General features: G+C 44.9%; 3 protein-coding genes across 3 annotated transcripts; 1 reads left to right on the forward strand and 2 right to left on the reverse strand.

The window, feature by feature from the left end:
* Positions 1-13,484: 13,484 nt before the first annotated feature.
* MUL1 (mitochondrial E3 ubiquitin protein ligase 1) lies at positions 13,485-20,974 on the reverse strand. The gene is made up of 5 exons (XM_044278610.1): positions 20,900-20,974; positions 20,210-20,331; positions 19,570-19,657; positions 17,292-17,412; positions 13,485-14,950 (listed from the first exon to the last, which is right to left on the reverse strand). The coding sequence occupies exons 2-5, from the start codon at positions 20,327-20,329 to the stop codon at positions 14,230-14,232; spliced, it is 1,050 nt and encodes a 349-aa protein (XP_044134545.1). The 5' UTR covers positions 20,330-20,331; positions 20,900-20,974; the 3' UTR covers positions 13,485-14,229.
* Positions 20,975-35,915: 14,941 nt separating this feature from the next.
* On the forward strand, positions 35,916-37,307 carry FAM43B (family with sequence similarity 43 member B). Its single transcript, XM_044278611.1, has one exon. It carries the CDS (start codon positions 35,917-35,919, stop codon positions 36,874-36,876), a length of 960 nt encoding a protein of 319 aa, XP_044134546.1. The 5' UTR covers position 35,916; the 3' UTR covers positions 36,877-37,307.
* Positions 37,308-47,179: 9,872 nt separating this feature from the next.
* Positions 47,180-58,190, reverse strand: LOC122926337 (trypsin-3-like). The gene is made up of 4 exons (XM_044277712.1): positions 58,009-58,190; positions 57,375-57,516; positions 47,772-48,038; positions 47,180-47,661 (listed from the first exon to the last, which is right to left on the reverse strand). The coding sequence occupies exons 1-4, from the start codon at positions 58,188-58,190 to the stop codon at positions 47,518-47,520; spliced, it is 735 nt and encodes a 244-aa protein (XP_044133647.1). The 3' UTR covers positions 47,180-47,517.
* Between the last annotated feature and the right edge of the window lie 13,899 nt (positions 58,191-72,089).

Below are 72,089 nucleotides of genomic sequence, written 5' to 3' on the forward strand. Positions count from 1 at the left end.
AGGGTGTTATGGAGGAATGTACATATGGTGGATGTGGACTGATCTTCATAATGGAATTGTGTTTATTACTGAATTATTTATTTTATTTCTCTTTAACAGCAATGGACTATTGTTAAGTTAGTTATTACCATTATTATTTATACTGTTGAATATGTATGATTTCTGGTAAACGACCATTGTTTCTGTTCATTCAGATTGAATGTATTGTTATGTTTGTTTATACTAATAAAAATTGCCTCCTATGTACAAGAATATAACTACTATAATACTGCCTCCTATGTACAAGAATATAACTACTATAATACTGCCTCCTATGTACAAGAATATAACTACTATAATACTGCTCCTATGTACAAGAATACAACTACTATAATACTGCTCCTATGTACAAGAATATAACTACTATAATACTGCTCCTATGTACAAGAATATAACTACTATAATACTGCTCCTATGTACAAGAATACAACTACTATAATACTGCTCCTATGTACAAGAATATAACTACTATAATACTGCTCCTATGTACAGGAATATAACTTCTATAATACTGCTCCTATGTACAAGAATATAACTACTATAATACTGCTCCTATGTACAAGAATATAACTACTATAATACTGCTCCTATGTACAAGAATATAACTACTATAATACTGCCTCTATGTACAAGAATATAACTACTATAATACTGCCTCCTATGTACAAGAATATAACTACTATAATACTGCCTCCTATGTACAAGAATATAACTACTATAATACTGCTCCTATGTACAAGAATATAACTACTATAATACTGCTCCTATGTACAAGAATATAACTACTATAATACTGCCTCCTATGTACAAGAATATTTCTACTATAATACTGCTCCTATGTACAAGAATATAACTACTATAATACTGCCTCCTATGTACAAGAAAATAACTACTATAATACTGCTCCTATGTACAAGAATGTAACTACTATAATACTGCTCCTATGTACAAGAAAATAACTACTATAATACTGCTCCTATGTACAAAAATGTAACTACTACAATACTGCTATGTACAAGAATATAACTACTATAATACTGCCCCTATATATAACAATATAGCTACTATAATACAGCCTCTATGTACAGAATATAACTACTATAATACTGCCTCTATGTACAGAATATAACTACTATAATACTGCCGCTATGTAGAAGAATGTAAATACTATAATACTGCCACCTTTATACAAAAATATAACTACTATAATTCTGCCCCTATGTACAATATAACTACTAGAATACTGCCTTCTATATATAAAAATATAACTACAATAATACTGCCTCCTATGTACAAGATTATAACTACTATAATACTGCTCCTATGTACAAGAATATAACTACTATAATACTGCCTTTATGTACAAGAATATAACTACTATAATACTTCTCCTATGTACAAGAATATAACTACTATAATACTGCCTTTATGTACAAGAATATAACTACTATAATACTGCCTTCTATGTACAAGAATATAACTAATATAATACTGCTCCTATGTACAAGAATACAACTACTATAATACTGCTCCTATGTACAAGAATAAAACTACTATAATACTGCTCCTATGTACAAGAATACAACTACTATAATACTGCTCCTATGTACAAGAATACAACTACTATAATACTGCCTCCTATGTACAAGAATATAACTACTATAATACTGCTCCTATGTACAAGAATATAACTACTATAATACTGCCTCCTATGTATAAGAATATAACTACTATAATACTGCCTCCTATGTACAAGAATATAACTACTATAATACTGCCTCCTATGTACAAGAATATAACTACTATAATACTGCTCCTATGTACAGGAATATAACTACTATAATACTGCCTCCTATATACAAGAATATAACTACTATAATACTGCCTCCTATGTACAAGAATATAACTACCATAATACTGCCTCCTATGTACAAGAATATAACTACTATAATACTGCTCCTATGTACAAGAATATAACTACTATAATACTGCCTCCTATGTACAAGAATATAACTACTATAACACTGCTCCTATTGGCATAAAATAAAAAAACTGCACATTATTTGCACACTTTGTGGATACTTTGAGTCTTTTAATCCTTATGGTAGAAATCTGATGTGCATTTAGTCAGCAGATAATACGATGATATCTCCTCCCCCGGTTTTCCTGGTATGGGAATTCACCCTGACTGTGTATGTGTGTGTTCCTGTCCTCAGCTGTCATGTTGGGGTTGCCTCTCACATATCTGGTGCTTGCTGTCATGGATGAGATGTTTTCTATATTGTCTATATTTGTCCTGAGTAAACATCTAAGGTGCTCCAAGGAGATGTCAGGAATCACGGACAGTATCTGTACATCTGAGCCAGGACAGAAATAGATGGAAGACACTCACCCTGGATACACAGCAAATAAACACCTTCAGAATGACCACAACAAACAGACAAACTATCTCCTATCTATCCATCCAGAAAATGAAGAAAGACCATCTGGAAGGAGTTGAGATAAAAAAAAAGCCTATGTTACATTATGGCGATGCTGGGGGATGTTACATGTAGTGATCAAATAAATCCAAAATCCTTACATTACATACAAACGCTCCACAGATTTTTTTGTTTGGCAGCACTGTAGCTTTTTGTCTGGCATCACTGTTATCTTTTGTGTGTCAGTGCTGTTGCTTTTTGTCTGGCAGCGCTGTTGTATTTTGTCTGGCAGCACTGTTGTCTTTTGTGTGGCAGCGCTGTTGCTTTTTGTTCAGACAGCACTGTTGTTTTTTTGTATGGCATCTCTGTTGTCTTTTGTCTGACAGCGCTGCTGTCTTTTGTATAGTAGCACTGTTGCTTTTTGTCTGGCAGCGCTGTTGTCATTTGTCAGCGCTGTTGTTTTTTGTTCAGACAGCACTGTTGTTTTTTGTATGGCATCCCTGTTGTCTTTTGTCTGGCAGCGCTGTTGCTTTTTGTCTGGCAGCGCTGTTGCTTTTTGTCTGGCAGCGCTGTTGTCTTTTGTCTGGCAGCGCTGTTGTCTTTTGTCTGGCAGCGCTGTTGTTTTTTGTTCAGACAGCACTGTTGTTTTTTGTATGGCATCCCTGTTGTCTTTTGTGTAGCAGCACTGTTGCTTTTTGTCTGGCAGCGCTGTTGTCTTTTGTGTAGCAGCACTGTTGCTTTTTGTCTGGCAGCGCTGTTGTCTTTTGTGTGGCAGCGCTGTTGCTTTTTGTCTGACAGCACTGTTGTTTTTTTGTCTAACAGCACTGTTGTTTTTTGTATAGCAGCACTGTTTTTTTCCGTCTTCTGTCTTATATGGCGGCTGATTGGCTGTTGTTAAAGTGTTCACTCTGCCCACTAGATAAAAATGGGCAATCTACTGCCTTTTTGTCTCAGGATATGTGGTTTTTCAACAAGATGACGCCGCCACTCACTGCCCGCTCTACACAACATGCTCTTCAGGGTCTCCAGCAGCTCCATCACCATATGGAGAATGTCCGGGACTGGATGAGGTCAAGGTGCTCCTCAGCACTAGCCCACATGCGCTCCTCAGCACTAGCTCACACCATCTCCTGAGCACTAGCCCACACCATCTCCTCAGCACTAGCTCACACCATCTCCTGAGCACTAGCCCACACCATCTCCTGAGCACTAGCTCACACCAGCTCCTCAGCATTAGCCCACACCAGCTCCCCAGCACTAGCTCACACCATCTCCTGAGCACTAGCCCACACCATCTCCTGAGCACTAGCCCACACCATCTCCTGAGCACTAGCTCACACCAGCTCCTCAGCATTAGCCCACACCAGCTCCCCAGCACTAGCTCACACCATCTCCTCAGCACTAGCCCACACCATCTCCTGAGCACTAGCCCACACCATCTCCTGAGCACTAGCCCACACCATCTCCTGAGCACTAGCTCACACCAGCTCCTCAGCATTAGCCCACACCAGCTCCCCAGCACTAGCTCACACCATCTCCTGAGCACTAGCCCACACCATCTCCTGAGCACTAGCCCACACCATCTCCTGAGCACTAGCCCACACCATCTCCTGAGCACTAGCCCACACCATCTCCTGAGCACTAGCCCACACCAGCTCCTCAGCATTAGCCCACACCAGCTCCCCAGCACTAGCTCACACCATCTCCTGAGCACTAGCTCACACCAGCTCCTCAGCATTAGCCAACACCAGCTCCTCAGCACTAGCACACACCAACTCCTCAGCACTAGTCCACACCAGCTCCTCATGACTACCTCACACCAGCTCCTCAGCACTTATCCATCTTACTTGAGCTCCTCAGCACTGGCACCATCAGGTACTCCTTTTGTATATGCAGAGCTGAAGAACCCATTTAGGAGCTCTACCTTCTCTTGATCCCTTAGGGGTCTTCATTTATTTTTTTCTCTCTCATTTTGTGTTCCCTATTTTCAGCCATTTCAGGTTGGGGAGACGACTGTGGAGCCCCCCATGATCACTACTTTATGTCACACATATCTCCAGAACCTCGGGAGACGTTGACATCCGTATGTGCGACTGACGTAAGCCTCTTCTAACGCTCCAGCGCTATGGTTGTAAGCAGTTCCTCTCTATCTCCAGGAGGTTTATCATGCATGATCGGGCGCTGACAAAGGTGACATTGTTACAAGTGGGTCAGATGTAAGGAAACATTCTGCTTGAAGGGTTCCCCGTGAACGGAGATGGGGGGCGGTCAGCAGACACATCCCAGTACACGGGCCGCAAACACTGCTCATCAGACCCTTCCAGGTGATCAGCTGTGATTTCTGGCAGATCTCCAACGTGCAGGTTCTGAAGGACGGCAGAGGAATCGTAAGACGCCAGCTGCCCGGAGTCAGTCACAGCTCTGCTGCCGAACACAATGCACATGACTGACAGCTCAGCTCCCCCAAGAGATTCTGCAGCAGCTGCATGCTTCACTAGACTGGAAATAGGGAGCAAGGTGGCTCAGCACACAGGACATGACAGGCTTAGATACACAGGCTCAGCAGACAGTATCACATATTATAGGCTTAGATACAGCAGCTCAGAAGACAATATCAAACATGATAGGCTTAGATACAGCAGCTCAGCATACAGTATCATACATGATAGGATTAGATACGGCAGCTCAGAAGACAATATCAAACATGATAGGCTTAGATACAGCATCTCAGCAGACCGTATCACATAGGAGAGGATTAGATACAGCAGCTCAGCAGACAGTATCACAAATGATAGGATTAGATACACAGCTCAGCAGACAGTATCACACATAATAGGATTAGATACAGCAGCTCAGCAGATAGTATAACATATAATATTAGATACAGCAGCTCAGCAGATAGAATCACAATTCATTGGCTGAGATACAATGGCTTAGCAGACAGTATCACACATGAGAGGCTGAGATACACTTGGCCTTTTCGTCACTTGAAAATATTGGACTGTTTTAGATGTCTGCCACCTAAAATTTTCAAAATGTTATAAAGTAATAAAAGTAACCCCTTAGGCCCCTTGCAGACGAGCGTTCCTCCCGCAGCGAGTCCGCATCGCAGCTCCCGGCCTGACCTCCCAGCGCTGCCGGGGGTCACATAGCATTATATTAATTTAGCATTCTATGTAACCCTTACAGTTCTGGAATGTATTGGATAACACTGGCAGCATTATACCAATGTTATCCAATACATTCCAGAACTGTAAGGCCTCTTTCACACGGGCGTCATGTTTTTTGCCCGGATAAGAGGCGGGTGCGTTGCGGGAAAATGCGCGATTTTTCCGCGCGAGTGCAAAACATTGTCATGCGTTTTGCACTCGCGTGAGAAAAATCGCGCATGTTTGGTACCCAAACCCGAACGTCTTCACAGAAGTTCGGGCTTGGGATTGATGTTCTGAAGATTGTATTATTTTCCCCTTATAACATGGTTATAAGGGAAAATAATAGCATTCTGAATACAGAATGCATAGTATAATAGTGCTGGAAGGGTTAAAAATAATAAAAAAGTTAACTCACCTTCTCCTCTTGTTGGTGTAGATCCTGGTCTGTTCTTTAGCTGTGGGCTGAATGACCTGAGGGGATGTCAGATCACATGCTCCAATCACATGGTCCATCACCATGGTGATGGAGCATGTGATCTGACATCACCACAGGTCCTTTAGTCCACAGCTAAAGAACAGACCGGCCTCTACGCGAACAAGAGGAGAAGGTGAGTTAACTTTTTTATTATTTTTAACCCTCCCAGCACTATTATACTAAGCATTCTGTAGTCAGAATGCTATTATTTTCCCTTATAACCATGTTATAAGGGAAAATAATACAGTGAATAGACTGTCACCTAGAACCCATGCGTGAAAATCGCACCGCATCCGCACTTGCTTGCGGATGCATGCGATTTTCACGCAACCCCATTCATTTCTATAGGGCCTGCGTTACGTGAAAAACGCACAAAGAGGAGCATGCTGCGATTTTCACGCAACGCACAAGTGATGCGTGAAAATCACAGCTCGTGTGCACAGTCCCATAGAAATGAATGGGTCAGGATTCAGTGCGGGTGCAGTGCGTTCACCGCACGCATCGCACCCGCACGGAAAACTCGCCCGTGTGAAAGGGGCCTAAGGGTTACATAGCATGATAAATCAATATAATGCTATGTGACCCCCGACAGCGCTGGGAGGTCAGGCCGGAAGCTCCGATGCGGACTCGCTGCGGGAAGAACGCTCGTCTGCAAGGGGCCTTACTGATCACCCACCGCTCCCTTTCCGATGCTTCTCCTGTCCCTGTGTAGTAGCAGCTAGCACTGAAGTCAACACTGAGGTCACCGCTTATGCAAGAGACCGGCTGCAGTGGTCACTTATCCAGACCGATAGAGGACCCTAAAGAGTTGCAACCAGAGTGGGGAAGCGGGGGTGACCATTTTGTTTTGTTTGTTTATTTATACATTTTAGATGACCGGACAACCCTTCTAACACCTCAGGTTCTCTCTTGCATTCTACCACACATTGTGGAAATCCTTGCACAGGTGGGAGGGAGGCGCAAGCCTTAGATACTTCCATATATCTTTTGTCTGGACAAAGCAGAATTGCTGGAATGTGTAGTTCATCAGCTATTATATAACCGCACTATAGGGGGAGGTACAGTATAAGAAGTTTTATGTCTCCCTCTAGTGTTCTTTTCCTGGTACTGCATACAAATTCAGTTCTACAAAACCATGGGATTGAGTGCTGCTCCTTAGGGCTCATGTACACGACTGTATGTATTTTGCAGTGTGCAAAACATGGATCCGCAAAAAATACGGATGACGTCCGTGTGTATTCCTTATTTTGCAGAACGGAACAGCTGGCCCATAATAGAACAGTCCTATCCTTGTCCGTTATGCCGACAATAATAGAACATGTTCTATTTTTTTGTGGAATGGACATGCGGACATACGGAAACGGAATACACACGGAGTAACTTCTGTTTTTTTTTTTTCCATTGAAATGAATGGTTCTGCATACGGTTCCCCCCCAAAAAACTAAAAGGACACAGAAAGAAAATACGTTTGTGTGCATGAGCCCGTATTTAGATCCACTTACATATGGGGTTTTCTAGTCATAACAACCTTATAGCTGTAGCTTTCACCTTGACCCATGTCATGAGATCCATCAGAACATACTAACAGGGTGTAAGTCTGATAAGACATCCGTCCATGCAGTTCAGCTTTTATCCTGCAAGGTTGATGTAGAAAATTGGTAGAAGCCAATTATCCTTGTTTTAGGGGGAAAAAATTCCTCCCCGACTCCAATCAGGCATCAGAATACCTCTAGTAGCTATAGCCTGTAATATTATTACACTCCAGAAATACATCCAGGCCCCTCCTGAATTCCTTTATTGTACTCACCATCACCACCTCCTCAGGCAGAGAGCTCCATAGTCTCACTGCTCTTACCGTGAAAAATCCTCTTCTATGTTTGTGTACAAACCTTCTTTCCTCCAGACGCAGAGGATGTCCCCTCGTCACAGTCACCGTCCTGGGGATAAATAGCTGATGGGAGAGATCTCTGTACTGACCCCTGATATATTTATACATAGTAATTAGATCTCCCCTCAGTCGTCTTTTTTCTAAAGTGAATAACCCTAATGTTGATAATCTCTCTGGGACCTGTAGTCCACCCATTCCAGTTATTACATTAGTTGCCCTCCTCTGGACCCTCTCCAGCTCTGCTATGTCTGCCTTGCTCACAGGAGCCCAGAACTGTACACAGTACTCCATGTGTGGTCTGACTAATGATTTGTACAGTGGTAGGACTATGTTCTTATCACGGGCATCTATGCCCCTTTTGATGGAACCCATTATCTTATTGGCCTTGGCAGCAGCTGCCTGACACTGGTTTTTATAGCTTAGTTTGCTATAGAATTCCCAAGTCCTTCTCCATGTCAGTGTTACCCAGTGTTTTACCATTTAGTATGTACGGGTGACTTGTATTATTCCTTCCCATGTGCATAACTTTACATTTGTCAGTGTTATACCTCATCTGCCACTTCTCTGCCCAAGCCCCCAATCTATCCAGATCCATTTGCTCGGTCAATGATCACACTACCAGGGTGGTGCCCCCTTTATTTGGGGATCTGCAGCACTGTATATGTTGAGGCAGGGTCATATTAATACTCATGTTGCCACCATCAGTACCAAGGCAGAATCTGCTTTCATTAATGGTTGAACCAGGATTTGCAGGACTGGAGAACGTCTACTGCCATCATACATAGTGCAGAGACACACAAGACCAACATCAGGTGTCATGGTGTGTGGCGCCATTACCTACCACAGCCGTTCCTATCTGGTATTCATGGAGGGAATATTGACCAGCCTTTGGTATGTCCAGTACATTATGGAACCAGTCCTACTGCCCACCCCCACACTTCCCAAGGGTTTTCCATGTGGAAGTGTAATACATATCAGCATAGCGAATGCGATTTGACAAAAATCTGGATTTCCCATACATAGCAGTTATGGCTCCAAGGTGAAAGATCTTGGAATGACCGCAGGAGGACATCCAGCGTCTGTATGACCGTCACCCTGTATCCCAGCAAGAGGAGATGTCACCCAGTATTAATGTGACCTCATCATATACCCTGCTGCAGAACCCAAAATAAAGGGGGCACCACCCTGGTCCTGTGACCAGTGACCAAGCACCACTAGCAGTTAGGGCGCCTTCACACAATACGGATTTTATTGCAGAAATGTCCGCAACTGAAAATTAGTTCCATTCATTTGAATGGGGAGGCAAGCGCACGGATTTCTGCAAGCCGCATACAGATGAAAGGGAATGATTGTCGGTCGCAGGAATAACAACCGCAGTGTGCGAGTACTCCCTTATACTTTGTCAGTCTTGGCTTAAATCGCTTTACGCTTTCAGGTATATTGTATATATTCAGGGATTCCTCAGGCCACGGCTAAGGACAAGACTCTGAGTGAGGAATATGTGGGAAGCCGTTTGCTTTTGTACAAGAGGTTTTCAATCTTAACTGAAGAAGATATGTTTTATGGAAGTGCTGGAGATTCTATATGACGTGTGAGGCACAATGTAACAGCGTTCTATGTGGTGAATCCTCATGAAACACCCTCATCTAACATCCATCATCACATAGAAGAGAGTTTTATATGATGATGGGTATTATATAAGGATGTTCTATATCATCATATGTATTCTAGTATCATGCCACACTGGCCCGGGTACGATGTCCTCCTTTTTGGGGTTATAAAAGTGGCCACCCTACCTTCAATACTGACCCCTGTGGTACCCCACTAGTGACAGCGACCCCTCTGGTACCCCACTAGTGACAGCGACCCCTCCAATACTGAACCCCTGGGGTAGCCCACTAGTGACAGCAACCCCTCCAATACTGAACCCCTGGGGTACCCCACTAGTGACAGCGACCCCTCCAATACTGAACCCCTGGGGTACCCCACTAGTGACAGCGACCCCTCCAATACTGAACCCCTGTGCTTCCCCACTAGTCACGGTGACCTCTCCAATACTGACCCCTGGGGTACCCCACTAGTGATGGTGACCCCTCCAATAGTGAACCCCTGTTGTACCCCATTAGTGACAGTAACCCCTCCAATACTGACTCGTGTTACCCCACTAGTGACGCTGACCCCTTCTATACTGACCTCTGTGGTACCCCACTGGTGATGGTGAACCCTTCAATACTGACCCCTGTGCTCCCCCACTAGTGACGCTGACCCCTCCTATACTGATTCTGTAAGACCCCACTAGTGACGTTGACCCCCTCTTATACTTACCCCTGTGGTACCCCACTACTGACAGTGACCCCTCCAATACTGACCCCTGTGTTACCCCACTAGTGATGCTGACCCCTGTGCTTCCCCACTGGTGACAGTGACCCCTCTAATAATCACCCCTGTGGTACCCCACTAGTGACTGTGACCCCTTCAATACTAACCCCTGTGGTACCCACTAGTGACCCCTCCTATAGTGACCCCTGTGGTACCCCACTAGTGACTGTGACCCCTCCTATACTGACCCCTATGGTACCCCACTAGTGACTGTGACCCCTCCTATACTGACCCGTGGTACCCCACTAGTGACTGTGACACCTCCAATACTGACCCGTGGTACCCCACTAGTGACCCCTCCTATACTGACCCCTGTGGTACCCCACTAGTGACTGTGACACCTCCAATACTGACCCCTTAGGTACAGTCGTGGCCAAAAGTTTTGAGAATTACATAAAAGGTGCTGCTTAAGTTTTTATAATAGCAATTTGCATATACTCCAGAATGTTATGAAAAGTGATCAGATGAATTGCATAGTCCTTCTTTGCCATGAAAATTAACTTAATCCCCAAAAAACCTTTCCACTGCATTTCATTGCTGTCATTAAAGGACCTGCTGAGATCATTTCAGTAATCGTCTTGTTAACTCAGGTGAGAATGTTGACGAGCACAAGGCTGGAGATCATTATGTCAGGCTGATTGGGTTAAAATGGCAGACTTGACCTATTAAAAGGAGGGTGATGCTTGAAATCATTGTTCTTCCATTGTTAACCATGGTGACCTGCAAAGAAACACGTACAGCCATCATTGCGTTGCATAAAAATGGCTTCACAGGCAAGGATATTGTGGCTACTAAGATTGCACCTCAATCAACAATTTATAGGATCATCAAGAACTTCAAGGAAAGAGGTTCAATTCTTGTTAAGAAGGTTTCAGGGCGTCCAAGGAAGTCGAGCAAGCGCCAGGATCGTCTCCTAAAGAGGATTCAGCTGCGGGATCGGAGTGCCACCAGTGCAGAGCTTGCTCAGGAATGGCAGCAGGCAGGTGTGAGCGCATCTGCAGGCACAGTGAGGCGAAGACTTTTGGAAGATGGCCTGGTGTCAAGAAGAGCAGCAAAGAAGCCACTTCTCTCCAAAAATACATCAGGGACAGATTGATCTTCTGCAGAAAATATGCTGAATGGATTGCTGAGGACTGGGGCAAAGTCATATTCTCCGATGAAGCCTCTTTCCGATTGTTTGGGGCATCAGGAAAAAGGCTTGTCCGGAGAAGAAAAGGTGAGCGCTACCATCAGTCCTGTGTCATGCCAACAGTAAAGCATCCTGAGACCATTCATGTGTGGGGTTGCGTCTCATCCAAGGGAGTAGGCTCACTCACAATTTTGCCCAAAAACATAGCCATGAATAAAGAATGGTACCAAAACACCCTCCAACAGCAACTTCTTCCAACAATCCAACAACAGTTTGGTGAAGAACAATGCATTTTCCAGCACAATGGAGCACCGCGCCATAAGGCAAAAGTGATAACTAAGTGGCTCGGGGACCAAAACGTTGACATTTTGGGTCCATGGCCTGGAAACTCCCCAGATCTTAATCCCATTGAGAACTTGTGGTCAATCCTCAAGAGGCGGGTGGACAAACAAAAACCCACTAATACTGACAAACTCCAAGAAGTGATTATGAAAGAATGGGTTGCTATCAGTCAGGAATTGGCCCAGAAGTTGATTGACAGCATGCCCAGTCGAATTGCAGAGGTCCTGAAAAAGAAGGGCCAACACTGCAAATACTGACTCTTTGCATAAATGTCATGTAATTGTCGATAAAAGCCTTTGAAACGTATGAAGTGCGTGTAATTATATTTCACTACATCACAGAAACAACTGAAACAAAGATCTAAAAGCAGTTTAGCAGCAAACTTTGTGAAAACTAATATTTGTGTCATTCTCAAAACTTTTGGCCACGACTGTTCTCTACTAGTGACTGTGACCCCTTCAATACTGACCCCTGAGGTACCCCACTAGTGACAGTGACCCAATTCTGAGTGTGTACCATTAATAACCACCCTCTGTTTTCTATCATTGAGCCAGTTACTTACCCACTTACAGACGTTTTTTCCCAGTCCGAGCATTCTCATTTTATGCACTAACCCCCATCTATCAGACTTTCAACAACTCACCGCAGTCCATTCTACAACTTACCTCCTCATAGAAGCTGATCAAATCAGTCTGACATGACCGATCCCTCATAAACCCCCGCTGATCTGATGTTGTACACTTGCTTTCATGGATATATTCCAGGATAGCATCCTACAATTCATCCAAACCTACATGCCTAAGGACTAGGATCATTCTGTAATGCACTGCTATATACCACATATTCTAAATCATCCATAATCAAGTCCAAAAAGAGAAGCAGCACTCCAAACCCTCAGTGGGGTAAGAACATGACCCCCAGTAACCGTCTACCAGATCAGAATTCAGGATATTGTTTGCTGCTTGAGGAGGACAAGTTCTCCGGATCTTCTATCTACTTAAATCAAAATTAATACGGTTTAAAAAAAAGGACTCAATTCCAATTTCAAGTTCAATCAAGGGATAGGTGGGGATGGGACTTGTAGAAAAGGGGAGTGAGACTTAGCTTTCTACACATTTACATAAGAATTAATGTCATTTACAAGAATTCAGCTTTGATGCTTCCGGAGGCTGAACCTTTTCTTCTCCAGTCGGAGGCAGCGATCCCTTGTCTTTTGAGGGGATGAACAGTTTTTCACCATATTTTTTGCATGGCCCATTGATATACTTGTATAGGTTAATCATGTCTCTAATCAAAACGAAATAAATGTAATTCTTTTACTCTTTCCTGATATCTAAGACCCTCCATGCCCCTTATCAGTATAGTCGCTCTCCTCTGTACTTTTTCCAGCTCGAGGGCATCCTTTCTATGGAACGGTGCCCAGAACTGAACTGCATATTGCAGATGAGGCCGCACCAACGCTTTGTAAAGTGGTAATATTACATCCATGCCCCGCGAGTCCATGCCTCGTTTAATACAGGACAATATCCTGGTGGCCTCAGAAGCAGCTGATTGACATTGTGCCGTTATTTTATCTATGATCTCTACATCATACTTGCATCATTTTCCTGTAGATGAGAAAAAAAGTTGTAATGGAAAAATATTGAATGTGACCACTAGATGTCAGCACAGGAGCACAAGTGCTTATAGGAAGACGTGTACCCCACATCAGATAATATTTTATTATGTACAGTGTGACACACCACGGAAAAGAACGCCAATGCTGATGTAGCGGCATCCACGTGACAGCCCACATTTACATTCATTTCCTTGCAATTTTCTTTTGATGCCGCACTTCATTAACAGACGTCAGCGCTTTACTTTTTCATCACCAGGCAACACCTCATGTAATGCACATTTATTGAGACCCGTGCTGCCATAACGTGACACTTCCTGCAAACCACCCGTGATCTTTGGTAAATTTGCAAACCAGGAAAAATAACATATTTTAATTATTGACAAAAATAGAATTTTCTATAGAGATTTTCACCCAAAATTCCGGAGATAAGACGACGATCCCTTTAAAATATTATGATGGTGACCGCTCAGAAGATCCATCGGATAAGCGGCCTCCAGACCTAGTACTGATGTGTAAAAGGATCACTCCATCAGAGGAGTTATCAGATGGGAGTCCCAGTACAGTCCTTGGAGTAATCTATCGAATTTCTATCCAGTCCTTTCTTAGTAATATCTGTTTCTGAGAAAGCTGGGTGACAACTGCTGCAGCCGCCATAAGGATTCCACTGAGGACGGCCAAATTATCACTGCCTGACTATGCACAATTGCCCTTCAGGAGTCTGGAAAAGCTGGATGATAACCCCTGTGGGAGCTGTAATGACAGCTACATTGGCAGTCGCCCACCTTTCCTAGCTGTTATACAAGGGCACCATTCTGGAAATACTATTCCTGCATATGGGGCATTTTTTGGGCTCGGGAAGGGCCTGGTAGCACTGGTAACAGGAGCAGACATGCCCGCACTCCAGGAAGACACAGGACTTCTGGTGACTGAGGCAGATGCTGCAGGCGTTGCGAGCCTCCTCGTCTTCTCCATCTTCATTCCTGGCGGTGGCCTCTTCGAACTCCCTCTGCAGCTGCTGCAGACGTTGCTTCTCTTTGTGTTTCCGGTACTGGCGCCGCAGGATGAAGAAGAGGGTGACACACGTGGCCACCCCGCAAATCAACGTCAGGATCTTCCAGAGCCGGACCTGAGACTCCTGACGCTGCACCAAGGAGTCATAATCCAGGCTGCTGAGGTAGTACAGCATCCCGGCCTTGGGCGGCTGTAGTTTCAAGATTTTGTTGTCTAGGACCAGCTCACCCACACCCGTTACTGTGGCCCCCATTTTCAGCATCTCTTCCGTCTCCTGGATACCCTTCGGCCTCTCCCCTGTAATGAAGTGCCCCACGACGTTGGTGAAGGACTGTATGGTGGGGTGGAACTTCTCGTAGACCGTCTCCAGGTCCAACTCAGCCGCATCTAGGGGTTTAATTATGCGGATGGATGGGCCGAGGTCGTCACAGTCGTCTCGCGTCAGATCGAAGGGCACGGTGTTGGTTCTCTGGTGGATGACTTTCTCTTGGTCGTTCCTATAAGAGACACAGGCCAAATGCATGGTTATTACTGTTGCATGTCACTGCATCTCGAGTCCAGACCCAGCTTTTCCAGACTCCAGAATTGTTAATCTTGAAGGAACATCCTTGTACGTACTACTACTGCAAAACTGGGCAAGTGAAGCCTGGGAAAGCTGGATGACATCACACATATTTAGTAATAACCAAGCTTTACCGCTCTCCTGATGGGTCCTATGTGCAGTACTGTATGCCGCAGTAGATCCTCTGCTCCTATACAACTACACAGATAGGCAGATATGCTTTTCTGCAGCCTGGTGAAGCTGGGTCAGCATCTATCATGACCATTTTGACTATAACCCTGGGCTACTTATTCATGGAGACACACTCTTCTTTCCTTTCTATTGTATAATTATGCAGCTTTACCTTTCAGGCGTCTAGGAAACCTGGGTAACAATCTCTGAGGCAGAAGTAATAGCAGTTACATTACGGTCACCCAGCTTTTCCAAACTCCTGAATGTTCAATCAGCCGTAATGCATTGCATGCACCTCGACCGCTGCTTAACTTGGCAGCTTTGCTCTAAAAAAGCTGGAGCTTTAATAGCACTTATACTAGGTGTCACTCAACTTTCCAGACTCCTGAATGGGCAGTCTGATGCATTATTCGGCAGTATATCCTCTGCTGCATAACCAGGCAGATTGGCTTTTAAAGAACCTGGTAAAGCTGGGTGATCCAGTTATGGGACCCGTGTCCAGACTATGATGGTTATCATCCAGCTTTATCAGAATCCTGAAAGGTCAATCTGTCATGTCAGGCACTGGTACATCCTCTGCTTATCCTTCTTCTACAATGTGCCTTTCTGGACTCTGGGAAAGGAGGGAGATAACCTGCTATGATGGAAGTCACCTACTTGTATCACACAGTTGAGCCCTACAGCAGATTTGCCTTTCTGGAGCCTGAGAAAGCTGGGTCATAAAGGCTGAAGGGGCTGTAGTGGCAGTCATACAGGTTGTCACCCAGCTCTCCTACTTAGGCTACTTTCACACTTGCGGCAGAGTGATCCGGCAAGCAGTTCCATTGCCGGGACTGCCTGCCGGATCCGGCAATCTGCATGCAAACGGACAGCATTTGTAGACGGATCCAGATCCGTCTCACAAATGCATTGCGAGAACGGATCCGTCTCTCCGGATGTCATACGGACAAACGGATCCGTTTCTATTTTTTTTCACATTTTTAAAAAAGGTCTGCGAATGCACAGACTGGAAGGATGGATCCGGCATTGCAGTATTTTTAATGCCGGATCCGGCACTAATACATTCCTATGGAAAAAAATGCCGTATCCGGCATTCAGGCAAGTGTTCCGTTTTTTTGCCCGGAGATAAAACCGTAGCATGCTGCGGTATTATCTTTGTCCTGAACAGTCATAAAGACTGAACTGAAGACATCCTGATGCATCCTGAGCGGATTGCTCTCCATTCAGAATGCATTAGAATATAACTGATCAGATCTTTTCCGGTATTGAGCCCCTGTGACGGAACTCTATGCCGGAAAAGAAAAACGCTAGTGTGAAAGTGCCTTTACAAACATATAACAGCTCGGCAGAAGAGGACGACTCGGGAACATGTGTTTACTGACGATCTGTCCATTTTACAGGAGACGCGCTTTAATTATTTGCCGAAGTTCGGCAGATGGCAGGGAGCGCGGGGCACGTGTCAGGTGACTGCACCTGGGGTGATAGCGCAGGAAGCGTGCCGGCTGTATCCTAGCAAACCAGGCTCTAATGATTAACGAGTGTGACCAGGTCCAGAAAGACAAGCGTCTTATCGGTGGACAAATCTCCCCTACATCCGGACAGCTGCTTCCTGTCCACAAAGTACGCACAAACGGAAAGACGGCAAAGAAAGAGTTAAGCTGCAGGCTTTATTAAAGATACAGTACCATTCAAAATAATCTGCAGTCCTGAATCGTCCTCTTCCGGCAACTTAAAAACTGTGAGCCATTAGATCAGCTCCTGGAAAAGCTGAGTGACAACCAATACAGCCAACAGGACGGCTCCCACACAAGTTGTCACTCACCTTTCCTACAACCCTGAATGGCATAAGAGCCTAATTATGCAACATCCCTCACAAATCCACCAGGGAAGCTCAACCTACGGCCCCTCCAGCTGTGGCAAAACTACAGCTCCCAGCATGCCCTAATAGCTCTAGGCTGTTGGGAGTTGTAGTTTTGCAACAGCTGGAGTGCCACAGGTTGGGCATCCCTGCCCTCTACAAATGCAATAGTTGCTTTATGAAATCAGGAGGACCTTTCCAAGCAAATCCTTTCAAATCCATCAGGGCGGGCAGACACGTGACTCACCAGAGGTGGGTGGTCCTGTTCCAAACCATCTTGTGCTCCTTTAAGGAGAGCCTGTGGATGACGCCTCGGCAGTTCTCGACAAACTGACTGCTCAGCGACTCCTTCACCGACCTCACGACCCCTGAAACATAATTAATATTACCAGAAATAAGACACGGAAACACAGCCAAAACAAGGCTGACCCATGGAGGCATGGACCCCACAAGACCTCTGAGGTGTCCTGTGGTCTCTGGCAGCAGATCCTGTAAGTTGCTCGGTGCGGCCTCCATGGATCGGACTTTTTGGATGTTTCCAGCACAGATGACGATCACATTGAGATCTGGGGAATCTGGAGACAAGTCATCACATTCATTTCTTTGTCGTGTTCCTCGGCCAGTACATTATCCTGCTGAAAGGGGCCACTGCCAATAGGGGGCGCCACTGCCATGAGGAGGGTATACTTGTGCGTACAATGTTTAGGTTTTTGGCACTTGTCACGTCCACATGATGTCGAGACCCAAAGTTTTCAGAAGAACATTGCCCAGATCATAACACAGCTTGTCTTGTTCCATTAGTGCAACTGGTGGCATCACTCAGCCATTCGCATCATGTAACGCGATTCCTCAGACCAGACCACCTTCTCCCATTGCTCCATGGTCCACTTCTGATGCTCACGTGGCCACTATAGGCACTTTCAGCAGTGGACGGGGGTAAGTATGAGAACTCTGAACAATCTGCAGCTACACAAGTCCTGTGTGATCTGACACCTTTCTATCACAGCCGGCAGTAACGTTGTCAGCAGTCTTCTCTACAGTGGCTCTTCTGTGGGATCGGACCAGATTGGCTAGCCTTCATTCTCTGCACGTCAATGACCCTGCTGCTGGTTCACTGCTTCTCCTTCCTTCATCCACTTCTGGTAAGTTCTAACTCCTACATAACAAGAAGACCCCCACAGGACCTGCCATTTTGGAGGAGCATTGACTCTAGACATAATCTGGTCCTTGTCACAGTCGCTCTGATCCTTACACTTGCCGATTCTTCCTGCTTCCAACACATCAATTTCAAGACCAGACAGGACACTTGCAGCCTAATCTATCCCACCCTCTGACAAGCGCCATTGTCACCAGATGATCAATTGTTATGCACACAACAGTGTAACTAGAAATGACAGCAAATTTTTGAATGGGGCCCACCTTCCCCCAATAAGTTCTTCGCAACCCCCTCCTTTCATGCAACCCCCACTCCTGAGGCTAGTAAAGATCGCTCTCTCCGACCAGGCCCAGCAGCCGCTCCGTCCGTTTCCTACGCTGTATATAAAGTCATTGTATAAGGGTACTTTCACACTTGCGGCAGAGGATTCCGGCAGGCGGTTCCGTCTCCGGAACTGCCTGCCGGATCCGCCAAAATGTATGCAAACTGATGGCATTTGCCAGACGGTTCAGGATTCTGATCCGTATGACAAATGGATTGAAATGCCGGATCCGTCTCTCCGGTGTCATCCGGAAAAACGGATCCGGCATTTTATTTTTATTTTCACATTTTTGCGGTCTGAGTATGAGCAGACTGCAATGCTGGATCCGTTTTGCCGGAACACTCGGGGCCGGATCCGGCATTAATGCATTTCAATAGGAAAAAAGGCAAGTGTTCCGGAATTTTGGATGGAGATAAAACCGCAGAATGCTGCGGTATTATCTCCGTCCTGAAAAGTCAAAAAGACTGAACTGAAGACATCCTGATTAGTGTTGAGCGAACTTGTGTTTTAAGTTCTGCGTCCAAAGTTTGGGTTATCGAAGAATCGTGTTATGGATTCCGCTACCACGGACCATAACGGAATTTAGAATCCATAATGCGATTCTTCGATAACCCGAACTTTAGACGCCGAACTTAAAACACAAGTTCGCTCAACACTAATCCTGATGCATCCTGAACGGATTTCTCTCCATTCAGAATGCATGGGGATAAAACTGATCAGTTCTTTTCCGGTATAGAGCCCCTAGGACGGAACTCAGCACCGGAAAAGAATTAGGCCTCTTTCACACTTGCGTTGTCCGGATCCGTTGTGTACTCCATTTGCCGGAATTACACGCCGGATCCGGAAAAACGCAAGTGAACTGAAAGCATTTGAAGACGGATCAGTCTGATAGCTGTAGTGCCGGAGTGAGACTAGCCTAAAATCCTCTAACGAGGAAGCAGAAAACAAACGCAACTAGAATCCCAATATAATTGCGCTGTCCCTTTAACCCATTCAGGGGCTTGGCCACAAGAGCTTACACTCAGGGTATAGAAATGTAAAACTTACCTTCAATAACAGCATAGGGGACGCACTTTCCAGGCAAATCCATGAGGATGTTCGGTAAATCATCATCTAAAGAGATTTTCTTAGCTCCCTTTAAATAAAGCAAGAAAAACATTTCGAGGGGTTGTCCAACCAGCCAGCTCAGGAGATCGTCTTGTAATAAAGAATAGATGACTACTTAACTGTCAGATCCCGCCGCGATGCCCTAGATCAGGGATGGCCAACTTGAGGCTCTCCAGCTGTTGCAAAACTACAACTCCCATCATGCCTAGACTGTCAACAGCTATCAGCTTACAGCAGGGCATTGTGGGAGTTGTAGTTTTCCAACAGCTGGAGAGCCGCAGGTTGGCCATGCCTGCCCTAGGTATTTCGGCTGCAGCTGTGACGGATCACATCGACAACCCATGAGCGCTCCGCCACAGCCGATCACTGAAGAAGACAGCGATTGGCTGCAGCGGTCACATGTTGCTGACGTGGCGTCACTGCTGCAGCCGGGAATGGCAGTCAGGGGTCTGTAGTCACCTAATCTTTATTACAGGTTGACCCCATGAGCCGTCCAGTCTCCTATATGAAACCAGACAACCCCTTTAAGGCGACCCAGAAATCTCCTCAACAAGTGCAACGACCGCCGACAACGTCTTACCTTGAGCGTCTGCACACTGTGATATTTACGGCGGTAAACCGAGTAGAAGATGGCGGTGACTGCGGAGCTGGAGGCCAACAGAATGATCTGCCCCAGGGACGGCCGCCCGTTACTTTCCATCTCTGCAAAACGCAAACAGAAGAGCGACATTTTATGGTGATTATTACAGATCCGGACAACCGGCGGCGTTCTCCGACACGTGACGCGCGTCTCGTTTGATCACGTGGCACGCAATATCTGAACCGCGCAAATTACACTGTGGCGTTAATGGGAGAAAAAGTTGTTGTGCAGCCCCAAGCTAAAATCCTGGATGGGATAAATGCCGACCATTGACAAGAGGGTTTCCCCCCAGTCCGACAGGCGCTCAAATATTAATTAACGCATGACGCGGTCTCTTAAAGGGACAGACACACATATATATGGCCAGAAATGAATAAGGGACCACATAGCGGCCTGACACTGTTGCTGAACAACTGAGGGCATAAGGAGCCACAATGACCCCAAATGTCACATAAAGTGGTCTCATGGGTCTGTTAAAGGTGGAGTGTCCCCTAAATGGCCGTGGTCCCTATGACAGTAAGCACAACACAGCGCTGTCTACACTCTCACGGGCAGCAGAACTACACCCAGCCCGGTATCTAAGAGGTTAAACGACACCCTTTTCTTTCACTGACCCCCTTTAACACTCACTTCCTGCTCATGCGCCGCCGAAGGTTGATGACGTCACGAATGGGCAGGGAAGCCGCGGCGCTGCCCAAAGCTCTGCTCACGGGGTGGGCGTGGCTTGTCCTAAGCCCCGCCCTGTGTCAGTCATGTGACTATGATCCTTAGCTATAAGTAGCTGCCGCGCCTCAGGAGCCTGTAGACGGCAGAGGTCGCTGGGGGTTACAGTTGGCTGCTCGGTGATACTTAAAGGCTCCATATCTGATGTATGAGCAGATTGCTATTCAGGAGTGTAGGAAAGCTGTGTGATGGCAGCTGTGGCAGCCTATGTGTATATAGTGCAGTACTGGATTGAGTTGTGTAAAAAAAAAAATGTCGCAGACACGAAGCAGCTGAATTGGAAGTGTGTTTCACTGATATTACATGCTGAAATCAGCTTTCCGTTTTTTTCACAGTGAAATACGCGTAGTTGGTTACAGTCTCTTCACGATAGGGGGGTGTCCTCTCTTCGCAACTGTTTCACAAAATGTTTTCCACAAGAAAATCTGCACGTGAGCTGCAACGCGGATTGTAAAATCTGCAGCACGCCTATGGCGGTTTGTGGTTTTCCGCCACAGATATTACCCTTTGCAGTGCAGATGCTGAAATCAGCGGCAAACCGGAAGATCCGCAGAGGCCCATCCCGTTCCATGAGGCTAATTTCAGAGGTCCAGAAAAATGGTCTGTGTAAGGCTACATGCCCACGACTGTGTGCGTTGTGCAATTTACGGAACCGACAGCCAATTGTAGAAATGCCTATTCTTGTCCACAAAATGGACAAGACTAGGACATGTTCTATTTTTATTTTTTTGCCGGGCCACAGGGAACGAAGCAACAGATGCGGACAGCACGCAGACTGCTGTCTGTATGTTTTACAGCCCCACTGAAGTGAATAGGTCCGCGTCCAAGCCACAAAAAATGCATCTCAGATGTGGACCCAAACAACGGTCGTGTGGAAGAGGCCTAAGGGCCACAATTTCATGGACCGACCCTAGTGTGGCTGACCGCAACTCGCTGCATCGTCGCAATTTTCAACACTGTGAGTTTCAGCCCAACCACGGGAGTCCTGTAGCGAAATGATGCGCTGCCTACAAGACCCGCAGCATCGTGAACCACTTCTCCAGATAAGGCACACAAAAGCTCGCTTGGCCTTTGCAAAAGCTCATCTGGACAAAGAAGAAGACTTCTGGTCTTCTGTGTTATGGCAGATGAAACAAAAATTGAATTGTTTGGTCACAATGATGTTTCCTTCATTTGGAGTAAAAAAAGGAGAAGCCTTGAACCCAAAGAACACCATCCCCACTGTCAAACATGGTGGTGGGAACCTAATACTTTGGGGGTGTTTTTCAGCCAATGGACCAGGGACCCTGATCACGGTAAATGGCACCATGGAAAAAGAGCAATACATGAGGATTCTCAACGACAACATCAGGCAGTCTGCAGAGAAACGTGGCCTTGGGCACCAGTGGACATTTCAGCAGGACAATGACCCAAAACACACAGCAAAAGTGGTGAAGAAATGGTTAGCAGACAACATGAACGTTTTGGAGTGGCCCAGCCAGAGTCCAGACTGGAATCCAATTGAGAATCTGTGGAGGGGCTAAAGATCAGGGTGATGGCAAGAAGACCCTCCAACCGGAAAGATTTGGCGCTCATTGCCAAAGATGAATGGGCAAAAATACCTGTGAAGACCTGCAAAAAGCTGGTCTGCAATTATAGGAAGCGTTTGATTGCTGTAATAGCCAATAAAGGCTTTTCTATTGATTATTGAGAAGGGTATGAATAATTTTGGACTGGACACTTTTTGCTCAAATGTAAATAAAAGCTGAGAAATGTTTTTTTCCCATAATAATGCCGCTTGTACATCGTCTTATCTTTCGGGAGACACCTACGTCATTTCCCGTCAAAAAATTACTTGCTGGTTGAATAAAAGTAACTTTAAGTCACAATTTGCCAGGGGTATGAATAATTATGGGCAGCACTGTACATGTGTGTTTTCCACTCCATTGAAATGGGGAGCGTGGACCCCTGTTCTCATGATCGTCGGCTTCCTGATGATCCGACACCTGCCTTCTATCCAGTGAACAGGGGATAAGTTGTCTTAATGGGAATACCCCTTTAAATGTTGCTAACTTGCCAGTCAGTGTAGCACATGGGTGTTCGTTCCCGATAATCAGCCCGTGTGGGGTACCTTCACACTAGCGTTATTCTTTTCCGCCACTGAGTTCCGTCCTAGGGGCTCTATACCGGAAAATAACTGATCAGGTATATCCCCATGCATTCTGAATAGAGAGCATTCCGTTCAGGATGTCTTCAGTTCAGTCTTTTTGCCATTTCAGGACGGAGAAAATACCGCAGCATGCTGCGGTTTTATCTCCGGCCCCCCAAAAAACTGAACACTTGCCGGATTCAGCATTAATTTACATTGAAGTGTATTAGTGTCGGATCCGTCATTAAGTGTCCCGGCAAAATGGATTCTGCATTCCCGTAGACTGAAAAAAATGCAAAACAAATTTATACCGGATCCGTTTTTCCAGATGACACCGGAGAGATGGATCCGGCATTTCATTGCATTTGTCAGACGGATCCGGATCCGTCTGACAAATGCCATCAGTTTGCATACGTTTTGCCGGCGACAGAACTGCCTGCCAGAATCCTCTGCTGCAAGTGTGAAAGTACCCTAAAAGGGCCTTAGGGCTCATTCAGACGTCCGTATGTGTTTTGCGATCCGCAAATTGTGAATACGCAAAACACGGATACCGGGCGTGTGCGTTCCACATTTTGAGGAACACGTATAGCCAGCCCTATGATAGAAATGCCTATTCTTGTCGGCAATTGCGGGGACAAGCTTTATCTTTTTTGCAGGAACGGTTGTGGACAGCACACGGTCTGCTGTCCGCATCTTTTGCGGCCCCGTTGAAATGAATGGGTCCATACCAAAATACGGTTGTGTGGATGAGCCCTTAAAGGGAGCTTGTCACCAGGCAATTTACTGCTAAACCGGGCACAATTTAGCAGGGTCGTTCACTAAGACAAGCTTTTTACGCCAGTCTTGGATTCCCCCTTACACTACATGCAGCTCATTATAAATTTGGCGCATCTATGGCGGTCCTTGCATCTGGTGATAAAACTACACCTGGCTGGAATAGTTTTTTGCCAAAATTTCCCCCTGTTTCCAGGCATAAATGTTAGTAAATTTGCTGGGGCCAGAGTCCTAGCTGCTGCTCCGCAACTAAATATTCAGCCTATTTTTTAGGACTTAATAAATGACCCCCAACGTCTTGTAGGATTAGCTCAGCTCAGTGTAATCATACCTTTCACTTAGCGATCTGTTGCTTTATTCTGGAGAAAAAGTGCTTTTGATCCATATGCAAATTAGCAATTAAGTGCACTGAGGGCGGGCCCAAGATACTCTGCGTGCTTTTGCTCCTCCTGCTTCCTCAGCCCCTCCCTCTTCTTGATTGACAGGGCCAGGTTCCTACACAGTGGCCTCCCCTGGCCATGTACAGTTTTTTGTTTTCAGTCATAATCCTGTGTAAAATGCAAAAAAAAAAACACTGATATGTTTAGATTTTTATTAATTATTCAGACCCAAGACCAGGCTTCAAACTAGACCTCTGAATCATCAGACCCCAGACCAGAACCATATTTAGCAGACTCCTAACCCCCAAATTACCAGACTCCAATATCCTTCCCATCCTTGCTTTCATCAGGTCTCCTTGGTCCTCTTGACTTTCGGGTGGTACCTTGCTGGAACTCCGGACACTGGCTGGCGCCATGACCCCTCTTTGCCGCGGCCGGCTCTGCAGAGAACGTCCCTAGGGTCCATTCACACGTCCGTATGTGTTTTGCGGATCCGAAAAACACGGAAACCGGCAATGTGCGTTCCGCACTCTCCTAGAAAATGCATTTTCTCGTCCGCAATTGCGGACAAGAATAGGACATGGTTACGAATAGTCGGGCGGCACTGCGTAAAGGTATGGGTGCGCGGTTAGCGGACGTCACTCCGGAAGCTTGAATGAAGGAAGGAACCGCCACTCCTTTGTACTGCAATTATATCAGGTTTATTCGCCACTCATAGAAGAGGTGACGCGCGTTTTCGACACATGCAAGTGCCTTTATCAAAACAATGTAAGCAGCAGGATCCTTGCGCAACAGAAGTGCAGATCCGCAAATGCGGATGCGGACAGCACATTCCGGCTCCATTAAAAATGAATGGGTTCGCACCTGTTCCGCAAAACTGCGGAACGGATGCGGACCCATTTTGCGTATGTGTGAATAGACCCTAACACTGATTAATGTCAGTACATTGTGTGCTGGCCAGCCCGGGCCCACCCTGAGACCTCGGACCCCATAACAGACACTGAGGCTGTGATAGCACTAGTTACGCCTCTGGCTGGATGAAGACCCCTTTAGAAGCTGTAATGGTGACCCTGTTGTTGATCACCCAGCTTTCTCAGAAACAGTTAAGCTCCGGACCCTCCTGCTGTTCGCAGAACATTACACTGCGGGGGTCCAGATGTTCTATTGAGACCCCACAGGAGGAGACGCTGAATGACTTATGATGAAATATTCCTTCTCTTATTGACATTTCTTGATTTGACCTGAATGTCTTCATCTTACATAAGACCGCGCTGTAACCGGGTCACCATTTCTCGTACTTTCGTATTCCAGATCTTGGCGCCGTCTCCTTCCATCTTTGGATCCAGTTAAAGCTTCTGACGTATTGCCGCTGAGCTGCTAAATCGATATCCGAGCGCGTCACCGGCTGAATAGAGAAGAAAACGGGTTACTGGGTCAGAACCCAGCGTGGGGGCGTGACAAAGCGTCACCATGTCTGCTGCTATTCCTCTACTACAGCGCACCCAGCTTTCCCTGACTCCTGAATGGTAAATCTGTCCAGTAATGCAGCAGTACACCCTTCTCGCCTCATTCTGCATAATTAGAGGGGCATCTGGATGACGTCACCTCTCCCCCCTTGGATGATCACCCAGCTTTTCTAGGCTCCTGAAATCTTCAGCCTTTGGATCTATCACTTCCTGTAGTTCTGCTAAAGCCAAATGTACCAAAGGTGATCGACCTCAACACAAAAATAATCATTTACAGGGTTTCAATCACCATTAAATTTTATTTTAATATAATGTAGTATCAAAAGCTAGTTACTTTAGTAATTTGCTTTATGTTACAAAAATGTTCCAGTTGTGAGATAATCTCATACGCTCAGTTCCATCCCTCGATGGCCACCAGCAATAGCTACTGTGACAGTTACAAGGAAAGAGGAGCTGCAGCAGAAGGGACATGCCTCCTGAGCTGTGACATGGAGAGCGCTACATGAGAAAGGACACACCCCCTGAGCTGCAGATGAAAGGACACCCCCCCTGAGCTGCAGACGAAAGGACACACCCCCTGAGCTGCAGATGAAAGGACATACACCCTGAGCTGCAGATGAAAGGACGCACACCCTGAGCTGCAGATGAAAAGACACACACCCTGAGCTGCAGATGAAAGGACACACACCCTGAGCTGCAGACGAAAGGACACACCCCCTGAGCTGCAGATGAAAGGACATACACCCTGAGCTGCAGATGAAAGGACACACACCCTGAGCTGCAGATGAAAAGACACACACCCTGAGCTGCAGATGAAAGGACACACCCCCTGAGCTGCAGACGAAAGGACACACCCCCTGAGCTGCAGATGAAAGGACATACACCCTGAGCTGCAGATAAAAGGACACACCCCTTGAGCTGCAGATGAAAGGACACACACCCTGAGCTGCAGATGAAAGGACACACCCCCTGAGCTGCAGATGAAAGGACACACCCCCTGAGCTGCAGATGAAAGGACACCCCCCTGAGCTGCAGACGAAAGGACACACCCCCCTGAGCTGCAGACGAAAGGACACACCCCCTGAGCTGCAGATGAAAGGACACACCCCCTGAGCTGCAGATGAAAAGACACACCCCCTGAGCTGCAGATGAAAGGACACACCCCCTGAGCTGCAGATGAAAGGACACACCCCCTGAGCTGCAGATGAAAGGACACACAACCTGAGCTGCAGATGAAAGGACATGCCCCCATGAGCTGCCAGACCAAAGACTCTAGCCGAGCAATCAGAGCAATGAATGGAGAGATCTCTGGATCCATGTGAGGTGCAGGGCTGGTTCCAGCTTCATTAGAAAGAGGTTGTCATGTACTATATGATGTCCGATTTTGACTTTTACATTAATCAAAGGATAACCCATTTAGGTTAATCTCTCATCATCAGGTTGTTTTCAGGTCCAGGAGTCTGTTCTGATCAAATTGATCATATATCTTTTATAGAGCTTGGATCTGTTTCTCCTGACACAGAGCTCCTATATAAACAAGAGGAAAATGGCAGAATTGTCTGCCTGCAGCCACCACTAGAGGGAGCTCACTGAATACTAACTTATCAGCCTTAGGCTACATACACACAACTGCTGTTCAAAACGAGCATAATGGCAGGTTTTCATGGCCATTCTGCATCCATTTTGTGTCCGTTTTTCATTGCCGTTTTGCATCAATTTTTTTTTAAACGGCTGTATTCATTGGTTTAATTTTTTTAGCATCTCAATCCCAGCAGAGTGCCCTCAGTATCTATGATGAGGATTCAGAGGAGGGCAACTAAAGTAATAACTGGAGTGGGGGGACTAAAGGACCCAGAAAGATGATCAAAATTAGGGTTTTTCACTTTAGTAAAAAAATAGATGACTGAGAGGAGATCTAATTACTATGTATAAATATACCAGGGGTCAGTACAGAGATCACTCCCATCATCTATCTATCCCCAGGACTGTGATGAGGGGACATCCTCTGTGTCCAGGGCTGGCATTAGGGGAGGCAAACTGGGCAATTACCCTGGGCCCCCTTCCAGTCAGTGGCGGATGACGTTCGGGTTGGCAGGCCCAACACCGACCCGAACGCCCACATACTGTGGCAGGGCACGGGAGTGCATAGTTCCCCGCCCCGCCGCTGATCACCGCCTATGCGGTAGTGAAATCCTGGCGCAGGCGTGCATGACGGCGTCATCGCGCATGCCTGGCACATAGGTGTGTATTTAGCTTTTAGTTTTTTTTTTATTTAGTTTTTTTTTATTTTATGTGCTAACTTTGGGGGACATGGGGGGGACACACAGGAGGACATGTGAAGAGACAGTACATCGGGGGGAAATTGCAGTATGAGGGCAAATTACTATGTGGGGGGAAAATATTATGGTGAGATTACTGTGTTGGGGCAAATTATTATGGGATGGATTACTATGGGGGTGTAAATTACTATATGGGACAGTGTGGGGGAAACTACTGTGTGGGGGAAACTACTATGGGGCAGTGTGGGGGATTACTATATGGGGCAGCGTGGGGGGCCTTGCTATTGGGGAGGCACTGTAGGGGCAATTCTATTATTTCTGGGGATGCTATACAGGGATTATTGCCTGGAGCACAATAGAGGGTGGTATTATTACTGGGGGCACTCTAGGGACATTTGGGGTAATTTAACAAACTGGTGTAAAGTAGGACTGGCTTAGTTGCCCATAGCAGCCAATCAGATTCCACCGTTCATTTTTGACAGCTCCTTTTGAAATCCAGTTCTACTTTACACCAGTTTGATAAATGACCCGTATTATGTGTACTGGGGTCTCTATTTTTTCAGCAGTATAGGTACCTTGGGCATTGGGGGGCACAGTATTGGGGGTGACAGCAGGATGACACTGTGGGGACACCAGGACGGGGAGGTTGATGGAAAAGCAGAGAAGTCTAACGTGTCTGTGTTACAAACTCTGTAGAGACGAGATGCGGCTGAAAGAGTTAGTCATGGCGGTCTGGGTCTAATGGAGAAGAAGAGGAAAGAGAAGGTCTACATGACAGGAGATGTCCCTCGATGTAAGAGGTATGTGGTCACTATGACATATAGAAAGTGTTTTTAAAGGAGAGTTACACTTTAAAGACGATATTTGTTTGGCTTTCGAACCTGCTTCTTGTTTTTTTCAGTTAAAAGGTTTACCTGGGACCTTGATATGGACGGTCTATCCTCGGGATAGGTCATCAGTATCTGATCAGTGGGGATCCGACTCCTGACACCCCCGCTGATCAGCTGTTTGAAGAGGCCACGGCGCTGACCAGAGCTCCGGTGAGCACTGCGGTCTCTTTATAGTTCACCAAGCCCCGCGCCGTACATGAGACAGCAGAGATGCTTGGTAGTGCAGCTCATCTCTTTTCACTTGAATGGGACTGAACTGCAACTAGGCCATGTGACTGATATACAGTGACATCACTGGCCTCCCGATAGTTGATCGGCAGGTGTCCCGGGAGAAGGACGCCAGCCGATCTGATATTGATGACCTATCCTAAAGATAATCTTATACACTTTGCAGGTGCTGTATTACACTGCACGAGAATCTGCGTGGAAAAACCATGTGTAATCCGCAATCAGTGCAGGATGTGTGTGAATGTGCTGTCTGTGCAATATTTCTTTTGGGGCCCCACTTAAAATTTTGCCCAGGGCCACACTTTGTCTAAAATCATCCCTGTCTGTGTCTGGAGTAAAGAAGGTTTGTACACAAACATAGAAGAGGATTCTTTACGGTAAGAGCAGTGAGACTATGGAACTCTCTGCCGGAGGAGGTGGTGATGGTGAGTACAATAAAGGGATTCAAGAGGGGCCGGGATGTATTTCTGGAGTGTAATAATATTACAGGCTATAGCTACTAGAGAGGGGTCGTTATCCAGGGAGTTATTCTGATTGGAGTCGGGAAGGAATTTTTCATTCCCCTAAAGTGGGGAAAATTGGCTTCTACCTCACAGTTTTTTTTTGCCTTCCTCTGGATCAACTTGCAGGATGACAGGCCGAACTGGATGGACAGATGTCTATTTTCGACCTTATAAACTGTGTTACTATGTCCCCCTCTGTAATGCACCAAGGGTCTATAATGCCCATAGTAGCCCCAGTATATATGAGAGCCCCCCCCCCCCCCCCCGTGTGTGAAATCTCTCCAATAGTGCCCCCAGTATAAATTAGTCACTCTTTTGTTGGTTTCAAAATATACAGTATTTTTCGCCCTATAAGACGCACTCCCCCCCCCCCCCTTGTCTTATGGTCTGAATACTGCCATTTACACTGATACATCGCCGACCGTGATGCTGCACAGCGCGGCCGGCGGTGTATCAGCAGGGAGGGAGGAGGGGGGGCGGCATCTGGTTTAATGGCAGCAGGGCCCGGTGCAGTCACTGTATGCTATTACACCGGGCCCCGGTCACTGTAGTATTAATAGGTAACGTGTAGGCATGGGCGCTGCTCCGCCTGCTTCATTCATAAAGTGGGAGGAGCAGGTGCATGACATAGTTAATGACGTTACGCTGCCGCCGCCCGCCCGACCTGCCTACAGGAGTTTCAAGTGAGTACCGTACTCTATGTACTCTATGCTGCAGAGGATAACTATAGTTTACAACAGCTCCAATGCCTACACGTTACCTATTAATACTACAGTGAGCGGGGCCCGGTGTAATAGAATACAGTGACTGCATTACAACACCAGATTCTGTCCCCCACCCCCTGTATTGGGGGTCATACACTCACAGGGACACTGTTATGGGGGGGGGGGATCTGTGGATGACACATATATAGCATAAGATTCTATATATGTGTCATCCACAGATCCCCCATAACAGTGCCATTCACAGGGCCCCCACAATGGTGTGTCATCCACAGATCCACCATAATAGTGTCATCCACAGACCACCATTAGTTCAAAACCCACCAAAAGCACACCTTTTGGTTCAAAATATTTTTTTCTTATTTTCCTCCTCAAAAACCTAAGTACGTCTTATAGGGCGAAAAATACGGTAAATGTGATAAAAAAAATACTTACCTCATCCAATTGAAGGCTTCTGCACTGGAAGAACCTGATGCTCCCAGTGTCATGACATCACAGAGGGCTACTGTGGGGGGCCTTATATATACTGGGGCTACTATGGGGGGACAACCTGCACTGGGATACAGCAACTCAAGCCGCAGACTTGAAAAAAATAATACAAAAAAATATATATATATATATACCAATCATGGCCAAAAGTGTTGGCACTGCTGAAATTTTTACAGAAAATTAAGAATTTCTCCCAGAAAATTATTGCAGTTACACATGTTTTGTTATACACATGTTTATTTTCTTTGTGTGTATTTGAACAACACAAAAAAAAACGGAGAAAAAAAAAGCCAAAAATTACAATTTCATGCAAAACTCCAAAAATCGTTCGGACAAATTTGCCCTCAACTTAATATATGGTTGCACACCCTTTGGAACAAATAACTGAAATCAATCGCTTCCTAAAACCATCAACAAGCTTCTTACACTTCTCTACTGGAATTTTGGACCACTCTTCTTTTGCAGCAATTTTAAGATCTCTCAATGGGATTTAGATCCGGACTCATCGCTGGCCACATCAGAATTCTCCAGCGCTTTGTTCCCATCCATTTCTGGGTGCTTCTTGAAGTATGTTTGGGGTCATTGTCCTTCTGGAAGATCCATGAGCTTTCTGATGCTGGGTCCTACATTGGACCCAAAATCCTTTGGTAATCTTCAGATTTCATGAAGCCTTGCACACAGTCAAGGCGCCCAGTGCCAGAGGCAGCAAAACAGCCCTAAAACATCTTTGAACCTCCACCATATTTGACTGTAGGTACTGTGTTCTTTGTAGGCCTCATTGCATTTTCGGTAAACCTTAGAATGATGTGCTTTACCAAAAAGCTCTATCTTGGTCTCATCTGTAAACAAGACGTTTTCCTGGAAGGATTTTGGCTTACCCGCGTACATTTAGGCAAACTGCAGTCTAGCTCTTTTATGTCTCTGTGTCAGCAGTGGGGTCCTCCTGGGTCTTCTGCCATAGCATTTCATTTCATTCAAATGTCGACGAATAGTTCACGCTGACACTGATGTACCCGAGCCTGCAGGACATCTTGAATTTCTTTGGAACTTGATTGGGGCTGCTTTATCCACCACCTGGACTATCCTGCATTGCAACCTTTCATAAATTTTTCCCATCCACGTCCAGGGAGATTAGCTACAGAACCATGGGTTGTGAACTTCTTGATTATGTTGCGCACCATCAACAAAGGAACATCAAGATCTCTGGAGATGGACCTGTAACCTTGAGAATGTTGATATTTTTCCACAATTTTGGTTCTGAAGTCCTCAGACAGTTGTCTTCTCCTCTTTCTGTCCTCCATGCTTAGTGCGGCGCACACAGCAAAGATTGAGTCAACGTCTACCCTTTTTATCTGGTTTCAGGTGGCATTTTTATATTGCCCACACCTGTTATTTGCCACAGGTGAGTTTGAATGAGCGTCACATGCTTTAAACAAAGCTGTTTACCCACAATTTTGAAAAGGTGCTAACAATTTTGTCCGGACCATTTTTGGAGTTTGGTGTAAAATTATGTCCAATTTGCGTTTTTTCTCAGTTTTTTTTCCCGTGTTGCTCTTATACACAAAAGAAATAAACATCTGTAAAACAAAACGTGTAATTGCAATAATTTTCTGAGAGAGATTCACAAGGAGTGGACTGCGGCTGGAGTCAGCCCCATACAGAGGTATCCAGGACAGGAGCTACAAATGTCTCATTACTTGTGTCCACTCCTGACCCAGAGACAACATCAGAAGCGTCTTACCTGGACTATGGAGAAGGGCTGGACTGTTGCTTGAGACCTGTTTTCAGATGAAAGTAAATTTTACACTTCACTTGGAAATCAAGGTCTCAGAGTCTGGAGGAAGAGGGGAGAGGCCGCAATCCAAGGTGCTGGAGGTCCAGTGTGAAGTCTCCACAGTGATGGTTTGGGGAGCCATGTCATCTGCTGGTGCTGGTCCACTGTGTTATATCAAGTCCACAGTCACCTAGTGCTGTCAGCAGTTTAGCATGATCAAAACTGCTGACAGACTCCCTTCAGGTCCGTTTCACACAAGCGAGTATTCCACGCAGGTGCAATGCGTGATGCGAACGCATTGCACCCGCACTGAATCCGGACCCATTCACTTCAATGGGGCTGTGTACATAAGCGTTGGTTTTCACGCATAACTTGTGCGCTGCGTGAAAATCGCAGCATGCTCTATATTCTGCGATTTTCAAGCAAAGCTGGAAGTGAATGGGGCTGCGTTTTTCACGGATGGTTGCTAAGAGATGTTCTTTGTATACCTTCAGTTTTTTATCATGCGCGTGCAAAACGCATTAAATCGCATTGCACTCGTGCGATCGCAGGCAAAACTGAATGAACTTGCTTGCAAAATCGTCCGTATTTTTCACTGAACGCACCCGGACCTATTCTGCTCACGCTCGTCTGCAAGGGGCCTTAAGTGTGTATCTACACAAGCAAAATGTAAGACAGATCCCCATGAAAGTCGCATGTTGGTGTACACATCTCATGAGGGCTTTCTTCCAGAAATAGCTCCTCTCTTCTCCACGAGTGACAGGTATTGCAGCTCAGCCCCATTCACCTGAAGATGGACGCTAGAAGCAGACATATTTTCCTTTGCTGTAAGATTTCGGGGTGCATCTTGCCTGTGGAGCCCCCCTGACACGGAGCGCCCTCTGGTGGGAGGGTCTGTAATAACACCTCTTTTTCCCTTACTTTCCGAAGAGCTACAAAGTATCCAAGACCCAGAAAATATTCCAATAATAATTTTTGTCTCCTGGCAGTTTCCATGGCGACTCTGTGAAGTTTCGTTACTTGACATCATTTTCAGAACTTTGGTTGCCTTGGAAACAGAACGCAGTCGATAAATATAGAAAGTTTTCTTTCACTGCGGCGTCATCTAAATTAGTTTCGTGGTGGGGGGGGGGGGGAGAGGGGGATATTATTGAATATTTTACGCAGATTTCATTGATGTCAAGAAACAGAAAACCGGAGCGCGCTCATTCATGACATAGTGTGTGAAATGGGTCCCATTTTCAGTTATGCTGTTTCTGTTCAGCCAGCACCGTATTGCTTAAAGGGGTACTCCTTTTTCCAGAATGAGGGTCCTCCGCCTGCCTGATTAGTTATGCACTGGCTGCTGCATCCCTTCCAGGCGAAGAGTAAATTGGAGAAATGGCCGTGATCGGCTCACCTGGCGGGATGGAGACCCCCCCCATCCTGGACATAGGTGGATCCCAGACTTCCTGTAGATATGTCCTGATGGAATACCCCTTTAACAGGGTGGGTTTCCTGGCGATGTACATTCTCATGGCACTCATTTGGCGTATACAGTGCCAGTATTCTATATACAGGGTACAGTCTGGCTTCACCCGCTAATAGTAGCATATACAGGGTCCGGGGTCTGCTGATTGAGTTCATGGCAATACTGACTAGTTGTTGCTAGCGGTAACCGCCCCGTCATTACTAAAATCCGTCCGGGGGGAAAGGGGGGGGGGGGGGGGCTCCGGATCCTCAGGCTGATCGATGTCTCTGACGAGATCCCCTTCTGCTTTCCTGGAAACTCAAGAGCATTAAATTATCTGCTGGAAGCGTGCAGTACCCCATTTACATGTGATCTCGCCGTGGAATACTCCATTCAGGGCATGACGGACCCCACTTTCGAGCCATGAAGATTCCGGGGTCTGGAACTCAAGAGACGACGTATACAAGCAAACGTATGTAAAACCTTAATACTATGTGACCCTCTCCGCGGAATACTTCCATTCCAGCCCCCACTGAGGTGACACCCAGCTTTCCCAGACTCCTGAACGGCCATTCGCCAGGGTTGGGTTGGATTGTATCAAGCAAACTTGAAAAATGTAATAAAATTTGGATTCCAAGAAACATGGCTGCCACTGCTGCAGCTCACAATGAGGTTGTCACCCAGCTTTTCCAGACTTCTGCAAGGAAATTCTGTCTGGTTGTGCCATAATGCCCTCGTTGTTTTGGGTTTTAATTTTGGGAAAGTCGAGTGACAATCAGTAGAAGGTCTAGTACCATCCATGGGCTACCACCCAGCTTTCCCAGACGACTGATTACCAAATCAACTTGCATATATTTCTGCATCTTCAGAGGTTGTCACCCAGCTTTTCCAGACTTCTGCAAGGAAATCCTGTGTAGCTGTGCCATGTATAATGCCCTCATTGTTTTGGAATTTTATTTTGGAAAAGTTGGGTGGCAATCAGTAGAAGATATAGTATCATCCATGTGATACAAATCAGCTTGCAGACTGTATATTTCTGCATCTGCAGAGATTGTCACCCAGCTTTTCCAGACTTCTGCAAGGAAATCCTGTCTAGCTGTGCCATGTATAATGCCCTCATTGTTTTGGGATTTTATTTTGGAAAAGTTAGGTGGCAATCAGTAGAAGGTGTAGTACCATACAAGGATTGCCACTCAGCTTTTCCAGACTCCTGCAAGGAAATCCTGTCTAGCTGTGCCATGTATAATTCCTTCGTTGTGTCTGGGACTTTATTTTGGGAATGTTGGGGGGCAATCAGTAGAAGGTGTAGTACCGTGCATATGCTACCACCCAGCTTTCCTAGACTCCTGATTAACAAATCAGCTGGCGTATATATATTTTTGGTCATTTGCAAGGGTTGTCACCCAGCTCTCCTAGACTGCTGAAGGGCAAATTAGCCCATGCACTTATAAATAGGATAAGTTGACAGTTGCATAAGTAGCAATCCCATAATGTATAATTAGGGCCAGTCCCCTGAGACATGCCATCACACGTGGAACTACAAGTGCCAGCATGCCCTGTGATTTCTCAGTTGAGCCCCAGCATTGCGCTGTGTAGGTGGCTTTGTTTTTGTGATAACAGATAGGAAAGGGGGGTGCAGACTGAGTATGAGGAGATAGGGGGGGGGGGGAATGCTGTCCGCTGCCTGTGCAAATAGCACCAGGGATGAAGTTGGAATAGCAGAGGTGTGGCAGAGGAAGAGGGAGGCAGCTCCGAGCTTCTCCTCCTCATTCCTCCAACATCCAGGCTCCGTCACAGCACAGAAACCTGGAGCTCCTGCGCTGAAGAGGACAGGAGGCACCATGCTGCCCTGGAGGAGAAGCAAGTTTGTGCTGGTCAAGAAGGACAAGAAGAAGAAGGGGGTCAGTTACTCTTCCCTGCTGTCCTCCTTCCTCCATTCCTGCCCCGACCTCCTGCCCCCCTTGCCACTGGAGCGCCTGGGCAACGTATTCAGCAGCAAAAGGCAGAAGGTAGTGCTGAACCAGGAGGACCCTTCTTACACCGTGTGGTACCTGGGAAATGCCATTACTCTCCATGCCAAGGGAGATGGCTGCACGGTGGAAGCTGTCAACAAGATCTGGCAGAAGAGCGAGTCTGGGGGCTGTAGCACCAAGATGAAACTCTCTTTGGGGTCCTATGGCATTAGGATGACCCCCTCCAAAAGGGACTCCAGGAAGACGGTCCATGGCTACCTCCTGCACCGTATCACCTACTGCGTGGCTGACACCGGTCACCCCGAGGTCTTCTCTTGGGTCTACAGGCACCAGATTAAGAACAAGGCAGTGGTGCTGAGATGTCACGCTGTTTTGGTCTCCAAGGCTAAGAAGGCAAAAGCCATGGAGCGCACCCTGTGCCAGACCACCACGGTCGCCTTCAATGAGTTCAAGAGGTTAAAGAGGCAAAGTGACTTTAGGAGAGAGCAGAAGGAGCTTTTAGGGGAGTCTGCTGTCCCCGAGATCCCGCTGAGGAAGATCCTGAATGGCACCTGCTCTTACAACCCACCTGCAGAGAGGAGCAAGACAGTGCTCAGGCTTAGCTCTATCTTGGAGGAAGAGGAGGAGAGTGGGGAGGAAGACTGGCAGGATCCTCAGAGGTTAATGCCCCATACCCTGCAGCATCCACACTGTGACAGGGACACCATTCTGGAACTTGCCCAGAACCTCAGGAGACTGAGCATCCAAAGAGCCTTGGCCCAAAAACTGCTTTACACCCCAGGCACGCAGATGTCAGACTGGAAGCGCCCCATGAGGACTATCTGCTGAGCCTCACCCGTCCATGCCTGGGCAACCTTTGGGTCCCTCAGTCTTACCCAGACCCTCTGATGGTGGGCACATACTGGGTTTGGTTTGGCCAATGACCTCTGCTATGTTTGGATCAGGGCCAATACTTTTTTGGCTGGTAACTACGAGTTCCTGGCCATGGACACAACTTTCGTCTTCCCCTGACTCCCCTATTACCAGCCGCTGTCCTGTTCTCCTTTCCTCAGGTTGTCCCCATCTAATGTGTGACCATAAGTCAATGCCTCGCAGTCCCAAGAGGTTCAGTGTCAGCTGAGGCTCTCCAGTAGCATCATTGCCTTGATTGTATTGACAGTAGGGGGCAGTGAGTGATTTCCAGGAAGTGTTATCTTAAGCTCACAGTGGAAAATCTCCGATGATTATGATGTGTGCCAATAAACCCTGCAGTCCCTGCATTCATGTGTCTCTTGTGTAAATCACAGGCTTGCCGATCCCCAGTCTATTATATTTAAAGGGACACTACATCCACTGGCTATCTTCTCTCCATTTTTACTTTTAGTCTATTGTTCCCTGTTATTAGCCATTTCAGGCTGGAAAAGGTGGGGAAGGGGGTTGGCTGTGATGGTAGTGTTCGTTAATGGGATGAGTGACACCCATCCCATTGCCTCCATACATGTGACTGATATCAGAAATATCTGATTATAAGCTGCCGACTTTAAGGTCAGCGGCCCTTTAAATTATTGCTGTGAGCACTCATGGGTTAATCAGCTACTTGGAGGCATGGGTGGAAGTGTCTGTTGTACTAATTGTTGGGGGATGAGATGGTGGCTTCACAGTTTTTATTAACCAATTGATTTACTTTAGTATATCTGCATCTTGGAAAGCTGGGTGACAACCAATATGGCCGTCGCTACTACTGCTCAGATTTTGCACTGACATCTATTCAAACAGCTGCACACAACTAGTATGACAGCTCCCGCGGGGGTTGTCACCGAGCTTTCCAAGGCTCAGCAATGCATATCTTCATAGATCATTGCCTAACTAGGTTGATCTGCCTTTCAGGAGTTTAGGAAAGCTGGGGTTATAATTGCACCCTTTTTGGTCGTCACCCAGCTTTCCCAGGATCAATCCTTGTAAGCAATACGTGGTCCTCTGTATCATTGCCTAACTAGATAGATAAGGCCTCTTTTACACGACCATATGGCTTTTTCAGTGTTTTGCGGTCCGTTTTTCACGGATCCGTTGTTCCGTTTTTTGTTTCCGTTCCGTTTTTCCGTATGGCAAATACAGTAATTACATAGAAAAAATTGGGCTGGGCATAACATTTTCAATAGATGGTTCCGCAAAAAAGGAACGGATACGGAAGCCATACGGATTCATTTCTGTATGTGTTCCATTTTTTTTGCGGACCCATTGACTTGAATGGAGCCACGGAACGTGATTTGCGGGCAATAATAAGACATGTTCTATCTTTCAACGAAACGGAAATATGGAAACGGAATGCATACGGAGTATATTCCGTTTTTTTTGCAGAACCATTGAAATGAATGGTTCCGTATACGGAATGCAAAAAACGGCCCGTAAACGGAAAAAAAAAACCTGTCATGTGAAAGAGGCCTTACATAGTTAATACGGTTAACAAAAAAAGAAGTCCAACAAGTTCAACCTTTCAGGATTTTAGTAAAGCTGGGTGACTCCTGCTTGGAGTTGTAATTGCTGCCTTATTGGTTGTCACCCAGCTTTCCCAGAGTCAGGAGTTCTGAGCAGTATCTTTCATCCTGGATCATTGCTTCACTAGGTTGACATGCCTTTCAGGACTTTTGGAAAGCTGGGTGACTCCTGCTTCGGGGTTATAATTGCAGCCTTCTTGGTAGTCACCCAGCTTTTCCAAACACCTGATCACCAAATCTACTAAAATACTGCACCCATTTCCAGAAAATTTTAATTGGATCTCTTTTAAATTGCGTCCGTTTATATATGTTCTTTCGCCCTGCAGTGGAAATTTTCCGTCTGTGTCACTGCAAGTTATTTGATGAGATTGTGTTGGTAAATCACACACGACCTGCACCGAGCGCCTGCGCTGACATCACTGCGCCCGCCGCCACAGCAGGCAGTGCGACACAACATGAGGATGGTGACGATGTGTGCAAAGGAGGATTATCTGTGTGACTGGAGGCTAAGAAACAACCCAATTCCTCAAAAGTGTCATGATCTCTGCTTGCTGTCATTGAATAGCTTTTTTTTTTATCTTTAGAGGCCAACACTATACACACACACACACATATACACATGTCCTGTCCATACAGCTGGCTGGCTTGTTAATAACATAACACAGGACATTTGATTCACTGACGGGAATCAGAGGTCTTGAAAATGGCAAGAGGCTACTTAAAATGAATACTGCCATGTTTGGCTTTCATAGGATTTCTCATACTGATATATTGCAACAAACGCTGAACTGGGAAAGATATTAGGGCAACCTCGGTTTTCAGCTTTTGGATGTCAGCAGTAATTTTTCCATTCACTCACAGCAAGAAGAGATCTTGAAATTGGTGACGTCTTGCAATTCGTTATAGGAAAATTGCATGACTTTTAATTCTCCAAAGGTTATGGGTTATCCCAGATCCACATTTATCGTGTAGTATGCTGATCCTTGGGCTTTCTATGTAGCGTTTGGGCCCTAAGAGCAAATCTTGGGGCCACATGCAGCAGCGCATGCCATGGAGCCCTAATATCTGCTTTTAAGGGTGCAACCATGATATGAAACCTGAGGGCAGGGGTGGACTGGGCCGCAGCCCTACAGCGATGACTGGCTCCGGTGACATCACTAATCCTGTGTGTTCTGTCTTCATACACGTTCACACAGTGTGCAGTCTGACATTCAGCATAAACAATTCCTGTCTTCCAAATAAGAGGACTGTTCTTTGTAGTCTAACTTGTTTATTGGTCAACAGGTTGTACTCTCTGCGCGATGCGCATGAGTGAGAGATTGTACAAGTGTAGTAAAACTATAAGAATACAAATAGCATGTATAACGATAAAGCATAGCATGTACTATAACATTTACAGTCATCAGTGAAAGCAGTTGGTAAAATGGCTGCCTGTACATAAGATTGCATGGCTAGCTAACAGTAATAACCACTCCCCGAGTTACAATACTAGCTGAACAGCTCTGCATAACATAATGTCCCTGAAACAAAGGTGGATCTCTCACCAGATATGCATACACAAAGATGGTGGAGTTTGAGAAGTAGACATGTATAGGACAGCTCTGAACTGTCCTGGAGACTTCTCTTTCCCAGAATTCTTTCCACCACCCACAATGCAGTAGTCTTTGTAACAGGAAAAACAAAGTGTATTACAACTTAACACCGCTAGATGGTGCTATAACCACACTAAACACTTCAGAAATACCAAGACTGAGGCAGATGTGATCTGTGATGATTCTCTAACCCAGCTGGGCAGAACACTGTGACATCACTAATCCTGTGACATCACTAATCCTGTTGTAATCAATTTCTGTCAGTCTGAATGATTTCACTCCGGCATAGTCAATACCTGATATCGTACAGCGGCCTCCAATCAATGCATCGACCAGTTCAGATCAATGGAAGGAGCATCATCCAGAAAAATCCATATCCTTCTCCTCATTATATTGCAGCAACCTTTGGCACTATAACTCCCAGCATGCTCCATTCACTTCTATGGGAGAACAGTTGAGCAGCTGTGCACGCTGGGAGTTGTACTCACACAACAGCTGGAGTGCCGGAGACTGCAGAAACTTATGCCTCTATTAAAGGGCCGGTGTCCAGTCTCATGCTATGAAAAGATCTCTGTTTGCTGTGGGTGAATGGAGGCTGGAAGCATCCTGACCTAGCTCTGCTTACACAGAAGAGGAGCTGTCACCGCTCCTGACACCTCTGTTTTACTAACTACGTCCCCATATTCTCTTATAACTGCATGTTGTGCTTTTCCTCTATTTTTCCTACTATAAATGTATTACTAAATTGCCAACTGGGCATTACCATTTCCCTTGTGTGGCACAGGTAGCACTGATTAGACAGTCTGAGAATGTGCAGGGACACACACCCTAACTCAGGCATCCTCAAACTGCGGCCCTCCAGCTGTTGCAAAACTACAACTCCCAGCATGCCCGAACAGCCTACAGGTATCAGCCTACAGCTGGGCATTGTGGGAGTTGTAGTTTTACAACAGCTGGAGGGCCGCAGTTTGAGGATGCCTGCCCTAACTGGTAACACCTAATTGGCAATTTATCCATAAACTTCTAGTAGGAATAATAGAGGAATGGCATAATAAATGCTCCAGAGTTGTCAGTCTGTGTAGAATACCACTATTTACTAAAGCAGACATGTCAGGAGAAGCGAGGGGCTCCTCTTTAAATGCCTGGAGTTCAGTGGTGCAGCTGTGTTTCGCTCACCAGAGGACTCACTCAGGTTTTCAAATTAAAGGGGCTTTTCCATCTCAGATAATGGGGGCATTTCGCTAGGATATGCCCCCATTGCCTGATTGGTGTAGGTCTTACCTTTGGGACCCACACCTACCTTGTGAAGGCAAAGTGAAGGAAGCAGTGGCCGCACAAGCGCGGTGTGCCCCTATTCATTTCTATGGGGAGTGCGCGCCGCTCGACTATTTTCGGAGGGCCAATGGGAACACTTGGTAGTGGCCAGACCCTGCAGTGTCGGGCACCACTTTGCCGGCTTCGTTTTCGGCTGCGTTTATGAGATAGGTGCGGGTCCTAGAGGTGGGACCCGCACCTATCAGACAATGGGGGCACATCCTAGTGAACATCCTAGAGATGGAAACCCCCTTTAAATGTCATATTTCTCGTATAGATCATATAAATGGACCTCTGGATATGCTTATATATATTTGCCTATTTACATGCTGTTAGATCCAGTGAAGGATCTAACACAGGCATGTCCAAACTGCGGCCCTCCAGCTGTTGCAAAACTACAACTCCCAGCATGCCCTAATAGCTGTAAGCTATCCTTGCATGCTGGGAGTTGTAGTTTTGCAACAGCTGGAGGGCCGCAGTTTGGCCATGCCTGATCTAACATTTACTTACGTAGTATGGCGCCACCTGGTGTTCAAAGGGTACAGTAATGTGCTGCAGAATGGGCATGCTCAGTCATTCCCCGACCCCACAGCCAGGTCTCTACATAGTGATCCTCTGTGCACCGCAGGGCAACCAATAGAAATAGCTTTCTGCCCTGCTTGTCAAGAAATAGCAGGATTCCTCTCTGCGGGAAGTATAAAGGGACTATATTGTCAGCTGCCGGAAGGGGAAGGAGACTGATTCAGCCAAGAGCCTACTCCCAGGGGTTATCATGAGAAAACCCCTTTAAGATATCTCTTACCTATACTGATGCGCTGTAACAAGCAGCCATCTGTGTTATCGGACCTAGCTGTAGCACCTTGGCCTTCTCGCAGCTTTCCAAGCACAGCGCCGTACATTGTATAGTGGCCATGCTTGGTATCGCGCTCAGTCCCATTCACGCCATGTTGACTGATCATTTTGAATGACATATTGACCTGCCGCATCTGATATGTCATGTGCTGGCCAGCTCGCTCTCCGCCAGTGATTAACAATCTCCAATTATGTCACCGTCCGGCAAGGTGACTGATCCCCAAGAGACAGAACGTCCTTTAACCCTCTGAATACTGATTATACACTCATTGACAAAAAAATAAAATAATAACGCACCAAGAAGGAGTTGTTGGAATGAAATGTGGTGCGCACTCCGTTTACTTCTATAGGAGTTTCGGAAATAGCCGAGCGCTCGCACTACTCTTGTTGGAACTGCCGTAGAAATGAATGGAGAGCACACCACGCAAGCACGCTGCGCTCTCCTTCACGTTGTTGACCCCGTCCTAGACATAGGTGGGACCCCCACCTCTCTCCTAGCGATATGCCACCACTGTGTGGGATGGGCCAACCTCTTTAATCATGTGCAATTGTAGAGATTTTATTAAATTCAGGCTCAACAATGAAAATAACAAAAATAAGAATTAGGGCTCATGCACTCACTGTAAATTTTTTGCGGTCCGCAAAACACAAATCTGCAAAAAAAAAAGAGGTGCATTACCACCTTCCACACCTCCCTACTGTCTTCTGTTAATATAATGTCATCATATGTATTAATTTCCAGGTCCTGTATAATGTGCATATTCTTTTCCACGTAAATGTTATGTTCAAATGTAATGTGCCTGGTTCGCCAGCAGATGGCGGCAGTAATGGCAGAGCTATTTTGTCTAGAATGGAGCCCTTGTTTCCATTCTAGCCCTCTCTAGAAAGGGAGGAGTTTTAGTTAGTGAAAGAAAAGTCTAGCTTACCCCTCGGTAAGGGGAAGACTGTGTGCAAGCCAGCAGAGCACCCCTAAGCTCTGCTGGACATGGAGGCCAAAGCCACAAGCCAGGAGTAAAGTTCCCTGGATAAATATAAAGACAGACCAGACCACAGAAAGTAAAGTTCAGCTGAAAGGAAAAGTTTCTATTTAATTCTGTCTGTACAGCAGAACCAAAGAGCCACAGATATAGCAGAGCCGAGTGTGTTTGCCTGCCAGTTTTAATGCCAAAGCCTGCTGGTAACCAAGATAAAGTTGGAAGATTGTTTCCTGGTGAAAGTTTATTCGAGTAAAGCTGTTATCAACTTCAACACAAGTCTGGACTCAATTTATTTAATCATCCCCTTCATCAACTATCCCCTGCTCTGCATCGCACGACAACTCCTGGGGTTCCAGCGTATTTAGGTAGGAGCACCGTGACACGTGCACATCAACATCTAAAGGGACATTATAGGCTACCCTTACACCACTCTGGCATTCCTACACCTGGGTACCACCAACACCATCTACTTAATGGGACTCTGTCCCTTGTTGCTTCAGTGCAACTGGCTGTCACAACAAATTTACTTAAAAACACTAAGAAAGGACCCCTGGCGGTTTGTACATGCGTTGCAGATGGCATTCGTGTGAAATCCATTTTTTGCTGATCGATTGTAAGAATACGGACCGCAATACGGACAAGAATAGGACATGCAGTCATTTCCATTTTTTTAAGGCCCCATTGAAATGAATGACTACGCATACGGACCGCAAAAAACGGAACGGACACAGACAAAAAATACATTCGTGTACATGAGCCTTAATGCAGGGCTCAGTCATCGGACGTTTTGGTCCTTAGATCCTTCATCAGCAGGCTACAGTAGCCCAATAGGGAATGAACATGGAGGAGCCTAATGAAAGGGACTGCCAGAGATCTGGTGTCCCTGGTTCATGCTGATGAACTAAGGGCGACGGTGGGCGTCAATGGCAGGACATGTAATGAGCACCATGACACCAAATTTGCACCTGGATATGTTCCAGGCAGAGAAGGGATGTGTAAAGAAGGGGCCTTCTGTGTGTGGATGGTGGATAACAAAACTGTGGGAGCTGTTTGTGCTTGTCAGGGGATCAAGCGACGGTCTGTCTGGGCCTTCTGGAGCCTGTTCACCACATGTGCGTGCATGTCCTCACATAACCACTGCTCCCAACTCCTCCATACAGCTGGGGGGCAATTCATCCTTCTTCACTCACCCAAAAGTGGCCCCTGAGAGCCTTTTTATAGGGCAGAGGTTGAAGCACTTTTATGCCACTCTTGTGGCAAGACCCAGTGTCTAATCAGACCACACCTGCAATCATCTACATATCTGCCAAATACATAACTGTAGGATGATTTTTGCAGAAATATGACATTGCTGTATGGGTGCAAAGAAAAAAACTAAGTTAGCACATCCAAATGTGCGGGTGCGCATCACCATGACTGAAAATATGAAAGCATATAATGTAGATTCCCATCCAAAAAAGGTTCACCTTGCCATGGTGGATGGTGACAAATAAGGTTACCTTGCCATGGTGGACAGTCACAAATGAGGTCACCTTGCCGTGGTGGATGAGCACAAATGAGGTCACCTTTCCGTGATGGATGGGCACAAATGAGGTCACCTTGCTGTGGTGGATAGGCATAAATGAGGTCATCTTGCCGTGGTGGGTGATCACAAATGAGGTCACCATGCTGTGGTTGATAGGCTCAAATGAGGTCACCATGCCGTGGTGGATGGGCACAAATGGGGTCACCTTGCCGTGGTGGATGGGCACAAATGATTTTGATCAAAATGTATTTGCTAAGTACCTCACATTCATCTATATAGTGAGTGTCGCCTTAGTTTATATATTTTGTGATCATGTGTTTGCAGAGTGCTGTTGCTGTGTGTTTGTGGGGATGTTATTTATTTTTTGTCAATGAGTGTATATGGAGTAGTAACCCCTCCTATCCCCCCTCCTATAACATAGTTGGCAAATGGTGTTGACACCTAAGTCTTATGTTCTGTTCAGTTGTCTTGGACTCCTTCTCAGGTTACAGATGCTACGTGACAACCACTAATGGCCGCCATCACAGAGCTCACAGGGTCGTCACTCCCTTACTGTAGACCCTGAATGACCTCTCCTATGTGTCTATAGCTGGGATCCATGTTTCCAAGTCCCAACCCCTGCGGAGCCCCAGCCCCACCCCTGAGGAGAATGTATGATTCCATCCTAAAACAGGGTTTCCTTTCCACACACAGCCTTATAGGATAACCATAGTGTTTGAAAAGCTGAATTTCTTGTACAGTTGCTGCCATTACCGATTATAAAATACACAGAAAACGTGAAATTATCATCTTTGTGACAAAGAGACGCATTTCAGCCTTGGACCCAAAATGCGTTGCTGTGTGCTGGAGGCCACGTGTCGGATCTACAGCTGTGAATAGGTTAATGGCCACTTTTTGCCCCCGTCTAGGAAGCAATGACCCATTTAATATATGTTGTTTAAGAAACGCAGTGTATTCCCAGTCCTCCCGATGATGTCATCGTTGTTGCCATGACGACAACTTAAAATTTCCACTCTCTCCAGAGGAAAAGGAAAACGCAGGAGCCTTTGATCGATGGAAGGAGGGAAGTGAGCCTTTCCTGTACTTCTTCCTGAGTGTTAATATAATGTCTCGCAGCACCATGTCTTAATAACCCCCTCCCCCACCCACCACAGAGGAAAATCAATAGATCTAATAAGGGCTTCTGTCTTCAAGGCCTTTTCCATCATGTTACTGCGCTTCCTTACATCAGGTGCCTCTGTCTTTTGGCATCTACCCTTCCTTCACTTTACGTAGGCCCAAAAAAGTCAATTGGGAAGATTTATGGCCTTATGTTACCCATAGCAACCAATCACAGCACAGCTTTAATTTCGTAAACTGCTGCTGCAAGATGAAAGCTGCGCTGTGATTGGTCGATATGGACAAACAATCACAGCACAGCTTTCATTTTGTAACCGGTCCCTGAAAGATGAAAGCTGCGCTGTGATTGGTTGCAATGGGCAACAAAGACCGTTCCAGTTTTTCATAAACCTTAAGATTGCTAAAAATTCTATTTGCTTCTGGGGACGGTGGGTGACAACCACTATCACCACGATTACAGCTTCCAGAGGAGTTGTCACCCAGCTATCCCAGCCTTCTGAATGGTCAGCCTGTCTAATAAAGCTGTGATAATGGAAGGGGGTGTATAGATGTGTAAGCTTTAGCATGTCATCAAGATCAAAAGAAGAGAAATACTGAATACATTCTATAAATCCAACAGAATTGCCAAATCCATGTTTATTTCTGTTTTTGCAGGATGTTGCCTAGCAACCTCTCGACGTTCTGCCCGAGTGACTACCCTTTGACTGCATGTGGCTACAGACATTTTGTATTTTAATGGGGCCGCCCTGAATTGTGGGCGCCATGTTTTGGTCTTGGCAGAAGAGATCGATCACAGATTACTCCCGACAGATCTTTCCATGTGCAGATTGTCTTAAAGGGGACCCCCGCCGATCAGCTGTTTGACAAGGTCGCGGCCTCCACAAGGTGTACCAAGCACAGCGCCGTACATTGTATAGTGGCCATGCTTGGTATTGCATGGGACTGCGCTGCGCCTAGGCCTTGTCACCAGCCTAGGAAAACGTTGCAACACTCGCCAGAGCACCGTGGCCCCTTCCAAAAGCTGATCAGCAGGGGTGCCCGGAGTCAGACCCCCAAACAATGAGATATGGATGATCCTGAGGATTTCACACAACCCCTTTAACCATCTGATATGTATGGGGGCCTCCTGACTATCCCCTGATGCTAGGGAAGATAAACTACCTCCAGAGGTGGCTTTTTCTCCATGTTCAAAACACACCTATGCTACTCCTTGCCATAACGTGATGGGTGTGTATATATATGCATCTGGGAAGGCAAAGATGGGGGTAAGAGGCGCCGCTTATCACAGGCCTGACACCAGAACTGCATACAGTTTATCAAATTTATTCATTGATGCAATTGGCTCCAGCTTCAGATTTAAGGGTAAGGACACCCATCATCCCCGAGCACCTAGAAGAATCTGCTCCCCGGTGGGGACAACAAGTAAAATAATAACCCTGTTCTAGTCTAAATTTAACCCATGCAGCACCAGCCGGCTCGCCATCCGCCATTGCAGCACGACGGTCGGTAAATGATAATGTAATGGGTCAGAGGTCACCGTTTCCACAATTCTTTTTGGCTGGAGCACCCCAAGGTAATTTCTGTTACAAAACTTCGGCACAATTTCTTTGATTTCTTTAAAATATTGTTCTGTAAATCCACTTCTGGAAATTGGCCACGGCCGTATACACCCCGGGATAGTTGGGGTTTGCACAGCTGTGACCCCAGGATACAATGCCAAAGACTCGTCCATCACACACGAGGGGGCCCCCAGAGTCTCCCTGCAAAAGGAGGTGACAGATTATAGAGAGTGAGCATCCGCATGGCGCAGGACCGGATTGCTGCTAGACTCTGCCGCCCCCTGCAGGCAGTGCAGCTGTAGGACACCTACCTGGCAGGCATCTTTGCCCCCGCTGTTGTAGCCAGCGCAGATCATGTTCTTGGTGATGTGTCCTGAGTAAGAGGCCGAGCTGTTACACTTTCGTACGGGGACAATGGGCAGTTTGACGCTGCGCAAGGTGTCGGAAGCTTTGCCGCTGACCGCGCTGGTATAACCCCAGCCCGACACCTGACACAGGCAACCCTCAGAGGGCGATACCCCCTGAGGTGGAAGAGGCACTATGGATACGAAGGAGTTATACACAGCTGCACGATTAAGCTGTAAGATAAGAAATAAACACAATCATTAGTCAGATATTGCGCTGGTTAAACAGGTTTTTAGGGCGTTTTTTTTGCATTTTTTATAGTGTTTTTTAGCAGCCTTTTCAGTGCTTATTTTTCTGCAGATGTTACTTTAAAGGGAACCTGTCACCGGGATTTGATGTATAGAGTTGAGGATATGGGTTGCTTGATGGCCGCTAGCACATCCGCAATATCCAGTCCCCATAGCTCTGTGTGCTTTTATTAAAACGATTTGATCCATATGCAAATTAACCTGAGATGTGTCCTATACGTGAGAGGAGTCCAGCGTGAAGGAACCCAGCACGCCCACTGTGAAGGAGCCCAGCACCGCCCTGCATCCTCAGAATCTCCTCCTTGCTCCCCGATGTCAGAAAGCCAGAGCGCCGTAGTCTCGCTAGTGTTCCTTCCTTTTGCTGCCATCAGCCTTAGGAAAGGAACTGCGCATGCGCTAGCTCGCGCATCGCGAGATTATGGCGCTCTAGCTTTCTGACGTCGGGGAGCAAGGAGGAGATTCTGAGGAGGCGGGGCGGTGCTGGGCTACTTCACACTGGACTCATCTCACATACAGGACACATCTCAGGTTAATTTGAATATGTATCAAATGTTTTTTTTACACAATAAAAGCACACAGAGCTATGGGGACTGGATATTGCGGATGTGCTAGTGGCCATCTAGCAACCCATGTCCTCAGCTTTATACCCAAAATCCCAGTGACAGGTTCCCTTTAAAGTAAATCATGAAAAGCACGACAAAGCGCTTCTTTGAATGTTTTTTTTTTTGTTGCATTTTTAGCTTTTTTTGTATGGTCTAGTAAATGCTGATTCTAAGTATACCGTTTAAAAAAAAATGCTAAAAAGTTGCTAAAAAAAACACTGAAAAATGGCAGAAAAAACATGGCTTTTTCTACCAAAAAATAAATAAATAAATTGCGTGAAGGAAGCTTTAAAGGCTATGTACACCTCTGGAGGTAATTTTTGTTTATGGTTGCATTCTACTTATTTTTGGCTAAAAATCATATTTTCAATTAGCCTTTAATAAAAATATTGAGCTGTTCTGTCCCAAAGGGTTAACTGTTTTTTAGCTGTGTGACTAGTACTTTCACTTTGTACCGCCCATCTAATAACCCTTATCTCTAAACTACTGAGACATCATAAACACTTATTTAAGGCGCAATCTTATCAGTAAGATAAGAACTGACCTATAATGAGTGTATCTTTATCAGCGAAATTGCAGAAGGCCTCGATGGTAAGGTGTGTCTTTTTGCTGATGACACAAAGATTTGTAACAGGGTTGATGTTCCTGGAGGGATACACCAAATGGAAAAGGATTTAGGAAAACTAGAGGAATGGTCAAAAATCTGGCAACTAAAATTTAATGTTGATAAGTGCAAGATAATGCACCTGGGGCGTAAAAACCCAAGAGCAGAATATAAAATCAGTGATACAGTCCTAACCTCAGTATCTGAGGAAAGGGATTTAGGGGTCATTATTTCAGAAGACTTAAAGGTAGGCAGACAATGTCATAGAGCAGCAGGAAATGCTAGCAGAATGCTGGGGTGTATAGGGAGAGGCATTACCAGTAGACAGAGGGAGGCGCTCATGCCGCTCTACAGAGCACTAGTGAGACCTCATCTGGAGTATTGTGCGCAGTACTGGAGACCATATCTCCAGAAGCATATTGATACTTTGGAGAGAGTTGAGAGAAGAGCTACTAAACTGGTACATGGATTGCAGGATAAAACTTACCAGGAAAGGTTAAAGGACCTTAACATGTATAGCTTGGAAGAAAGACGAGACAGAGGGGATATGATAGAAACTGTAAAATACATAAAGGGAATCATCAAGGTAAAAGAGGAGAGAATATTTAAAAGAAGAAAAACTGCTACAAGAGGTCATAGTTTTAAATTAGAGGGGCAAAGGTTTAAAAGTAATATCAGGAAGTATTACTTTACTGAGAGAGTAGTGGATGCATGGAATAGCCTTCCTGCAGAAGTGGTAGCTGCAAATACAGTGAAGGAGTTTAAGCATGCATGGGATAGGCATAAGGCCATCCTTCATATAAGATAGGGCCAGGGGCTATTCATAGTATTCAGTATATTGGGCAGACTAGATGGGCCAAATGGTTCTTATCTGCCGACACATTCTATGTTTCTATGTTTATAATGTCCGAGAGCAGAAATAAGGAGCCCGTCAGCTCCTGGTCTGATGGAAAAGACAGAAAATCCAAAGGGTGCTACTAGAGCATCTCAGCTCTGTACACAGAAAAGGACTCCATATTTTTAATAAAGACCAATTGAAAAAATGATTTTAGCTCAAAATAAGTTCAATGCAATAATAAAAAATGTACATGAGAATAGATCATCAATAAAAATATCTCAGAAAACAGCTTCTAGAAAGCATTAGGAAAATTGGTTTATGGCAGCCACGTGGCCCACAGACACAATGGACAGTAGGGGACTTCATTGACTTCTATGGGAGAGTTTTCTAGGCATGCTCTGTGACCTGTGCAGAGGTCATTGTACAGACCAAGAAGAGACACCTATTATTAGGATTATATGTTGTTGTTTTTTAATTATTGATATTGACATGGAAAATTAAAAATAACATAAAAAAATCTTTAAAAGTATGTTGAAGGGGTATTCCCATCTGAGACAATGGGGGCATATCACTAGGATATGCCCCCATTGTCTGATAGGTGCGGGTCCCACCTCTGAGACCCACATCTATATCGATAACAGAGCCTTGGAGAGCGGTGGCTGGTGGTCCCTGAGTTTCCCCAGGTTGGCCACCACCAAGAGCTCTCCCCATAGTAGTGAACGGAAGTGTAATGCCCCATAGTTGCATTACCACTTCTGCACCCTGCTACTATCTCTAATGGGCTTGTGTCATGTCATTTATGTATTTATTTCCAGGTCCTGTACAATGTGCATTCATAATCTTGTTATGTAACCGTTAACATGTCATATGCCTGGTTGACCAGCAGGTGGCAGCAAACACAGCAGAGCTACAGGTACATAGAATGGAGCTTTCCCTTCCATTCTACCACCCCCTCTGTGGTGTGGTGGGCATTTTCCCACTTGCTGCAGGGAGGGATGAGACTAGTTAGTGAGAGGGCGATTTAGAGTTTACCCCCTGCCAAGGGAGGGTGTGCAGCAGGTGCCAGGAGTAGAAAGTTTTCCCTGGACAAATCTAGAGACAGACCAGACTACTGAGAGAAGTACAGCATAAAGAGGAAGCTGAGTTCTATAGCCAGCCTGTCAGCATAGCAGAGCCAGAGAGCAGCAGATGTAGCAGAGAGAAGTATTAGGTATCGCTGCGTCCGTATCGACCGGCTCTATAAAAATATCACATGACCTAACCCCTCAGATGAACACCATAAAAAATAAAAAATTAAAACTGTGCTAAATAAACCATTTTTTGTCACCTTACATCACAAAAAGTGTAATCATTGTGTAAAACTCACATAAATAAAAAAAAAGGTATACATATTAGGTATCGCAGCGTCCGTAATAACTTGCTCTATAACAATATCACATGAACTAACTCCTCAGGTGAATACAGTAAAAAAATAAAAACGGTGTAAAAAAAGCCATTTATTGTCACCTTACATTACAAAAAGTGTAATAGCAAGCGATCAAAAAGTCACACGCACCCCAAAATAGTGCCAATCAAACCGTCAACTCATCCCGCAAAAATCATACCCTACCCAAGATAATCGCCCTAAAAACTTAAAAAATTATGGCTCTCAGACTATGGAAACACTAAAACATGATTTTTTTTTGTTTCAAAAATAAAATCATTGTGTAAAACTTACATAAATAAAAAAAAAAGTATACATATTAGGTATCGCCGTGTCCGTGACAACCTGGTCTATAAAAATACCACATGATCTAACCTGTCAGATGAATGTTGTAAATAACAAAAAAATAAAAACAGTGCCAAAACAGCTATTTCTTGTTACCTTGCCTCACAAAAAGTGTAATATAGAGCAACCAAAAATCATATGTACCCTAAAATAGTACCAACAATACTGCCACCCTATCCCGTAGTTTCTAAAATGGGATCACTTTTTTGGAGTTTCTACTCTAGGGGTGCATCAGGGGGGCTTCAAATGGGACATGGTGTCAGAAAACCAGTCCAGCAAAATCTGCCTTCCAAAAACCGTATGGCATTCCTTTCCTTCTGCGCCCTGCCGTGTGCCCGTACAGCGGTTTACGACCACATATGGGGTGTTTCTGTAAACTACAGAATCAGGGCCATAAATATTGAGTTTTGTTTGGCTGTTAACCCTTGCTTTGTAACTGGAAAAAAATTATTAAAATGGAAAATCTGCCAAAAAAGTGAAATTTTGAAATTGTATCTCTATTTTCCATTAATTCTTGTGGAACACCTAAAGGGTTAACAAGGTTTGTAAAATCAGTTTTGAATACCTTCAGGGGTGTAGTTTCTAGAATGGGGTCACTTTTTTGGTGTTTCTACTCTAGGGGTGCATCAGGGGGCTTCAAATGGGTGGTTTCTATTATGTAAGCCTCACAAAGTGACTTCAGACCTAAACTGGTCCTTGAAAAGTGGGTTTTTGAAAGGATTTCAAGATTTGCTTCTAAACTTCTAAGCCTTGTAACATCCCCAAAAAATAAAATGTCATTCCCAAAATGATGCAAACATGAAATAGACATATGGGGAATGTAAAGTAATAACTTTTTTGTAGGTATTACTATGTATTATAGAAGTAGAGAAATTGAAACATTGGAAATTTGCAAATTTTGTCTTTTTTTTATAAATAAAAATGATTTTTTTTTTTACTCCATTATACCAGTGGCATGAAGTACAATATGTGATGAAAAAAACTATCTCAGAATGGCCTGGATAAGTCAAAGCGTTTTAAAGTTATCACCACATAAAGTGACACTGGTCAGATTAGCAAAAAATGGCCTAAAGGGGACAATAGGCCATTTTCTGATGACAATCAAGCAACAGGAGTGTGGTTGCGAAGCTCAGAGGGGTGTTACAAAAGCAGTGCTCCAAGTGTTCAGGTTGACCTCTTGATGCTCATATCAGCTCATTTGCACATGACTAAAAACGCAAATATCCCGGCAACAGTTCTACCTACAGATATGAATCAGCATGATCAACCCTACCAGGCAGCACGCCTTGTTTAATAGGGTTGATCATACTAACAGATGCTCTTTAACCACTTCAACCCCGCTAGCTGAAACCCCCTTAATGACCAGGCCACTTTTTACACTTCTGCACTACACTACTTTCACAGTTTATTGCTCGGTCATGCAACTTACCACCCAAATGAATTTTACCTCCTTTTCTTCTCACTAATAGAGCTTTCATTTGGTGGTATTTCATTGCTGCTGACATTTTAACTTTTTTTGTTATTAATCGAAATTACATTTTTCATTTTCAGTTGTAAAATTTTGCAAAAAAAACGACATCCATATATAAATTTTTCGCTAAATTTATTGTTCTACATGTCTTTGATAAAAAAAAAATGTTTGGGTAAAAAATATGTTTGGGTAAAAGTTATAGCATTTACAAACTATGGTACAAAAATGTGAATTTCCGCTTTTTGAAGCAGCTCTGACTTTCTGAGCACCTGTCATGTTTCCTGAGGTTCTACAATGCCCAGACAGTACAAACACCCCACAAATGACCCCATTTCGGAAAGTAGACACCCTAAGGTATTCACTGATGGGCATAGTGAGTTCATAGAACTTTTTATTTTTTGTCACAAGTTAGCGGAAAATGATGATTTTTTTATTTTTTTTTTCTTACAAAGTCTCATATTCCACTAACTTGTGACAAAAAATAAAAACTTCCATGAACTCACTATGCCCATCACGAAATACCTTGGGGTGTCTTCTTTCCAAAATGGGGTCACTTGTGGCGTAATTATACTGCCCTGGAATTCTAGGGGCCCAGATGTGTGAGAAGAGGTGCACTTTGGAATGTGTGCCCCTTTGCCCACCTAGGCTGCAAAAAAGTGTCACACATTTGGTACCACCGTACTCAGGAGAAGTTGGGCAATGTGTTTTGGGGTGTCATTTTACATATACCCATGCTGGGTGAGATAAATATATTGGTTAAATGCCAACTTTGTATAAAAAAAATAGGAAAAGTTGTCTTTTGCCAAGATATTTCTCTCACCCAGCATGGGTATATGTAAAATGACACCCTAAAACACATTCCCCAACTTTTCCTGAGTACGGCGATACCACATGTGTGACACTTTTTTGCAGCCAAGGTGGGCAAAGGGACCCACATTCCAGAGAGCACCTTTCGGATTTCACAGGCCATTTTTTACACATTTTGATTGCAAACTACTTCTCACACATTTGGGCCCCTAGAATGCCAGGGCAGTATAACTACGCCACAAGTGACCCCATTTTGGAAAGAAGACACCCCACGGTATTCTGTGAAGGGCATGGCGAGTTCCTAGAATTTTTTATTTTTTGTCACAAATTAGCGGAAAATTATGATTTTTTTTTTTTTCTTACAAAGTCTCATATTCCACTAACTTGTGACAAAAAATAAAAACTTCCATGAACTCACTATGCCCATCACAAAATACCTTGGGGTGTCTTCTTTCCAAAATGGGGTCACTTGTGGGGTAGTTATACTGCCCTGGCATTCTAGGGGCCCAGATGTGTGAGAAGAAGTTTGCAATCAAAATCTGTAAAAAATGACCGGTGAAATCCGAAAGGTGCTCTTTGAAATGTGTGCCCCTTTGCCCACCTAGGCTGCAAAAAAGTGTCACACATCTGGTATCGCCGTACTCGGGAGAAGTTGGGGAATGTGTTTTGGGGTGTCATTTTACATATACCCATGCTGGGTGAGAGAAATATCTCGGCAAAAGACAACTTTTCCCATTTTTTTATACAAAGTTGGCATTTGACCAAGATATTTATCTCACCCAGCATGGGTATATGTAAAATGACACCCCAAAACACTTCCCAACTTCTCCTGAGTACGGCGATACCAGATGTGTGACACTTTTTTGCAGACTAGATGCGCAAAGCGGCCCAAATTCCTTTTAGGAGGGCATTTTTAGACATTTGGATCCCAGACTTCTTCTCACGCTTTAGGGCCCCTAAAAAGCCAGGGCAGTATAAATACCCCACATGTGACCCCACTTTGGAAAGAAGACACCCCAAGGTATTCAATGAGGGGCATGGCGAGTTCATAGAATTTTTTTTTTTTTGCATAAGTTAGCGGAAATTGATTTTTTATTTTTTTTTCCTCACAAAGTCTCACTTTCCGCTAACTTGGGACAAAAATTTCAATCTTTCATGGACTTAATATGCCCCTCACGGAATACCTTGGGGTGTCTTCTTTCCGAAATGGGGCCACATGTGTTTTTTTTTTACTGCCCTGGCATTTTAGGGGCCCTAAAGCGTGAGAAGAAGTCTGGAATATAAATGTCTAAAAAAATTTACGCATTTGGATTCCGTGAGGGGTATGGTGAGTTCATGTGAGATTTTATTTTTTGACACAAGTTAGTGGAATATGAGACTTTGTAAGAAAAAACAAACAAAAAATATATATATTTCCGCTAACTTGGGCCCAAAAAATGTCTGAATGGAGCCTTACAGGGGGTGATCAATGACAGGGGGGTGATCACCCATATAGACTCCCTGATCACTTCCCTGTCATTGATCACCCCCCTGTAAGGCTCCATTCAGACGTCCGTATGATTTTTACGGATCCACGGATACATGGATCGGATCCGCAAAACACATACGGACGTCTGAATGGAGCCTTACAGGGGGGTGATCACCCATATAGACTCCCTGATCACCCCCCTGTCATTGATCACCCCCCTGTAAGGCTCCATTCAGACGTCCGTATGTGTTTTGCGGATCCGATCCATGTATCCGTGGATCCGTAAAAATCATACGGACGTCTGAATGGAGCCTTACAGGGGGGTGATCAATGACAGGGAAGTGATCAGGAAGTCTAAATGCGTGATCACCCCCTTGTCATTGATCACCCCCCTGTAAGGCTCCATTCAGACGTCCGTATGTGTTTTGCGGATCCGATCCATGTATCCGTGGATACGTAAAAATCATACGGACGTCTGAATGGAGCCTTACAGGGGGGTGATCAATGACAGGGGGGGTGATCAATGACAGGGGGGTGATCAGGGAGTCTATATGGGGTGATCAGGGGTGATCAGTGGTTCATAAAGGGTTAATAAGTGACGGGGGGGGGGGTGTAGTGTAGTGGTGTTTGGTGCTACTTTACAGAGCTGCCTGTGTTCTCTGGTGGTCGATCCAAACAAAAGGGACCACCAGAGGACCAGGTAGGAGGTATATTAGACGCTGTTATCAAAACAGCGTCTAATATACCTGTTAGAGGTTAAAAAAATCGCATCTACAGCCTGCCAGCGAACGATTGCCGCTGGCAGGCTGGAGATCCACTCGCTTACCTTCTGTTCCTGTGAACGCGCGCGCCTGTGTGCGCGCGTTCAAAGGAAATCTCGGCTATCGCGGGAGGACGCGTATATGCGTCCACCCAGAAGAGCAGGGCCGCCGGCAGGACGCAATCCTGTGTACGGCGGTCCTGTAGCGGTTAAAGAGGTCTACATCTTGTAGCTATTCAAGATGACAACTTAGTATACTTTCACACTAGCGGTATTCTTTTCTGGTATTGAAATTCGGTAAAGGGTCTCATTACCAGAAAAAAACGCATCAGTTTTGTCCCAATGCATTCTGAATGGAAAGCAATCCGTTCAATATGCATCAGAATGTCTTTCATTCCGTCCCTTGTACGGGTATTTGACCGGACAAAATACCACAGCATGTTGCGGTATTTTTTCTGGACAAAATCCCAGAATACTACCACACTTGCCAGATCGAGCATTAATTTCCATAAAAATGTATTAATGCCGGATTCGGTACCAAGTGGTCTCGGAATTGCAGCATCGCCGGATCCGGTTTTCCGGTCTGCCCATGCGCTGTTCTTTCTAGCTTTGAAAATATTTAATACCAGATCTGTTATTCCAGATAATACCGGAAAGACGGATCCGGTATTTCAATGCATAAGTCTAACAGATCCGGAAAAAAAGATATCCATTTGCATACAGATTTCCGTATCCAGCCGGCAGTTCCGGATTCTTCTAACGCTAGTGGGAAAGTCCTTATAGGAGATACAGAGTAGATACAATGTAGCAAGCACATCTCCCAAAATCCATTGCATCAGAGAGAGTTTTGTGTCACCGATATGATACATGGACACGAGTACGATGCAAATCAGAACCTGCGCAGCCATGGGACTTATTTAATGATGACATCACGATTACCCACCTTGATCAGCATGATGTCTGCATTCTTAGAAGACGAGCTATAGTCCGGGTGAGACACAAGCTTCACCGGGCGGAAAATCTGCTCCGTTCCTTCAAAGACGGACAAGGAATATTCCCCGGCCACCACCAGCATCTGGTTCTGTCTTGAGAAATATGACTGATAACATCAGAGGCCGGATCACCGCGGCATATTCATGCGACATATTTTTATATAATATTCGGTTACATTGTGTTATACTCTAGTTACATCCAGAGCTGCATTTACAGTTCTCTGGCTGCCATTTAGACACCTTTGTCACCCTCCCCCTTCCCATAATGCTCTGTACTCCGGTGCATTGCATTATGGGAGATTTTGTGCTCGCTGCATTATGTCTTCTACAGGGCATCAGAGCAGAAAATGTTCTATGCATGCACTAAACCAGCAGGGTGCGGTAGAGGGAAGTACAGCTCATATGCCTGAGAGCGATCACGAAGAAAGCAGATTTGTAAATGCAGCTTTGGATGTGACTAGAGCATAAGAGCAGTACATAGATGATGTCCGTAAAATGACGTTCACAGTGGAGCTTGCCCTCCACCGGTAGTCACCTGCTGCCATGTTTACTCCGGCCGACTCGGTCCAGTCATAATCTACTTACTCGGTTTTGCAGTGGGCGGCTGTTAGGACCCAGAACCTGCTGACCAGAGACCCCCCACAGAAGTGGAGACCGGTATTTCTCTTCAGGGACACCAGGTACCTCGTAGAATATGGCGACACAGCATACCCCCCAATAATGCGTTGCGTGTTCCGCTGCCCCTCACCTGAAAGAGTACAAGTCATTTGGGGTCATTTTTTTAAATTGCTGTTTGTGCTTTTTTTGTCTACTTTTGGGTGTTTTCGGCTGTCTTCATTAGGGCTCATGCACATGAACTTATTTTCTTTCCGCGCCAGTTCCGTTTTTTTTGCAGACCATATACGGAACCATTCCTTTCACGGACAAGGATAGGACTGTTCTATTAGGCGCCAGCTGTTCCGTTCCACAAAATACGGAAAGCACACGGACGTCATCCGTATTTTTCGCGGATTATGTTTTGCAGACTGCAAAATACATACAGTTATGTGCATGAGCCCTTATTTAGGTGCATTTACTGTTGTGTTTGCGCCTGGTTTTCATCAGATTTTCCAGGTGCAAATGTCTTTTTGGCTGTTTTAGTCACACATTGGGTCACATTTATCAAGCTCGCCTGTTTGTGGCCATAAAATTAGACTTTCTTTTACGGAGTATTTATAAAATGTTGCACAGCAGTTGATGAATTAGGACTCGGCGTATTGTTAGAAAAAAAATGCTCCAGCACCGCGGTGGATAGTATGAAAATCCCGGTCTTTATTAACACCACAGAAAATTCAGGTGTATACAGCAATCGAAGACAAACACTGGTGGTCCCTGGTACCCCGGATCTACGCGTTTCGAACTATTGAGTTCTTAGTCATGATCCTAGGTGTCTCCCATGCTCCAAGCCTCAAATACTATCCGCCCGCCACTATCCCCTCCTAGTAAGGGAGGGCTATAGTGGAACAGGGCCGGCAGCAGAATCAGCTGGGCCCATGGGAGACACCTGTGTAAACCCAATCACATGTTAACAATCCAAATCCCTATAGTATTCCATGAAAAAAGTAATATATACATAAATAAAACAAACTGATATAAAATCCTCTGTAGGTCGTCTCTCCAGACATATTTAACATAAGATTCTATTCTGATTCCATATGAGTCATGAATAAATAGATCTAATATTCAAAAGACAGAGATACAAATATCACAGTCCGGAGATTTTGTATCTATTTGTATCTCTGTCTTTTGAATATTAGATCTATTTATTCATGACTCACATGGAATCAGAATAGAATCTTATGTTAAATATGTCTGGAGAGACGACCTACAGAGGATTTTATATCAGTTTGTTTTATTTATGTATATATTACTTTTTTCATGGAATACTATAGGGATTTGGATTGTTAACATGTGATTGGGTTTACACAGGTGTCTCCCATGGGCCCAGCTGATTCTGCTGCCGGCCCTGTTCCACTATGCCCCTCCCTTACTAGGAGGGGATAGTGGCGGGCGGATAGTATTTGAGGCTTGGAGCATGGGAGACACCTAGGATCATGACTAAGAACTCAATAGTTCGAAACGCGTAGATCCGGGGTACCGGGGACCACCAGTGTTTGTCTTCGATTGCTGTATACACCTGAATTTTCTGTGGTGTTAATAAAGACCGGGATTTTCATACTATCCACCGCGGTGCTGGAGCATTTTTTTTCTATCTTCTTCCGCTTACAAGGGACTGGCTTGAGTCCGCCCCGTGCACCGCCGTGCAGGACGATGAGGTGAGCTGGCTACAACCTTTCTCTATATTACACTGTTCAAGTGCTCGTGCTCACCGAGTCTGGATCATTGTGCTTATACCATTATATGTGGACTATATATTCCCCGATTACAGCGACAACACTGACCCCTAGTAAACCATGGCCTATGCTGCACGCCCGGACCGCAAATCCAAGGCGGATCAAGTCTTTTCGGAACATGAATTTACATCAACAGATGAGAGCAATGCTAATTCCCAGCTACAAGAACTGGAGAGACTTTTAACACATGAGACCAAAATCTGGTGGGACCAAACGACCCTAACAAAATATGTGGAAAAAGCGATGATACCACGGGGTCTGAGATTAAAGAAGGTCCCAACCACGGTGTTCTCAGAATCATTTGTCTCAAGCTGGAATCAAATACTAAGCACCTGCTCACTTCAACTGATGTCTCTAATTATAGAGCATGAAGGTGAAAGGCTTGTCAATATACAAGCAGAAATAGATGTATGTAAAGAGGCTCTGAACAAATGTAAACCATCAGAAGATTTTTCCAAAAGAGAGGAGGAAATCATGACATCTATTAAAGTTATGGAGGACAGCATAATGGATGTAAAACATCGGAAATTCCAAAGAGACCTCCATGACTATAAAAACAACCAAGTGTATGAGTGGGGAAGGAGGGATAACCCGTATACAACACCTAAGTCGATCTTGAAGAAGAGGTACAACAACAAAAAATATGTGAAAAACAACAAAAGAACAAATAAACAGGACTTTCCAAGAAGAGTCAGTTTCAGTAATTCTGAACTAGAAACCTCAGAGTCATGTGAATCGGCAGGGGAAGAAATACAAGAGGATCCCGGCACACACAACTCACAGCAAGCAAAACCTTCTTACTATCAGAAAAATAGAAACAACAGAGATAAATCGGGACAATCAAAAAACGATATAGAAGGGGGGGCCGCAAGCACAAAAAGACCCCACCAGATGTCTACCCGCTTGCAGAACAAATAAATGTGGGACATGGTAATGGTATACAGTTTTTGGATGTTGTAAATTTATCTAACCAAGAATTAAGTGTGGAACAGAGTGATGTATTATCTTTGGGTTTAAATTTTGTTCCAACTATTAATTTTGACCCGTTTACAACTATTTTACAGGTTAACAAGTTTGTTAGGAATCTCACATTAAGGAGATGCTTCCATGAATCCCCGTTGCCACAAGGAGATCATATCAGTGATAGACATGAACACAACTATGATAATCAGTTTTGCAATATGTCATTTAAAGAACAGCAATCTTTATTATGTCTCACCGATTTACAAGTAGACAACGGGGATTCATGTGAACAACATATACAACACAAATTTGTAACCCCTAATAGTAAATACTATCCTACTAAATTTCGTACCGATAGTATGGATACATTCCAGGAGGCAGTGGAAGGCGAATTGCACAGAATACAAAGTAGTATCCCTTTAAATAGAGAATGCAATTTGAATTATATACAGAAAACTGCACTAAGGGAACTGGAAGATAAAAAAGACCTTATTATCAAAATGGCGGACAAAGGTGGCTCTGTGGTGGTACTAGACAAAATATGTTATCATGCTCAGATGCTCGAAATGTTGTCTGATACCACCACTTATAATATTCTAAGAGGTAACCCCCTTGTAGTTTATAAACAGCAATTGTCCTCCATTCTGAATAAAGGTCTAGAAAAGGGTCATCTAACACAAAAACAAGTAGATTTTCTAAATGTGCAACACCCAATAACCCCCATTATCCATGCCCTCCCCAAAATACACAAGGGAATGAATCCTCCTCCTCTACGACCCATAATATCAGGCATTGGGTCTCTAAATGAGAAATTGGGTGAATGGCTGGATTCAGTGCTGCAACCATTAGTGAAAAGACTACCAGGATATATAAAGGATACCACCGATGTACTAAAATACATGCATAATTGCATGTGGTCAAATAAGTATACATGGGTCACTTTGGATGTTGTAGCACTGTATCCCTCCATTCCCCACTCATTTGCCCTGTTGGCATTGGAATACAATCTCCACAAATACAGTAGTTTCTCAAATGTGTTCATTGATTATGTGTTGGAGATCACGACTTATCTCCTAACACACAATTATTTCACATTTGATGAAACTTTCTATGTTCAGACCTCAGGGGTCTCGATGGGGGCCAAATTCTCTCCATCTTTGGCCAACCTATCGATGGCCTTCTGGGAAGAAAAAAAAATATATTCAGTAGACAATCCTTACTCTGGTTCCCTTGCCTGGTATGGCAGATACATCGATGATCTGCTGCTCATATGGAGTGGCGATGTGTCTGCCATACCGGGCTTCACGGATTATTTAAATCATAATCAATATAATCTGAGATTCACTTGTTCCCATCATTCCGAAAATATTAATTTTTTGGATTTAAAATTGACTGGGAAACCAGACGAGATAGTGATGACAGAGACATACCGTAAAGAGGTGTCTGGCAACACTATCTTAAAGGCAAACAGCCACCACCCACTACACACCATCAAAAGTATTCCAGTGGGGGAGTTCATAAGAGCGAGAAGAAATTGCAGTACAGACTCAGCCTTTTTGAGGGAATGTGGTAACATCTGGGATCGTTTGAAAAAGCGAGGCTACCCACATTGGATGTTACACAGGGGTCTAAAAATAGCGAAAAATAAATCTAGAACAGATCTACTAGGACTCACAACTAATTATAACCAAAAAAGATCTTTTAACAGATATAATTATCCTCTACAGGATAGAAAGAAAAAAGATGACTCTGGTGATACATGTAGTTTGTCTGCAAAAGTTCGGACAAATGAATTTATACCAACACTAGTCCTAACTTATAGCAGACAATTTCCTGAAATTAAGAAAGTTATCCAAAAATGTATTCCAATCCTGTATGAGGATAAAATTCTGAGAGAAGTCCTACAAAACGGATGCCGTATAGTCTCAAAGAGACCTGGAACACTAGGCAAAATGCTGTCACCTTCCATGTATAGTCCAATGCAGACCAAGGATCCACCTACGTGGTTAAAATATACGGGCTTTTCTAAATGTGGAAGTAACAGATGTATAACATGTAAATACGCTATTAATACCAAGGAATTTTCTAATTCCTCTCACCTAGAAAGCTTCCCCATTAAGAGCTATATAAACTGTGGCACAACTGGAGTCGTCTACATTATTACATGCACACTATGTGATCTAATATATATTGGCTGCACAAGCAGAAAATTTAAAGATAGAATTTAAATGCTCTCGTAATCTATCTGTAATCCATCAGCAACAGGTATATCAAATGCGGCCAAACACTTTATAAGTGTGCATGGGCGTAGTGTGGACAATCTCAGTACATTTGCTTTTGAAAGAGTGACATTACCAAAAAGGGGTGGAAACCTGAAACAAAAAATTCTCCTCAGAGAGGCATTCTGGATTTGGAGATTGAGCACAAGATATCCTTTGGGGCTCAATCTCAAAAGGGAACTAATGTATTTATATTGAAAGGGATTTGCAGCATATGTCCGGTTTTGCTATTGTTTTTAGCCCAACATATATACTAATATATGTTCATTTTAACTTTAAAGGTTATCATCCTCTTCCCTTTTGCAATGGTTTGTTCTCTCCTCACTAAAATACCATCATAAAAACAATACCAAAACTAGTAGGTTCTGGCGCTAGAACTGAAGCCGCATGTGCGTCTGACGATATTCACATCATCTGATTATGCAGTGGGTTTTGCAGGGGGATGAGAATTCATTCTCTCCTGTCTGCATACCCCTGCATATCAGATGAACAAGAAATACTTAAACATCATAGGCTGAACTAGAGCGCTGATGTGGACACACATGCGGTTTTGGTCGTTTGTATTTGTTGGTTTGTACTTTTTAAAAAAAAGCCTTGGGTATAAATGGTTCATGTCCTAGAAATGAAAAAATGATGATATGAATAATATATAGGACTTTATACAACAACTTATTATATGTCAGAAAAATATGGATAATCTGTATATCAGTCTATACAGTCTAATAACTCGTCCGTGATGTACATGTACAAAATGGATAAATATACAGAACTACATAAAGGGATTTTTTCCTTTTTAAAATAATATATGCTGGCCAATGATAATTGCAAATCTATCTTATTGTTATAACAAACTTATTGCTATACTAGATTGACCAAAGAAATTGGGAATACAAAGGCCAAATCTTTGGAAATAAAAACTCAACTACATTAAAAACAAAAATGAGATGGAATTGGTAATGACATCTGACCACCCTATATAGTTATAGTTAGGTATATGTTAATTTTTAATCTAATTTTTTTATATATATAATTGGGTGTTTTTACACCTATCAAATCATCCATTACATGATATGGTGCACCACGGACTTGTTATATGGATCAGGTACTGAATGTATTATGTCTGATAAATGCAGTCCCCCCTTTTTTTCAGTCCAAAGATTGACCCCGGCTCACACAATGCGTTTTCCAAGCATAAGGAAGAAAATCAAATACTTTAATATATTGGATGAACGAAAGAGAGGAGAAAAATTAAAAGAACAATGTATGGAACCAAACCAATATGTGACACACATGTGATAAAAATGGGACAATACAATACGATAAAATTCTTACTTTCGTGCGCTGACTGTGATCCGCAGATTTTGTATCTATTTGTATCTCTGTCTTTTGAATATTAGATCTATTTATTCATGACTCATATGGAATCAGAATGGAATCTTATGTTAAATATGTCTGGAGAGACGACCTACAGAGGATTTTTATATCAGTTTGTTTTATTTATATATATATTCCTTTTCTCATGGAATACTATAGGGATCTGGATTGTTAACATGTGATTGGGTTTACACAGGTGTCTCCCATGGGCCCAGCTGATTCTGCTGCCGGCCCTGTTCCACTATAGCTCCTCCCTTACTAGGAGGGGATAGTGGCGGGCGGATAGGTATATGAGGCATTGGAGCATGGGAGACACCTAGGATCATGACTAAGAACTCAATAGTTCGAAACGCGTAGATCCGGGGTACCGGGGACCACCAGTGTTTGTCTTCGATTGCTGTACTACACCTGAATTTTCTGTGGTGTTAATAAAGACCGGGATTTTCATACTATCCACCGCGGTGCTGGAGCATTTTTTTTCTATCTTCTTCCGCTTACAAGGGACTGGCTTGAGTCCGCCCCGTGCACCGCCGTGCAGGACGATGAGGTGAGCTGGCTACAACCTTTCTCTATATTTTCGGCGTATTGTTATCAGTCTGACCTCTGGGGGTTGTTTTTCAGTATGACAGGTTCATATTCACTTAGGCTGAGTTCACACGGGCGAGATTTCCGCGCGGGTGCAATGCAGTAGGTGAACGTATTGCACCCGCACTAAATCCTGACCCATTCATTTCAATGGGGCTGTGCACATGAGCGTTTTTTTTCACGCATCACTTCTGCAATGCTTTAAAATCGCAGCATGTTTTATATTCTGCGTTTTTCACGCAGCCCTGGCTCCATAGAGGTGAATGGGGCTGCGTGAATAACGCAATGCATCTGCAAGCAAGTGCGGATGCAATGCGTTTTTCACTGATGGTTGCTAGGAAATGTTGTTTGTAAACCTTCAGTTTTTTATCAACGCATCAAAACGCACTGCACCCGCGCGGAAAAAACTGAACAACTAAACGCAATTGCAGACAAAACTGACTGAACTTGCTTGCAAAATGGTGCGAGTTTAACTGAACGCACCCTGAACGCATCCGGACCTAATCTGTCACGCTCGTGTGAACTCAGCCTTAGACTGGTCTCATTTATTTACACTTGGAAAAAGTTGCATGTCTCACGGAAAAAGCAGATTTTAATGCAAAACAAAGTCGCACTTCAAAAAAAGGCGCAATTACATAAATAGGTCAGAAAAAAGTCTCAAAAGTTAGAAAACTTCAGAATTTGTCTAAAAAAAATTTTCAGTAGTAAATGCGACTAAAAAATAAGTGTCTAAAACAGCATTTTTTTGACTAAAAACAGGCCTAAGGCCTCTTTCACGCGGGCATCATTTTTTTTGCCCGGATAAGAGCCGGGTGCGTTGCGGGAAAATGCACGATTTTTTCTGCGCAAGTGCAAAACATTGTCATGCGTTGCACTCGCGTGAGAAAAATCGCGCATGTTTGGTACCCAAACCCGAACTTCTTCATAGAAGTTCGGGCTTGGGATTGATGTTCTGAAGATTGTATTATTTTCCCTTATAACATGGTTATAAGCGAAAATAATAGCATTCTGAATACAGAATGCATAGTAAACCAGCGCTAGAGGGGTTAAAAAAAAATTAAAAAATAATTTAACTCACCTTAGTCCACTTGCTCGCGAAGCCCGGCATCTCCTTGTGTCTCCTCTGCGCTGAGCGGCTGAACAGGACCTGGGGTGAGCTGCTCCATTAAATACAGGTTAAGGACCTTCGATGACGTCACTCCGGTCATCACATGGTACGTCACATGATCTTTTACCATGGTGATTCACCATGGTAAAAGATCATGTGATGACCGGAGTGACGTCATCGAAGGTCCTTAAGCTCTATTTAATGGAGCAGCTCACCCCAGGTCCTGTTCATCAGCAGCGGAGACACAAGGAGATGCCGGGCTTCGCGAGCAAGTGGACTAAGGTGAGTTAAAAAATTTTTTTTTTTTAACCCCTCTACCGCTGGTTTACTATGCATTCTGTATTCAGAATGCTATTATTTTCCCTTATAACCATGTTATAAGGGAAAATAATAATGATCGGGTCTCCATCCCGATGGTCTCCTAGCAACCATGCGTGCAAATCGCACGGCATCCGTACTTGCTTGCGGATGCCATCCGATTTTCACACACCCCATTCACTTCTATGGGGCCTGCGTCATGTCAAAATCGGAAAATATAGAGCATGCTGCGATTTCAACTGAACGCACAAGTGATGCGTTAAAAACATCGCTCATGTGCACAGCCCCATAGAAATGAATGGGTCAGGATTTAGTGCGGGTGCCATACGTTCGCCGCACGGATCGCACCCGCACGGAAAACTCGCCCGTGTGAAAGGGGCCTAAGGCTGCTTTCACATCGTCATGGATCTGCAAAAACGACTGCATGCATCCGTCATGAACACCATTGGAAGTCAATGGGGGACGGATCCGTTTTCTATTGTGTCAGAGAAAACGGATTGACCACCATTGTGTGTCAGGGCGGATCCGTCTTGCTCCGCACCACATCACGGACAGAAAACTGCTGCTTGCAGCTTTATTCTGTTTGCGATGGGAGCACAACCAAACGGAACGGGATGCATTTTGGCGCACTGTGTTTAGTTCCATTCAGTTTTGTCCCCATTGACGATGAATGGGGACAAAACTGAAGCGTTTTCATCCACTATTGAGATCCTATGACGGATCTCAATACCGGAAAATATTAACGCTAGTGTGAAAGTAGCCTAATCGCTTTAGTACATGTGCCCCATTTTATCTAATGGGTGTCATAGTTCTTCCTCAGTTGGTCTAAAAAGAATTGTGCAATTTTTATTTGTTTAAAAAGTTGAAATTACGCCATAAGATGCAATCTGTACCTAATTTGAGACTTTTCTACGGCACATTTGCGACTTTTTCATATGCAGATGTATCAAATTAGACAGAAACCACTAAGGGCTCATGCACCCGACCGTTGTTGTTTTGTGGTCCGTTTTTCATTGATACGTTGTTTCATATCTGAGGTTTTTTTCTCTCTGATTTAAGTCCGTATGGTTTCCGTATTTGATAAGTTTTTTGCGGATCGTATACAGAAACAGTAACTTATTAACCACCAAACACGTGAGCAATATGGGCTGGGCATAGCATTTCTACAGTATGGATCCTTAATATACGGATGACACACGGATGTGTTCTGTGTGCGTTCTGTATTTTTTGCGGACCCATTGACTTGAATGGGGCCTCAGACCGTGATTTGCAGACAATAATAGGACATGCACAAATTTTGGGGAAACGGCCATGCGGACAAACGGAAACGGAATGCACACGGAGTAACTTCTGTATTTTCTACAGCCCCATTGAAGTGAATGGTTCCGCATACGGTCCGCAAAAAAAACGGAACAGAAGCAGAAAGAAAATACGTTTGTGTGCATGAGCCCTAAAACTGATAAATAAAAACACGCCCTATTCTTGTCCGTTTTGCAGAAGTTATAAAAAAAAAAAATGGTGCCTTGCAATTGGCCAGGACCGCAAGTCACTTACGGCCGTGTGCATGAGCCCTTAAGCTCACTCTCTACCCAGCCTGAACTGCTACATAGAGTAGATTAAGGCCTCCTTAATCTACTGCCTCGTTTACGTTCCTTTTTTTTGCGTTCCGTAAACGAAGGTGCTTCGCATGCATTCCATTTTCGTATTTCCGTTCCGTTCAAAGATAGAACATGTCCTATTATTGTCTGCATAACGGAGAAGCATAGTACTGTTCTATTAGGGGCCAGATGATCCGTTCCGCAAAATACAGAATGCACACGGACGTCATCCGTATTTTTTGTGGATCGCAAAATACATACGGTCATGTGCATGAGGCCTAACACAGCAGGATAATAGGATAAACCTCTAATCATCAGTCACGGTGCTGCCCCTTTAGTTGGGGTCTATGGGGGGAGGTTGTTCCTTAAAAATATTTTTCTCTCCATCTCAGGATGCATTTAGTGCAGACGCTGCAGCTTGTGGAGCTTTGTACCATTCATGCCCCAATTACTCTTCCTTCCCCATAAAGGATTCTCTTGTGCTCAGGATTCCTGGAAGTGAAGGCGCAGAGCGGAGTCCTGCCTCATGTTCCTGGAAGTCTGCATTAAGTTGATTAGTCGCTCAACACATAGAGCTGGCCAGTTCTCCTACTGGACTTGAATGGTAAGGAATGGGTTAATGAAGGACTATATTTCAGGCGAGGAAAAGATGATTGTATTGCATGTAAGGAACAGGATAAAGATGGATTGTATTGCAAGTAAAGAATGGGTTAATGATAGACCATATTGCAGGTAAGGAATGGGTTAATGAATGGACACATTGCAGTAAGGAATGGGTTAATAATGGACTATATTGCCGGTAAGCAACGGGTTAATGATGGACTATATTGCCGTCAAGCAATGGGTTAATGATGGACTATATTGCCGGTAAGCAATGGGTTAATGATGGACTATATTGCCGGTAAGCAACGGGTTAATGATGGACTATATTGCCGTCAAGCAATGGGTTAATGGTGGACTACATTGCCGGTAAGCAATGGGTTAATGATGGACTATATTGCCGGTAAGCAACGGGTTAATGATGGACTATATTGCTGTCAAGCAATGGGTTAATGATGGACTATACTGCAAGTCAGGAACGGGTTAATGACGGACACGGTTAGGATTCGGCTACGCGGTGATATATGTCGCACGACAATCCCTGTAATGTTTGTCAATGGGGCAACGTGACACAAGAAATCCAGACATTGAATTTTGTGTTGCAGGCAGTTTTTCCTCCACTGACTTCAATGTTCGTCGTGTGCGACTCCCTTGTGTGTTCACAGCAAAATCGCAGTTCTAAAATAGTCGCATGACCTTAATCATGGACTCTATTGCAGGTAAGGAATGGGTTAATCATGGACAATATTGAGGAAGGGGTCAACGATGGACTATACTGCAGGTAAGTAAGGGGTTAATGGTGGACTGTGTTAAATGTGAGGAATGGGTTAATCATGGACTCTCTTGGGGGTGCGCTGGTATTTGAAGTCTTACAATGTGAAAAAACTAAAACCTTTTAAATATTTGCAAGTTCAACTCATGGAAACAAATGACGGATGGAATAAGGATGAGGGGTCCATGAGCTAAGACCCCAAAAATGTCCTAGACCCTGCGTGCATCCCGTTCTCTGATAGGCTGCAGGCACTAGCCCTGCAGCCTATCGGAGGCCAGTGAAGGTGGCGCGATGACGTCATTGTGCCGCCTGAGCCGTACAGTGCAGGACACAGGCCAGAAGAAGCCGGCATCACATTGCTGCCAGCCTGATGGAGGTAAGTATGTGTTTATTTTTTTATATGGTACTACTACTGGCACATGGTTGGGGGGGGGCATCTATGGGGGCACTTGTTACTGGCACATAATTGGGGGCATCTATAGGGGCACCTGTTACTGGCACATGATTGGGGGGCATCTATGGGGGCACTTGTTACTGGCACATGATTGGGGGCATCTATGGGGGCACTTTTTATTGGGGTCATCTAAGGAGGCACTTGTTACTGGCACATGATTGAGGGGCATCTATGGGGGTACTTGTTACTGGCACATGATTGGGGGGCATCTATGGGGGTAATTGTTACTGGCACATGATTGGGGGCATCTATGGTGGTACTTCTTACTGGCACATGATTGGGAGCATCTAGGGGGCACTTGTTACTGGCACATAATTGGGGGCATCTATGGGGGCACTTTTTATTGGGGGCATCTATGGGGACACCTGTTACTGGCACATGATTGGGGGGCATCTATGAGGGTACTTGTTACTGGCACATGATTGGGGGGCATCTATGGAGACACTTGTTACTGGCACATGATTGGAGGCATCTATGGGGGCACCTGTTACTGGCACATGATTGGGGGCATCTATGGGGGCACCTGTTACTGGCACAAGATTGGGGGGCATCTATGGGGGTACTTGTTACTGACACATAATTGGTAGACCTCTATGGGGGTACTTGTTAGTGGCACATGATTGAGGGGCATCTATGGGGGCACTTGTTACTGACACATAAATGGTAGACATCTATGGGGGCACTTGTTATTGGCACATGATTGAGGGACATCTATGGGGGCACTTGTTATTGGCACATGATTGGGGGGCATCTATGGGGCACTTGTTGCTGGCACATTATTGGGGTGCATCTATGGGGGCACTTGTTACTGGCACATGATTGGGGGGCATATATAGGGGTATTTTTTACTGGCACATGATTGGTGGGCATCAATGGGGGTACTTGTTACTGGCACATGATTGGGGGCCATATATGGGGGTACTTGTTACTGGCACATTATTGGTGGGCCTCTATGGGGGTACTTGTCACTGGCACATGATTGGGGGGCATCTATGGGGGCACTTGTTACTGGCATATGATTGGGGGGCATCTATGGGGGCACTTGTTACTAGCACATTATTGGAGGCATCTATGGGGGCACTTGTTACTGGCACATGATTGTGGGGAATGGGGGTACTTGTTGCTGGCACATTACTGGGGGCCATATATGGGGGTACTTGTTACTGGCACATTATTGGTGGGCCTCTATGGGGGTACTTGTCACTGGCACATGATTGGGGGGCATCTATGGGGGCACTTGTCACTGGCACATGATTGGGGGGCATATATGGGGGTACCTGTTACTGGCACATGATGGGGGCATCTATGGGGACACTTGTTACTGGCACATGATTGGAGGCATCTATGGGGCACTTGTTATTGGCACATGATTGGGGGGCATCTATGGGGGTACTTGTTACTTGCACATGATGGGGGGCATCTATGGGGGTACTTGTTACTGGCACATGATTGGGGCATCTATGGAGGCACATATTAGTGGTACATTATTGGGGGGCATATATGGGGGTACTTGTTACTGGCACATGATTGGTGGGCATCTATAGGGGTGATTGTTACTGGCACATAATTGGGGGGCATCTATGGGGGCACTTGTTATTGGGGGCATCTATGGGGGCACCTGTTACTGGCACATGATTGGGGGGCACTTGTTACTGGCACATGATTGGGGGGCATCTATGGGGGCACTTGTTACTGGCACATGATTGGGGGCACCTGTTACCGGCACATGATTAGGGGGCATCTATGGGGGCACTTGTTACTGCACATGATTGGGGGGAATCTATTGGGGCACCTGTTACTAGCACATGATGGGGGCATCTATGGGGACACTTGTTACTGGCACATGATTGGGGGCATCTACAGGGGCACTTGTTATTGGCACATGATTGGGGGGCATCTATGGGGGTACTTGTTATTGGCACATGATTGGGGGACATATATGGGGGTATGTGTTACTGGCACATGATTGGTGGGCATCTATGGGGGCACTTGTTGCTGGCACATTATTGGGGTGCATCTATGGGGGCACTTGTTACTGGCACATGATTGGGGGGCATATATAGGGGTACTTTTTACTGGCACATGATTGGTGGGCATCAATGGGGGTACTTGTTACTGGCACATGATTGGGGGCCATATATGGGGGTACTTGTTACTGGCACATTATTGGTGGGCCTCTATGGGGGTACTTGTCACTGGCACATGATTGGGGGGCATCTATG

Source organism: Bufo gargarizans, chromosome 2, assembly GCF_014858855.1.
Source record: "Bufo gargarizans isolate SCDJY-AF-19 chromosome 2, ASM1485885v1, whole genome shotgun sequence".
In the NCBI taxonomy this organism is placed as follows: domain Eukaryota; kingdom Metazoa; phylum Chordata; class Amphibia; order Anura; family Bufonidae; genus Bufo; species Bufo gargarizans.

Bases quoted from the DNA above. Each gene is read 5' to 3' on its own strand.
- MUL1 (XM_044278610.1), bottom strand. From the start codon at position 20,329: ATGGAAAGTAACGGGCGGCCGTCCCTGGGGCAGATCATTCTGTTGGCC. The intron at 17,413-19,569 runs GTAAGTTTTACA...ATTATGTTTCAG, and splicing joins CCCCTATGCTGTTATTGAAG to GGGTCGTGAGGTCGGTGAAG. The intron at 14,951-17,291 runs GTGAGTCACGTG...TGTCTCTTATAG, and splicing joins AACAGGACCACCCACCTCTG to GAACGACCAAGAGAAAGTCA.
- FAM43B (XM_044278611.1), top strand. From the start codon at position 35,917: ATGCTGCCCTGGAGGAGAAGCAAGTTTGTGCTGGTCAAGAAGGACAAG.
- LOC122926337 (XM_044277712.1), bottom strand. From the start codon at position 58,190: ATGACTTGTACTCTTTCAGGTGAGGGGCAGCGGAACACGCAACGCATT. The intron at 57,517-58,008 runs GTAAGTAGATTA...ATATTTCTCAAG, and splicing joins GCCGCCCACTGCAAAACCGA to ACAGAACCAGATGCTGGTGG. The intron at 47,662-47,771 runs GTAGGTGTCCTA...CTCCTTTTGCAG, and splicing joins GGGGCAAAGATGCCTGCCAG to GGAGACTCTGGGGGCCCCCT.